The 51,978-nt window shown below is 31.6% G+C and overlaps 6 protein-coding genes across 13 annotated transcripts in view; 5 read left to right on the plus strand and 1 right to left on the minus strand.

Moving 5' to 3' along the window:
* Window positions 1-6,312: 6,312 nt before the first annotated feature.
* On the plus strand, window positions 6,313-15,198 carry LOC123917515. Its single transcript, XM_045969259.1, has 7 exons — window positions 6,313-9,281; window positions 9,544-9,786; window positions 9,885-10,616; window positions 11,844-12,653; window positions 12,766-13,491; window positions 13,583-14,395; window positions 15,045-15,198. Exons 1-7 carry the CDS (start codon window positions 6,543-6,545, stop codon window positions 15,069-15,071), a joined length of 6,090 nt encoding a protein of 2,029 aa, XP_045825215.1. The 5' UTR covers window positions 6,313-6,542; the 3' UTR covers window positions 15,072-15,198.
* A 1,774-nt stretch (window positions 15,199-16,972) lies between these two features.
* On the plus strand, window positions 16,973-18,284 carry LOC123917517 (protein PELPK1-like). The gene has a single exon (XM_045969261.1). The coding sequence runs from the start codon at window positions 17,106-17,108 to the stop codon at window positions 18,000-18,002; it is 897 nt and encodes a 298-aa protein (XP_045825217.1). The 5' UTR covers window positions 16,973-17,105; the 3' UTR covers window positions 18,003-18,284.
* Window positions 18,285-19,293: 1,009 nt separating this feature from the next.
* Window positions 19,294-23,918, minus strand: LOC123917519 (probable serine/threonine-protein kinase DDB_G0280111). 8 transcript variants are annotated; one of them, XM_045969270.1, is made up of 10 exons: window positions 23,638-23,853; window positions 23,458-23,517; window positions 21,935-22,423; window positions 21,650-21,815; window positions 21,320-21,370; window positions 21,037-21,219; window positions 20,813-20,906; window positions 20,467-20,730; window positions 19,970-20,325; window positions 19,294-19,829 (listed from the first exon to the last, which is right to left on the minus strand). In XM_045969270.1, the coding sequence occupies exons 3-10, from the start codon at window positions 22,396-22,398 to the stop codon at window positions 19,497-19,499; spliced, it is 1,911 nt and encodes a 636-aa protein (XP_045825226.1). In that variant the 5' UTR covers window positions 22,399-22,423; window positions 23,458-23,517; window positions 23,638-23,853; the 3' UTR covers window positions 19,294-19,496. The 8 variants fall into 8 exon arrangements, with proteins under 8 accessions (XP_045825226.1, XP_045825225.1, XP_045825224.1 ...); XM_045969269.1 differs by having other exon boundaries at window positions 23,458-23,525; window positions 23,638-23,852; XM_045969268.1 differs by having other exon boundaries at window positions 19,294-19,832; window positions 23,638-23,836.
* Window positions 23,919-25,449: 1,531 nt separating this feature from the next.
* Window positions 25,450-34,456, plus strand: LOC123917520 (beta-glucosidase 12-like). The gene is made up of 13 exons (XM_045969271.1): window positions 25,450-25,887; window positions 26,130-26,199; window positions 26,471-26,529; window positions 26,646-26,721; window positions 30,998-31,069; window positions 31,164-31,251; window positions 32,012-32,267; window positions 32,491-32,606; window positions 32,878-33,092; window positions 33,178-33,209; window positions 33,556-33,658; window positions 33,784-33,880; window positions 34,230-34,456. The coding sequence occupies exons 1-13, from the start codon at window positions 25,756-25,758 to the stop codon at window positions 34,396-34,398; spliced, it is 1,485 nt and encodes a 494-aa protein (XP_045825227.1). The 5' UTR covers window positions 25,450-25,755; the 3' UTR covers window positions 34,399-34,456.
* A 2,088-nt stretch (window positions 34,457-36,544) lies between these two features.
* Window positions 36,545-40,831, plus strand: LOC123917521 (beta-glucosidase 12-like). Its single transcript, XM_045969272.1, has 12 exons — window positions 36,545-36,620; window positions 37,054-37,112; window positions 37,254-37,329; window positions 38,068-38,139; window positions 38,236-38,323; window positions 38,704-38,959; window positions 39,089-39,204; window positions 39,433-39,647; window positions 39,740-39,771; window positions 40,163-40,265; window positions 40,381-40,477; window positions 40,569-40,831. Exons 1-12 carry the CDS (start codon window positions 36,545-36,547, stop codon window positions 40,735-40,737), a joined length of 1,359 nt encoding a protein of 452 aa, XP_045825228.1. The 3' UTR covers window positions 40,738-40,831.
* Window positions 40,832-48,752: 7,921 nt separating this feature from the next.
* Window positions 48,753-51,978, plus strand: part of LOC123917522 (vicianin hydrolase-like) — a 7,720-nt gene continuing 4,494 nt past the window's right edge. Inside the window, exons 1-7 of the mRNA XM_045969273.1 lie at window positions 48,753-49,020; window positions 49,816-49,885; window positions 49,988-50,046; window positions 50,683-50,758; window positions 50,932-51,003; window positions 51,153-51,240; window positions 51,645-51,897. Coding sequence (XP_045825229.1) covers window positions 48,844-49,020; window positions 49,816-49,885; window positions 49,988-50,046; window positions 50,683-50,758; window positions 50,932-51,003; window positions 51,153-51,240; window positions 51,645-51,897 — 795 coding nt within the window. The 5' untranslated portion in view covers window positions 48,753-48,843. The remainder of the gene's footprint in view (window positions 49,021-49,815; window positions 49,886-49,987; window positions 50,047-50,682; window positions 50,759-50,931; window positions 51,004-51,152; window positions 51,241-51,644; window positions 51,898-51,978) is intronic.

A 51,978-nucleotide genomic window follows, 5' to 3' on the forward strand; every position in this document is an offset into this window, starting at 1 on the left:
CTAACTCCTCTTTCTCACTCTCAATCATTTTCTCTAACTCATTCTCAACTTCTCCCTCATTCTCATGTTCAACTTCTCCCTCAACATTATTTTTTTCTTTCACTCCCTCAACACTAGGCTCACTCTTTTTCTTCGTTACAATCTCAGGTGAAGGAACCACTCTATTTCTCAAATTAATCGCCTTGCAACTTTCATTCCTCGGATTATCCTTTGTAGAACCTTCAAAACCATTATTTTGAGTAGCCGCGAATTGCCTTGACAATTGCCCAACTTGAGTTTCCAAGTTCTTAATTGAAGCTTCATGATTCTTGTTGGCAACATCTTGGTTGGCTTTCATTTGATCTTGGCTAACCTTCATAGCTTCGAAGTTCCCTTGAGTCACCTTTATGAATTGAGTAAGTGTATCCTCTAATTGAGAAGGTCTCCTTTGTTGAGAGTTTTGTGAAGAAGATTGTTGTTGAGATTGATTTGAGTTTTGATTTCCTCCCCAACCAAAGTTTGGATGATCTCTCCAACCTGGGTTATAAGTGTTTGAATATGGATCATACTTTGGGTTGTTCCTTTTGAAGTTGGCTAGGTACTTTGCCTCTTCTGACCCTTCAGGAAAACATTGGCCATTAGCATGCCCTTGTCCACAAAAATCACATTTCACTTCATTAGCTGCCATGACTGGCATTTGGGCATTAGGAGTGCTAGTGAGGTGTTTCAACACAGCTGCCATTTGAGAATTCATCAATGTAGATTGGGCCAAAAGAGCAGTTTGAGTATCAAGCTCTATCATGCCTGCCTTCTTCTTTGCACCACGATCATTTTCAACTCTGTACTCATTTTGAGCCATGGATTCCACCAACTCTCTAGCTTGAGTTTGATTTTTATTTTTTTAAGGATCCACCTGCCGATGCATCTAGAAACATTCTAGTTTGAGCTCTCAATCCTTGTGTGAAATGTTGCATTTGAGTATGACTATCAAGCCCATGCTTAGGACACTTCTTCAGGCTCAGTTTGAATCTTTCCCAGGCATCATACAATGTTTCGGAGTCTCCTTGCTCAAAGTTTGTAATGTCAGCTCTTCTTTCAAGATACTTATGAATTGGGAAGTACCTATCCATGAACTTCATCTCTAGCTCTTGCCAAGTATTGATGGTGTTAGGTGGTATTGTGTCCAACCAGTCTTTAGCTCTTCCAGTTAACGAGTACTTGAAAAGCCTTAATCTTTTATCTGATTCAGATACTCCTGGTGGGTCTGTATAGTCACAAGCTTCATAGAAATGCTCCAGGTGCAGATTTGGACATTGTGTTTCTGCCCCTGAGTATTGATTCTCTTTGAGGGCGCTGAGCACTGAATTCTTGATATCAAATGACACATGATTTCTCGGTTGGAAACCCAGATTGGCAAGCTCTCCATTGTTTCTTTGCCCATAGTCACCTAACATCCTCTCAGGCACAACTGGTGGAGGTGGTGGTGGATTTTCAGCCATGATGTTGGCTTCGTTGTCCGATGTGTTTGGACTAGAAACCGCTTCTTCACTACTTTCTTGTGCAACACCTGCTAACCGGGCAGCCTCTCGGGCTAACCGAACTGCTTTCCTGTTTGCTTTAGCTGTTTTCTCTATTTCAGGATCAAAGACAAGTTCTCTTGCTACTCTCCTACCTTGCATAAACAATCAGAAAATACCTTAAGAAGCAACTGCACTACACAAGAATGAATATGAAAATAAAATTCAGAACTTATTTTTTTGTATATATATATTTATAATTAAAAATAAACAAAAACTTAATCAGTAAAACAATAAAATTTCAAAGTATGACTCAATTGCCTTGTTGATTTAATCAACAATCCCCGGCAACGGCGCCAAAAACTTGATAGAAATTTAGCAAGTGTACTAAATAGCCGTCAAGTAGTATAATAAAATCGTTCTTTCCGCAGGGATTGTTGTAAATCAATTGTAATTTGAAGACATACTCATGTAAATTGACATAAATTGTAAAAAGGGGGTTCTTGTTTGGTTTCAAGTTCAAACTTTTAAACTTTGGAATTGCTTTGGTGTTTAGATTGATGTAAGAAAAGCGATTGGTCCTTTTTGGGTCATCTAATTACTATTTCTCTTGGTAACGCCATGTATGATAACGAATTATTCAAATTAGTTTCATGATTTGATTAAAACACAATTGATTATGCCCAATGTCTTGGTAACATAATCCTCTCTCATGATCATCAATCCCTAATTTCTTAGTAAGACCTATGATCATGTGAGGAAGAAAAACTTTAATCTCTTAATCTCAATTAACAATCCAAAATTTCTTAAGTGAAAATTAATTGATCAATCGTTCCTAGATCGATGATTTATTCCTATCGTCATAGTAAAACAAATCATTGCAATCATCATATAAGTCGCGAATTCATACAAAGCATTAAGCACAAAGAACAATCAATAGAAACTAACTTCGTAATTCATTAATCATATCATATGACAATCACATAGTTCAAGATCAAAAGTAATTAGAATCACCTAAGGACCAATCATGAGAATTTAGCTAGACATTGCAAATTCAGAAATTACATCAAATAAAATGAAAGAAAGCATGATTACAAGAAGAATCTTGATGTGTTTCCACACTTGAATCCTTGCTTGGTCGCTCTTGATCCTCCAAAATCGCTCCAATAGCTGTTCTTTTGCGTAAAAATTCGATAATGATCCAGATCTGATGTTTCCTTTTTATAAAAATGATCAAAAGTAACGTTTTTCCGCCTGAGGCACAGAATTTCCGCCTCAGGCGTAAAGAATTACGTTTCAGGCACAGCTTTTTCCGCCTGAAACGGCAAAACAGTGAGCAATCTTGGTTCTTCAGTGAAATTTCCGCCCCAGGCGGAAATAATTCCGTTTTAGGCGTAAAAATACTATACAATTCACCAATTTTCATTTGCTATCTTTCTTCGCATGTAGCTTCAAATCAATGTTTCATTCTTCATGATTTAGGTCAAAAACCTCTAAAAATACTTGAAAATGGTCTTTATTTCCATGTAATGACTAACGTCATCATAGGTTCATCACAATAATAGATGACTAAATCTCATTTCTTGTTGAGAGCTTTTTTTATGGGTGTGAGACATCGGGTACGATTAGGTATGATTTTAATGTGGTATGTATGGTCTATTTGTACCTCCCGAAATGATATTATCTTTGTCGGTGAGTCTTCGATGATTGATAATCTTGTGGATAGAATGAAACTCTTCTCTAAAATGACTTTTATAGGTAAAAACCTCGATAGCCCTTGCTCTTTCTACAAGTGAGAGGTACAACCTTCTTTATGCTGTTGAGTGGTATCTCTTGAGGTTTCTAAATTATTAATAATGATAAATAATTAATTTACTAAATGTTACTTACTATGTCTTTTCCTGTAGAATTAGAATATGTATCTTGCGTAACCAAAAGAAAAAGAATATGTATCTTGCTTGCTCACCACCAAAAATAAGAATATGTATCTTGCTCTCACCTACAACAAAACTCTCTTACAAAACAGCTTCTCAATTTCTGAAACCCATCTCAAATTAAAATTAACCACCTAAAAATTTGAGTCTTCAACCTTTTGGTATCTCTGTTTTATTAACTTGTTTTCAGTTTTCGTCATTCTTCCATTTCATATAGAAAAAAAGAAAAAAAAAACTGAAAAAATAGTAATCTATATATTTTAAATTCAGTACTCACTCTGTTGATTTCAAAGGTTGGAGTTCGAGGTATGCATGCATTTTTTTGTTCCCCTTCACTTTTTACTTTTTTTTGGATGAACTCGTATAATTTTTTGTTGTTGTTGTTGTTGTTGTTGTTGTTTTTGTTTGCAGATCAAATAGCACCAATTGTTCCGTTCATTATTCGTAATATAGGTAAGAGCTCCTAACTCTTCTCATTTTTTTGCCCATTTTTAAATGTCTAGTCTATGATTTTTAGAAAGAAAGATAAAGCGTAATTATTTTTAGGCTAAATTACAGTTTTTGTCCCTCACGTTTCTTAATTGAGATGATGGGGCACTAAAATCTGGGAAATAATATTTTTATGATGAAATTTCGACAGAGTCTCCTTTATGTTTACAATATATCGGCTAAAAATACAACTATCCATAAAATAAGATTTTGACATTTTTCAAAATAGAGCCCTCGCCTTAAAATTCACCTTCAAAATTACTCCATTTTTAAAAATGCTCAAAATTAAGTTTTTGTTTTCCGGATATATAATCATTTAAAAAGTGAGAAGGTCAAAAACTTATTTATACAAAACTCATTTTTGTGAATCAAAATTCAAGTAACTAAATCATTATCTTTCTATATATCTATTAATTACTATAAAGAACCGTGCCAAGCAGAGCGAGATATATGATCTTTATAATTTTTTAACAGGTTTTATACATTATAATATGTATTGTTATATACAAATTAAATCTATTAAATATAGATTTAATTGCAAATTCAATCTTATTATTTTATCACACTAACAAAAATAGTCCTTTTTTGTTATCTCTCGAGATGTCTCTTGGTTGAGGATCCACTGTTCAACCTCGAAACCCTTCACTGAGAAAATATTCCCATTTTTTAAAATAATTTTTTTGGTTTCTCAAGTGTAAATTTTAGTTTTGTAATTTTGGTCTCAAAATTAATCTAAAAGTTTGCTCCGCAATTTTATATTTAGAGCAATAAATCATCATTTTTTGACAAAAAAATATAATTTTACAAAGAGAATTATTTTTGTGGGAGTAATAAAATGGTGCAAAGTGAAAACTATAAATAAAATTTAAAATAATATAAATAATAAGTATTTTCTTAAACTCTAGAATAAGAAGCCCTATAAATTTTGTCTTCTTCAATTGACATTATATTATCTTAAAATAAAATTATAGTTACCAACAATGAATTGGTCAAAGTGGTAAGGGTCTGGGTCCCCTTAAGCATGTGGTCAGGGGTTTGATTTTTGACTCATGCGTATGTAGAAAATTCGGTTGGGAGGGGAGAACCCACCTTGTGTGCCCCATAGGTTTCCCGACGGAGATTAGTCATCGCTTATGGCGGTGAAAACTTCGTACTAATATTATGGTAACCAAAAAAATAAAAAATTATAGTTTCAATAAAACAAATTATTTAATATAGAGTAGAATCAAAGAAGAAACAATTGGCAGAGCGTTGTATATGAAAAAGATTAGAATCACCCCTCTATATTTTACCCAATAAAGATGAGAGAGTCGAAAAATTGAAAGAAAAAAAAAACTATTCAAAACATGTTAATCCTCTAGAAACTTGGCATTTTGTTGGTCAAGTAGCCTAATAGTTAGAAAATCTAAGTCTTTTAAAATGGGCAATTCACTTTAGAGTACATATAAATTCAATTCAAAAATGAATAATATCAACAATTAATTAATAAATTAAATGTAGATAATGTAGGTAAGGTTGTACAAAAAAAAAAGATTAAATATGTTTTTGGTCCCTATAATTTTTCAGAATTTTCGTTTTAATCCTTGAAGATTTTTTCACATTTTTTAGTCCTTGAAGTTTTTTCCGTCAAGGTTTTTAGGTCCATACTTTTAATCAAACTATTGTATATTTTCACACTTTTGAATGATCTTTTATATTCATGTTTATAATATTATAAGAACATCTTCGATAAAAATTTAGATTGTTTTGACATAAGATAAATTATTTATGAATTTTTATGTGAAACAAAAATTCATGTACTAAGCCGCTAGGTTTGGTCTAGTGGCGAGGGATTTGACTAGTATGTTATAGGTCATGGGTCAATTCCCACTCATTGTAAACAAAAAAAATTCATGTACTGTACATGTTAAAAGATTAAAATGTACCGTACATGTTAAAAGATCTAATTGCACATGATTATTTTCCATACACCCTCTTCTCCTTCCTCCTTCTCTCTGAAACGCGATAACTGCTTAGCTTCTTTTTCTCTCTGAAACATCATTGGATTTTCACATTTGTTCCCAAATTTAAGCTATGTCTAATTTCTAATCTTCTGGTTTTTTCTGTATTTTGTTTGAATTGGTATGAAGCCATTAATATTCAAAATTATATCCCAATCCAAGCAAAATCTACATCCTGCATAAGAGAGAGAACCAGCGTGTTATTCCCAGGTTGAAGAATGAAAGGAAGATGAAACACTCAATTGGGAGGAGCAACTTTTAATGAGTGATTTAAGCTCAACCTTTAATTTTAATTTTAGTCAAAGCTCATTTGCTCTGGTGGATGCAACCCTAATGTGGATGGTCGAGCCCATTTGTGCGTTTGGGCATTGGTTGACCAGTGTTTTGTTGTTGTAAATGCTTGACGTTCTGCTTAGGACTTGTTGTTATTTGTTAATGAAATCCATTTTTGCTTGTTAAAATAAAAACAATTCCTCTCACTTGTTAAAAATATAGTATTGTGTGATGTCCTCACCTTTCCAAATGTTTCCCTTGTTTCTTTTGCCCTCATCGGAAACAATGCCTTTTACTTTCACTTTCAGGCAAACTCAAGTCACAAGGAAGAGGAGAAGAAAAGATAATCAATGGAAATTCTATCTTCTATTGTTGGAATAGTAGCAGAACATACTGTTGTGCCTATTGGACGTCAAGCAAGTTACTTGATATTCTACAAAGGCAATTTCAGTATGTTATCAGTTCATGTTAAAGACCTTGAGGCTGCAAAAGAAAGAATAACCCATTCGGTTGAAGAAGAAAAGAGAAATGGTAAAAAGATTGAAACAGATGTGATGAACTGGTTAGAGAAAGTGGATGAGGTCATTGAAAAGGCAAATCAGCTTCAAAAGGATCCTCTTCGTGCCAACGCTAGGTGCTCAGCATGGTCGTTCCCCAATTTGATTTTGCGTCATCAACTAAGTAGGAAGGCCACAAAAATTGTAAAAGATGTTAATGAAGTTCAAGAAAAAGGGAAGTTTGATCGAATTGGTTACCTTCCCACCCTAGATGGAGAAGCCTCCTCCTCCTCAACAAGAGGTGGTGAAAATTATGAGACAAGGGAATCACTTAAAGAGAACATTATGAAGGCACTAACACACCAAAATTCATGCAACATTGGGGTCTATGGGTTGGGTGGGGTGGGTAAAACCACACTGCTGCAGGAAGTTTTTGAAATATCTAAGCAACACAAATTGTTTGATACAATTGTTACAACGAATGTAACAAAAGATCCAGACATTAAAACAATTCAAGGGGAGATTGCAGATTTGTTGGGTCTACGATTCGATGAGGAGACTATTCTTGGCAGAGCACATCGCCTGAGAAAAAGAATCATGATGGAAAAAAATATCCTTGTCATTCTAGATGATATATGGACCAAACTTGATTTGAAGAAAGTTGGAATTCCATTTGGCAATGAACATAATGGTTGTAAATTGTTGATGACATCCAGAAATCAAGATGTGTTGCTTCAAATGGATGTTCCAAAGGATTTAACTTTCAAACTTGAACTTATGAGTGAAAACGAGACATGGAGCTTGTTTCAATTTATGGCTGGGGATGTGATTAAAGATAGCAATTTGAAAGGTGTAGCAATTCAAGTTGCCAAAAAATGTGAAGGTTTGCCTCTTGTGGTAGTGGCGGTTGCTCGAGCATTGAAAGATAAGAGGGATGTTCAATCTTGGAAAGATGCATTAAGGAGATTACAAAGTGGTCATCATACAATTTTTTCTGCTTTGGAATTGAGTTACGACTCATTGGAGAGTGATGAAATGAGGGATGTCTTCTTGCTTTTTGCATTATTTCAAAGTCAAATGGTAGATTACTTTCTTAAAGTTGCAATGGGTTTGGATATATTAAAGGATGTTAAGACTGTGGATGATGCTAGAAACAGACTTAATCCAATAATCCATTCTTTGGAGGCATCTTGTTTGATTGATATTAAAACAAGTGGAAAAATCCAAATGCATGACTTTGTTCGGGATTTTGCTATCTCCATAGCACGTAGGGACAAACATGTATTTCTAAGAAAACAATCAGATGAGGAATGGCCAACCAAGGATTTTTTAACAAGGTGCACACAAGTTGTTCTAGATAGTTGTGTGTCCGAGCTTCCTCAAATGATTGACTGCCCAAACATTAAGTTTTTCTGTTTGAACAGTAAGAATCGTTTTTTAGAAGTCCCTGATTACTTTTTTGAGGGTATGGGAAGCCTTAGAGTCCTAGATTTAACATCTCTGAACTTGTCTTCGTTACCCACTTCATTTCGGTTCCTAACCAACCTTCAAACACTGTGTTTGTATTTTTGCATTTTGGAAAATATGGTTCAAATTAAAGCTTTGCAAAATTTAGAAATTCTTTGCCTTGGGAATTCTTCAATGACTAAGTTGCCAATAGAAATAGGGCAATTGACTCAATTGAGAATGCTTGATTTGAGCAATTCAGGAATAGAAGTAATCCCACCCAACATTATATCAAACTTGACCAAACTGGAGGAGTTGTACATGGGCAATACCTTTGTTGATTGGGAAGATGTGAGTTCAACGGTTCAAAACAAAAATGCTAGCATTGCTGAGCTTCGAAAACTACCCAACTTGACAAGTCTAGAATTACAAATTCGTGAGACTTGGATGTTGCCAAGGGACTTGCAGACGGTGTTTGAGAAGTTGGAACGATATAAAATAACTATTGGTGATGTATGGGAATGGTCTGACATTGTGGATGGAACCTCAAAAACATTGATGCTCAAACTTGGTACTAATATACATTTGGAGCACGGAATTAAAGCATTGATTAAAGGTGTTGAGAATTTGTACTTGGATGTTGTAGACGGAATTCAAAATATGCTTTATCAACTAAACGGAGAAGGATTTCCGTTGTTGAAACATCTCCACATCCAAAATAATGCAAACATGAAGCATATTGTTGACTCACAAGAGAGGAATCAAATGCATGTGTCATTTCCCATGTTGGAAACACTAGTACTTGATAATCTTAAAAACTTGGAGCATATATGTCTTGGTCCACTTTCAATTGCTTCTTTTGGAAGTCTTAGTGCTATCAAAGTCAAAAATTGTGTCCAATTGGGATATCTTCTCTCTTTTGCGTTGGTTAAAGAACTTTCCCACCTTTCTAAGATTGAAGTTTGTCATTGCAATTCTATGAAGGAGATAGTGCTTGGAGACAACAATTCAAGTGCATCAATGGTTTTTCTATTCCGTTCTTTGACTTTAGAACATCTGGAGACACTTCAGAATTTCTTCTCCGGAAATGACCAAAAGCATCAATTGTTAGATCCTTATGTGTCAACACCATTGTTCAATGTTCAGGTATGTTAATTTATTTTTAAGCTTCTTTAGATACAGATGATATAATTACTAACAGGTAAATTGGTACGTTTAATGAATAAACAATTGAGTTTAAAAAGAGTAATTTTGAAATACCCATCTATGTAGAATTATATAGTTAAGTTTCATTAGTAAGATCAATCTCAAAGTATCAATAGGATGATCAATTCTCAGATTGCGATAAGCATATATTATCTCAAATTCTCACTTCAATTATGATTTGTGTCAATTTATTTTAATGTAGGTTGCATTTCCTAATTTGGATACTCTTAAATTGAGCTCACTCAATTTGAATAAAGTTTGGGATGACGGTCATCATTCTATGTGCAAATTAACTAGCTTGATTGTGGAGAATTGTGGTGGATTGAAGTACTTATTCTCGTCAACTATGGTTGGAAGTTTTAAGAACCTCAAACACCTTGAAATAAGTAATTGTCCTTTGATGGAGGAAATAATAGCCAAAGAAGAGAGAAACAATGAAATAGAAGATGTATGTTAATTTTACCATTGGGAACATTCAATTAATTTTAAACTTGTATTTAAATATTTATATTATAATGATATCTGTTATTTGTGAATTTGTAGGACGTTCATTTTTTCAAATTAGAGAAAATCACATTGAAGGACATGGACAAGTTGAAGACAATATGGCACCGCCAATTTGAAATAGTGAAAATGTTGCAAGTGAACAATTGTAAGAAACTTGTGGTGGTTTTTCCTTCTTCAATGCAAACAACATATAATAAGCTAGAGATGTTGGAGGTTACAAATTGTGCTTTAGTAGAAGAGATATTTGAATTGAGTTTCAATGAAAATAATAGCAGTGTAGAGAACACAACACATTTGGAAATCATTATAGATGGATTGCCGAAACTGAAAAATATATGGAGTGGGGATTGTGACAAAATTCTTAGTTTTCAAATTCTTATTATTGTAAGACTTAAAAACTGTGCAAGCTTGGAGTATCTATTACCACTTTCTATAGCCACTTGTTGCTCACATCTCCAAGAACTTCATATAAACAAATGTGGAAATATGAAGGAAATTGTTGCAGAAGAGAAGGAGAAAGAATCTGGAGTGAGTGCAGCTCCCACATTTGAGTTTAATCAACTAAGTATTTTATTGCTTTGGGGCTTGCATAAACTCAAGGGTTTCTATGCTAAAGAGCATACCCTATCATGTTCATCTTTGAAGGAAATTGATGTTGTTGATTGTGCAAAGTTGAATTTGTACAGAACTCTATCTACAAGAAGCTCCAATTTTCAAGATGACAAACTCTCCATTTTAACGCCACAACCACTTTTCATTGTCGAAGAGGTATGTATGCATATCATCATATAAATTTACATATAGATGTATGTATTCAATTGTCAAATTCGAAACTATTTATGACGAGTAAAAAATCAAGAAAAAACTTAAAAGTTTTAGATTTAAAATTGAACAACTCTACTTAGTTGTTTTAGTGGTGATTGACGTTGAACTTGGTAGGTAGAGAGGACCACCATTTTACTCAATTTTTCGGTTTAAAATTGAAGATCTAAAAATCCAGATATGACATCATTATTTCATATATTTTAATTTTTCCCCATTTCAATTTTTTGATTCAATATGTAGATTGACTTTTCAAAAAGCAGCAACAATAATTTTCTAAAATCTGATTGTCTTGATGCGGTGGCAATGCGGCGGACGATGGTGCTGTTGGGGTTGAAACTTTGTTAGGGACGATGAATCTGAACTATTATTCTTATTCTATTTTAGTTAAAACATATTTCTTTTAAAACTTTCAATCTGAACCATTGGAAACTTTAAATGACACATGTCACATATCTGTTAAGGAAATTGGTATTTGGCCATATTGCTTACCGTAGTATATCTGGACCCATTCACAACTTGACGTTTTTTGAAAAAATTTAACAGAAGCGACCTGTTTGACCAATAGATGTATCATTAGTCATTACCAAAACGAACGAACCTCTTTTTCTTTAACTAATTAAGCCTAAATTGAACTATATAATTGGTTTCTAGAAGTAGTTCGATTGAAAATCATATCAAGTGGTTTAATTTAAAATATGGTTTGATACAATTTGGTTTACAACTTTAATTTTAATTTTAAAGCTATTATTTCTAGCTTTATTGTTAAAAGAGTTTTACGCCTAAAAAAGCTAAGTCAACCTGTACCTCTACTTCTTTTTGTTTTTTATTTTTCCAAGTAAACAAGGTCATTGTGAGCTTTCTCTAATGACCACAAAGTTGTATGTCATTGGAAACTCCTAAAAAATTAAAATATTTTCAAATATGTGCAAAAACATGATTAATACTCAATTTAGAGAAAATTATTTGGAACAATTTATGTCAAAAGTTCTTAAAAAAAATTGTTTATAGATATATTTGATAAATATCTATAGATACGGGAGTTCAGACATATGAGAAAACTAGAGGCATTAAAAAAAATATGGAGTGCAAATTTGCGTCAAAAGTAATTAATTTTTGAGGCAATATTAAATGTTTAAATTCTTTTAAAATTGTTCTTTATATGTATTTTAGGTGATTCCAAATTTGAAGAAGTTGAGAATAAATCACAAAGAAGCTAACGTGATATTACAAGCCCAAAACACAAGTGCCCTATTCACCAAAATGACATATCTTTGTTTGTCCTTTGATATTATTGAAGATGCTACATTTCCTTATTGGTTTCTTCAAAATGTGCACACTCTTGAGTCACTACTTGTTGAATGGTGTTGCTTCAAGAAAATATTTCAAGATGAAGGACAGATAAGTGAGAAGAAGACTTACCCACAGCTCAAAATGCTCACATTGTATCAATTACATAAGCTTCAACATATATGTGAGGAAGGATTCCAAATTGATCCTGTTCTTGCATTCCTTGAATACTTAGATGTTGATAATTGTTCTAGTTTGTTATGTTTATTGCCTTCCTCCGCCACCCTTAATCATTTGGAATATCTGGAGATAACAAATTGCAACGGGTTAAAAAAATTAATTACATCTCCTACGGCACAAAGTTTGCACAAGCTCATTTCGCTGAAGGTAAAAGACTGTAATTCACTTGAAGAAATAATTACTGGAGAGGAAAATGTTGGCATTGCATTTATTAGTTTAGAATTATTGATGTTGGATTGTTTGCCAAGGCTCACCAAATTTTGTTCTAGCAAGTGCTTCTTGAAGTTTCCAATGTTGAAGGAAGTAATTGTGAGGGAATGTCCTCGCATGAAGATTTTTTCAGAGGGAAACACAAGTACACCAAATCTTCGAAAAGTTAAAATTGCAGAAAATGATGAATGGCTTTGGAAGGGAAACCTAAATGATACAATAACCAACATATTTGAAGATAAGGTATGCTTGATTTACCAATTTAATTTTTGTGTAACAATATCATGATTTACCCTTGTGTATGAAATATTATTTTGATATGACTCTTGATATGTTAATTAATTTGAGTGAACAGGTTGCATTTCGTAAATTTAACTGTTTAGCCTTATCTGATTACCCTGAGCTAAAAGATTTGTGGTATGGCCAACTTAATCACAATGTGTTTTGCAATCTCAAGTCCCTAGCAGTGCAAAAATGTGATTTTTTATCACATATACTTTTACCATCAAATATAATACAAGCGCTGCATAGATTGGAAGATTTAAAAGTAACAGACTGTGACTCGTTAGAAGCAGTGTTTGATGTGAAAGGTATCAAGTCTAGAGAAATATTGATAAAACAAAGCACTCAGTTGAAAAGTTTGACTCTATCTAGTTTGCCAAAATTGAAGCACATATGGAATGAGGATCCTCATGAAATTATCAGCTTTGGAAACTTATGCAAGGTGGATGTTTCTATGTGCCAAAGCTTGCTATATATCTTTCCATTGTCATTATGCCAAGATCTTGGACATCTCGAAATGCTTCATATAATCTCTTGTGGAGTTGAGGAAATTGTAGAAATGGAAGAAGGATCAATGGAAATCAATTTTAATTTTCCCCAACTGAATCAATTGGTACTTTGTTATTTGACAAACCTTAAGAGCTTCTATCGGGGAAAGTATGTTTTAGAGTGCCCTCCTTCCTTGAAGATTCTTAATGTATATCGTTGTGAAGCATTAAGAATGTTTTTCTTCCAACAGCCTAATGCAGTGGGCAGAAATCCCATCATACCTCAACAAGCTCTATTTTCTATTGAAAAGGTAATTCTTCTAACCATGCATACTTTTTTTCCCCTCTCAGTTTAGCCCCCCCAACCTCGCGCGTAAACTAGTATTATGTTTAATTTTTCAGTTGAGCCCCAACCTGGAGGAATTGGCAATAAATAGCCCGGATGTGATGGAGATATTGAATCAAGAAAATGTCTTTCATAAAGTTGAATTTCTTCGTTTGCAATGCTTTGACGAAACTCCAACTGTTTTTCTGAATGATATCCATACATCATTTCCTAATTTTAAAACATTTCAAGTGCGTAATAGTTCTTTTGAAACATTGTTCCCCACTAAAGAAACCATTGGTCATCTCAGTATGGATATTTCAAAACAAATAAGATGTTTGTATCTTTATGAATTGGAAAATCTCAAGTACATATGGCAGGAAGACTTTCCATTGGATCATCCTCTGCTGCAATATCTTGAACAGTTATCTGCATGGAATTGTCCAAGTTTGATAAGCTTTGTACCATCGTCAACATGTTTCACAAATTTAACATATTTGGAAGTGGACAACTGCAAAGAGCTTATTTATTTAATAACATCCTCAACAGCTAAAAGTCTTGTACAACTCACAACATTAAAAATATTGAATTGTGAGAAGATGTTGGATGTTGTGAAACAGATTGATGATGAAGAGGAAAACATCATATTTGAAAACTTGTATTACTTGGAATTTACTTCTTTGTCAAGTTTTAGAAGCTTCTGCTATGGGAAACAAACATTCATATTCCCATCTTTCTTACGTTTCATTGTTAAAGGGTGCCCTCAAATGAAGATATTCTCATCAGGAGTCACAGTAACACCATACCTGACAGAAATTGAAGTGGAAGAAGGAAACAAGAGATGGAAAGGTGATCTTAATACAACTATTGAACAATTATTCATAGAAAAGGTACACAATTGTAATTTTTAATTATGAAAATCGTTTACTTATTATTCACATAATTATCCTCAACACTTGCTTGGATATATATAACCCTGAATGAAAAATGTTTGAGCACACACACAAATAATTAAAAAAAAAGCAGAGAAGATTATTAAATGTGTTTGTGCCCATGTAAGAAATGCTCTAATTACCAAGGCTTACAATATTAATTTGGTGCATGATTGGACGGTGACTTTGAAATCAACTATGGATTAAGAAATGAAATTTTAGATAAACATTGGAGTAATAACTATATTCATTTAACATTCTACTTAATTTTCCCTATGTGTGAAAGTTTAACACTATAATATATTTTGAGATTTACCCAAATTCAGTTGTCAGTGATTTTCTATAATAAAATTAAGAACATGCTGCATTAACTTATTTTCTATTAAAAATAGAGAAAGTGATCGATATTGCCTACTATACATGTGTTGACTTCTGTAAACTGTTGAAATTAATGACTTCATACATGATTTTGTTTCCCTTCCACTTATGGTTGCAATTATTTTAAGTATTTTGACAATAAAGAAGTGAATTACGAATTTCTTGAGCAACCATTACCTTGTTAGGCTAATATATTTGTTAATAATTAATGTCACCATTTTGTCAACAGGAACTCCCACATTCTAATGTTGAATGAATGATATATCATAGCATTTGAAGGTACGCAACATGGAATTTTTCTCATTTAAACATATTATTTTTTATCATTATCATTTGATAGTGAAGTGTTTTGTTTATTCTTAGACTGGCCGGATAGTTTTGTTTTACATTTTGTTTATTTGTCTTTGTGTTGGAAGTTCTTGTGGTTGGAATCTAATTCTCAACTTATCATTCTTACTTTTAAAAATATTTCCATTGTTCCTCTCGTTACTAGGTGGCTTAATTGTTTAAATCTTCTCAAGAATATGTACTTTTTTGTGTCTCACATTTGTAGGGAAGGTAATCAGTGCACTGACAGGATTGCTTCTCTCTGATTTCATGGTTCTAGTTTCACTTGGTGGGATCATGTTCATTACGATGTCTCTGAAGCTTATCATTGTAGTAGGCTTGATCTTTCTGAATTTAGATTTAAATAATACGTTGTTCTTGTATTCAAACTGCACTCTTTTTCCCTTCATCAAGATTTTATCCCACTGGGTTTTCCTTGCTAAGGTTTTTAAATTCCTACCCAAGTAATCTTACAAAGGCTTTAGGAAATAAAACTGTCAAATGATCACTTTCTTATTCATTACATGAAACCTTGCAAAACTTGAAGGAATAAAAAAGGGAAAGTAACAGACCAGATTAATCAAATACGTCGTATTTGAAACGAGAAGATACTAATTAAAGACCATCATCCCGGTTAATTTGCGCGAGAAGACAAAATCAATATTGTACTTCAAACTATCAAATTAAATAGTTGCATATAATTATATTAGAAACTAATAAACACACTTATAATCAAATTTAAATGAAAGTGTTTACATGTATAGCAATCCCGCAGACCGCAGTCACACTCTAGGGCTGGTTTCATTATTCCAAATTTTGTTGTTTCTTTGCTTTCACATACTCCAAATCATGACTGCAAATATGGCCATTTGATCAAGTTTAAATTCTAGCTAGTTATGCTCCTAAACTAGGAATGGCAAAAAGGGCGAACCCACAAAAGTTAATGAGTTCATCGATTAAAAAAATATTAGAAACATGAGCTTAAAGTCCTAAAATTAGAGTAGTTTAATTAGAGTTTTTTTCTCTACTTTATGAGTTAGATATAAAAGAAAACCTTACATAAAAAATTGTGAATTATACTTAAAAAAGGTGGGAAAAACTTATTTTTATTACTATTAGGATCAACGGGCTAACCCACCTTGTTTTTTTAGCGGGTTAAGCAGAACGAGTCAACTATATTTGTAGCGAGTTCAAAATCTCTTTCCATTTCATTCCATCAATTCAAACATAGTATAAAGATTCCTTTGATACAAATTTATTTTTCAAAAATTATAGAAGCAATGTTGAGAGGGCCACTATTTTTCAATATTCAAATAACTACTCACTAAATATAATTTGATATAAAATGTTTAAAAAAATTAGTTGTAGACAATTTCAGGACATAATTTAGTTTATAGAAATTTAATTTAATGATTTATAAATTTCTTATTTGATTTACCATTATCTAGTTTCTAAAAAAATTACCCAAGTATCCACTAATTGGAAGGTATTAAGACTTAAACACATCCCCTAATATTAGATGAACTCAAGCTCTTTTATCACTATATATTGATTCAAAAGAAAAAAAAAAGAAATAATTAAATTCCCCAACTTTGTTATCTAGCTACTAGTACCAAAATATAAATTTACACTGATTCTCGATCTATCAAGCATTATTTCGAAATTTGCTAGCTAAAGGAATTATATTTTAAGGACGTGTATCTAGTAACCATTGGCTTTGAATTTCAATGCAGATATAAGTTAGTTAACCAACAATAAAATTCTATTAAATTTTTCTTTATGGTATACTGTATAGGTAAGAAGTTGAACTAATAATACTTATATGTACACAATTTCATCTATAAAAGCAACACATAACACATGCAGAACACACTTCAAAGTACTTCAAAATCATTAGCATTACAAAGAGCTAGCTCCAACTACTGTGATATTTCATCCTCAAGTTTTTCAGCTCGATTAAACCATGGCTTACATGGGTTTTTCAACAACCATTTTTCCATGTATGATTCTAGCTATATTGTTATCAAGCAGTAACACATTGGTTGCCGGGGCACGCTATCTTCTAGAATCAAACACACCTCAGCATCCAAAATTTGATTTCCCACCTCTACCAAAGCCCGAGCTTCCTACGATTCCTGAATTACCTAAGCCAGAAATTCCTAAGGTACCTGAATTACCAAAACTAGAGTTTCCTAAAGTGCCTGAGTTGCCTAAGCCAGAAATACCTAAGGTACCTGAATTGCCAAAGCCCGAGCTACCTAAATTTAATGTCCCTGAATTGCCAAAACCAGAGGTACCTAAAGTCCCTGAATTGCCAAAACCCGAGCCACCTAAAATCCCTGAGTTGCCTAAGGTACCTGAATTGCCAAAGCCCGAGCTACCTAAATTTGATGTCCCTGAATTGCCAAAACCTGAGGTACCTAAAGTCCCTGAATTGCCAAAATCTCAGCCACCTAAAATCCCCGAGTTGCCTAAGGTACCTGAATTGCCAAAATTTGAAGTACCTAAAGCCCCTGAATTGTCAAAACTCGAGCCACCTAAAATCCCTGAGTTGCCTAAGCTAGAAATGCCTAAGGTACCTGAATTGCCAAAAGCCGAGCTACCTAAATTTAATGTCCCTGAATTGCCAAAACCCGAGGTACCTAAAGTCCCTGAATTGCCAAAACCCGAGCCACCTAAAGTTCATGAGTTTCCTAAGCTAGAAATACCTAAGGTACCTGAATTGCCAAAACCAGAACTGCCTAAGGTACCTGAATTACCGAAACCTGAACTACCTAAATTTAATGTCCCTGAATTACCGAAACCTGAGTTACCTAAATTTCCAGCAATTCCTAAAGTTGCTCCAACCACCACTCCATAAGTTGGATGCATTGTCTCATGTCATCTATAATGTTCTCCTATATACTAGCTCATGTTGTATGATGGGTGTGCTATGATTTATACAAATTTTCTATTCAATATATTTTATGTTGTGGACTACAGCCATAGTGGAGTGATTGTTAAGGTTTAGTTTTGAACCTTAAGAATGCATATTACTTTTAGTTTGATCTTATTTATATCGATTGTACTACTGCTTATTGATGGTCATTTGCTTTCATGTATATGTGTTGTTGAGCTTAATAAGATTGTTCTTTTTAGTGAAGAAATTTCCAGTACTTTTAAAATTCTAATGTTGTTTAATCTGATAATTTATTTTGTTTTTTAAAATTTAATATACAACATCCAAATTTAGCTTCCTAGTTATTGAGAAATGTTGCTCTTTAGACATAAAAGAAAGAATTTTGGTGGTTGGTTTGAATCCCATAACATCAATATTCGCAGTGACTCACATTATATGATAAACACATACAAGAAGGGAAGACATCACCACCAACTATGAATCGATCGGAATGATAAGTGAAAATTCTAGTGCCACCAATTAACTGATAAACACAATTAGTTCACGAAGAGTCAAAGAGAATCCTTCTCTCAATTCTTTTTTAAACTCAATCAACTTCAACTCTTTATTCAATTAGAACATATAGAGAAGTCAATTGGCTCAATGGATTTTTAAAGATGATAACATACATTGTATCCCAAACAAATTTCAATCAAATATGAATTATAATCCCAATTTAAGTTTAAGTTATTATAGAAGTAATCCTAACAATATCAACTTAGATATAAATTAATACTAATATTAATTTGAATATTTTAAAAGAAATAAATCCTACAGATATTAATTTGAACATATAGAGAGTGTATCTCTTCAGCAATTTTAGTAAAGAATTTTCTTCACTCATATGATGTGAGTATCCACAACCACTCAAAGTGAGGGAGTAGTGGAAGTATTTGGTAAAAACGAGTTGTTAGAAATAGGTGCATGAAGCTAAATTTAATTTCAATAAGTGCAGGGAGCTAAATTTAATTTCAAAAACTGCATTATAAAAACTCCTAGTCCTCTATTTTATAATGAGTAATGCAACATGAAGATAACTCGATTGGTGAGTTAAAAGGGACATTGAAGAAGTTTAAAGCAGAAGGATCCGGTTATGATCCATAAAACTAACATAACCACTATCTTACTAATATTTGCCTATAAAAAATAAAGAGTACTAGTGTAATGCAACAATCAGGCAAGATGTAAACAAATATGATAGCCCAAAATAAACTTTAGTCCAGGAAAACGTACCATTTCATAGCATGATTCACAAAAGAAAAGGTAAACAATCAACCACATACATGATAATAAACATAATATATGTCAAGTTTCCACACATTTTTACTTCTCCAAGTGAGATTTGAAAAGAAAATGTCAAGGTGCAAACATAGTATAATAAAATATAATATAGAAACCTTAAATATTTTCCCATAGTTAAAAACCAGCCCATCCAGCAGGTTGAGAATTTGACTTGCTCTCAAAAACCTTTGCTTCACCAAAAACATGAGCTTTACTCCCTTCACCAGGTCTTGGCATCTGTTGGCTACCACTACCAGCACGAGCAGCACTAAATGTATCTGTGCCAAAACCCCAAGAATCAAAATCAGAAGCTGGTTGAGTAGCCTGCTTGTTCTGCTGACCATTTCTTGACCTAACAGATTTTGAAGAATTGTCTGCTGAAAGGGATTTCAACGATTCAGTTGCATCTGGGAAAGCTTGCCATGATGACTTTGGTTCTGAACTAGGAGTTTTCCATTCACTTCTATCCTGCTGAAGTTCAAAAGCAGTTATTATAGTTAGAATGTAAAATATATAACCATAAGTCCATAACCATGCATCACAAACAAAGCCTAAAAAATTAGTAATGCAAATAAATTGGGAAGAAAATATTACAAAATGCTTATTACCAAAGACGCAGGTGATGCAACTCCAGGTGAGGTTCTCAAAATCTCTCTATTTGGAGATGGAGTTCTTGCTGCAAGTGCTTGCTTGAGATCCTGCAATTCTTGCCTTTGTGAACGGCAGATAGCAGTAAGCTTTTCATACTTGGCAGTTATTTCAGATTTCTCTAAATTAGTTTCCTTCAGCTGCTCTTTGAGTTTCTCCAACTCAGACTCTAATGCTTCTTCCCTTGTGGATGTGTTACCATGCCCGGAGTTTAGCTTAGTAGTATCAAATTCTGCAACAAAAGTGTTAAAAGTCTGGTCTTGGAAGTTATCATTCTTCTTCTCCAGATTTGACATATGTCTCTGACTTGCATGATCTGTATCAGGGAAAAAATTAATTTCAAAGTCCTTAGAAGATGCAGCATTAGGCTTGTGTAACTTTCCATGTATGTTGCTCTTTACAGTCTGAGTTTGTGTGTTAGGCACTTTGTTAGTACCAACATTTTTGGATAACTGACCATTGTCCGGACGAACTCTTTCAGGTTTTGATGAAATATGGTGACTAGATCGTTCTTCATCATATATAGGTTTTCCCTTTTCCTCAGGGACAAGTGAATCCTTTGCATGCATAGTGGACCAGAAAGCACCAAGTTGACCACCACTTTCCCCTCCCCTAGGAGCAAGAGATGGCTGAGGGGTAGTTTTGGGTTCAACAACTGATGGAGGAGGAGGTGCATTTCTGCGAGGCATTGGACTTGATTTGTGTGTAGACATTGTAGCACCTGCAAAAATTTAAAATTTAATGATTTAAGCATTCCGAAAACATTAAAATAGATTAATCATGCTATTCAAGACATGCATCACCTTCGTGATTGTTGGAGGAGGGTGATTCGGGTGGCCTGTCAGGTAATGACTTTTGTAAATCAATAGGTAGCTGCTCATTAACACGAAACCAAACCTGCCACCATCATAGTATACTCAATATCAGTGATTGATTGCTCTAATTCTAATGCCTAAGAATGCTATGGATGGATGATCTATGACCAACCTAAATTGGAGATGAATGGCCAATCAAGCAAAGCGCTTGCCTGCGTGATATCTGGTCGGTCATCTGGTCTAGCTTGAAGCATGTCTCTGATCAAGTCTGTGAGGGTTGAACTGAATTTAGGTAAATCCGGAATGCGGTAGTTTCCATTTAAGACTTGGAGCTTTGATTCCCCATCAAATGCACTTTTGAAGTAGCATATGCGAAAAAGGAGACAGCCAAGTGCCTAACATATTCAAGCAGTAATATTATTTGTCAGTTAGCAAAGAAAGATCCCAGAAAAGTAGTTGCATTGAAGAGATGAGTTTTTGGCATATATGACTTACCCATATGTCCACTTTCTCATTAATTACTTCTTTCAGAAACAGATCCCACATCTAAATTCACACAAAACAAAAATTTGTGATAATTTGTTATTATATCACACATAACTACAATTTTTTTTGCAGCAACAAAAAATGGCAATACAAGGTGGTAGCCAGGACATTAGAGGCATTGTCCTGGGACTCAGATGCAGAGAGTTTATGGCTTTCCACCAGCTCTACCCCAACGGGGTTGAACCAAAGCACTCCAATAACTCTGCATAGGCTAGGGCCTTTAAACACAGCCCTTGTTGCCAACCTTAATTTATACAGAAAAACCAAATCTCAACATACCTCAGGAGCTCTGTAGGCGGGGGTTGTGTACTTTCTGATATTATCTTCCTCAATTCCCATTTCTTCTGGCTTCTCAAAACGTTTGTGATTGGTGGAAATGCTTCCAAAATCACACAACTTCCATAAACCATCTGAATTTAACAAAAGATTCTCTGCCTTCAAGTCTCTAAAAAACAAAAAGAAGAAAAATTAATTTATCAACGTTATGAACAATGTCACCCAAAAATAAAGTAAAATCAGACATCAAATGGTACAATCACGTAATTTAGGAAAAAGTATTGTTACCGGTGAGCAATAGGTGGGGACTGGCAGTGCATAGCGAAGACTGCATTACACACATCCCTGAATATTAAAAGAACCTGTTTCTCGTCAAAATAACCAGCTCCTCGGCTCTCCAGCACACTAACCAGAGACTTCTCACAAAATTCCATTACAAGGAATGCCTCTTTTGTCCTACCCATATCATAGATCGCATGAGCATGAAGTTTGACCACATTGGGATGTCCTATCAGCAACTTCATCACAGATATCTCCCTCTTCACCAATCCAAGTGATTCTTCATCATTGCATATTATGTGCTTCAAAGCATACTGTTTAGACGTATGTACAGCATCACGAGCCAAGTAGACACATGAGAACCCTCCTTCAGCGATGACCTTATGGACATTTATTTTAAGATTTCCAACATCTATAGACCGGCCTTCAAGACCACTTTGCTCTTTGTGTGTGAACGGCTTAAATTTCCACATCTTTTAGAAAAAATAGACTAGGTTTCTGCATATGTAAATTAAAATATATGACATAATCTCATAAAAAATTGCACATTCTCTAATTAAAAAAATAGCATATTAGCATTGCTTTTGTACACATAACATCAAATCATTTTTACAATAAGCATATGAAAATGTCAATTTACATGCAAAATGGATTCCCTAATCCCTACAGTTAGCAGTCACTGCAGTTACAATCTCAGCCATTACACTGAGCACTCCAAGTTTTATCGACTGACTTGGATTAGCTGACTGCAGTCTAGAGGAAATCCTTGACCATTTTCATACTGCTAAATCCACTATTTGACACCATACTCCAAATTAACTGATCTAAGTTTAAGTTATATCAACTCTTAATAAACAAAGAAGGAAACATCACTAAATTTCCAAACAATGAATGACTTCAAATAAAATAAAAAAAACAAAACTCGGAGAAATACTCTTTCATAACAGTATCAATAACCAATATCCAAGCTCTTTTTTGTACATAAAACAATAGAATTTATTATGATACACTCTCTGTAAAAAAATTAACACTTTCAACCAAATCACAAACAATAATATTCATATGTATGACTTTAGAAGTAATTGTGATTGAAGTGAAACGTTTTTAACAATCTAAAGATTATGATTGATTGACAATATAAAAAATCTTTACATTGCAATGAATTAAATAAATAAAAAAAACAACATAGAATAACAAAACTAATCAAGGTTCAATAGATCATCATAATCATAATATATTTGCAAGTGGATCATCATAATCATAATATATTTGCAAGTGGATAATATATACACAACCTTAAAAATTTCTTTACTTAACAGTTAACACAACAACATGAACAAAGCTTTATAAACACATAAACCATCATCAATAAACCAAGCAAATAACCATCAAACAAGATCCAATAATAACGTAACGTAGAATCCATCATCATTAATTTCCAATCATCATCCATATATTCATCAAATCCATAAGATCCAATATCAACAAAAACTCTAATCAACAACACCACATAAAAAAATAAAAAATCTTACCTAGAAAATCCTAATCCGAAATTCAGCTCAAATCAATAGAACACACCTCGATGAATCGATCTGCAATACTGAAAAATCACAAACCTCAAATCCACAAACAACAATAACAATAACAATAACAATAAAAAATCAATAAAAAATAAAAATCAAGAAATTGATGATTGAATCTCGTGATTCTACCTGTAAACACTGGATTAAGAGATCGGGAAGTTGATTGAAGAGTTGAAATCGAAGCTAAAACTGCGCCATTAACGCAAATGATTGAGCTTATGATTCTACTGTTTTAGATTTAGAGAAGTGAAAAATGAAAGGAAAAGGGTGAAAGGGTTATATATGAAGATGGTGTAAGAGAGTGAAATTGCCGAAAGAGAAGATGAGTGAGGTGGGGGATGATTTGGACCGTTAGATTGGGTTTGATGTCGGAGATGAAGATTTATGGTGATGGATGGAGTGTTACTGTGGGCGTGACTGTACAGAATAATGGAAGAGAAGGATAAAGATTATCTGAATCGTCCAATTAGGAAGATAAGTGGGACCCATATAAAAACGGTGATTAATGAAGTGTTCCGATAGGCAGGACGGCAGAGAATTAAATATCCGGGCCATGGTTCCCTTTCCTTCACAAGTTTGTCCCATTTAAGTTTAGTTCTTTATTTTTGAGTAAAAGTTTAGTATTTTTTTTTTTATTTTAAAACAAATTATGAATTGTATTTAATTTTTTTTGGCAAAATTATAAATTGTATCATTCAATCTTAATATTTTTTTGACAGAAAATATGTTGAATGCAATATGTCACGACATAAGGGCTTAAGTATGCTAGACATTTATTTTCATTGCGTGGAATTACATGTGGATTTCATGGTGGTGGTAAAAATTATAACATCTAATGGGTGTGAAAAAAGTAGTGGAAGGTCTCTGTCATAAAGAATTTGCGTTTTATTTTGTTGAGAGATTTTTGGTTCAACACACGAATTGGAAAGCAAATTATTGCGCGGATGCACCGGCCAATCTTAGGTGCAACATGGATAAAGGATGTGTACGTCTTTTTTAAAATTTGTCCTAATAATATTAATCATTTATTTTTAGCGGATATTTTGAGAATCACTCACGTCTCTACCCATGATTTCATTGTAGTTTCTTTTTATTGGGCTTATGCCATCTTTCCCAAAAAAAACTTGTTTCTAAAATATCTTATTGTGAGTTAAACAATAAGATAAAATCATGTTAATTATTGTTTTTGAGATAGTAGTTGAAGAAATAAAAGAAATAATTTTGTATGAAAAATATTATTTTTACTAAAAAGTGTTGCTTTTTAAGAGAATCGTATCGGTTGGGTGGAGTGGAGTATACGTGAAGGCTACTTTCCAGTTGCAAGAGGTAAGGTATATATATTTTGGAAGCTAAACGGAAGTTGGTTTAGTTACAAATGATTAGAGGATTTTATCAAATTGATATTAGAACAAACGTGGTGGGATGTCATTTGCAAAATGTTTTCTATTTTTGTATTTATAAATAAATATTGAAAATTTGTCAAAAAAAATAAATAAATATTGAAAAGTCACACCAAATTGTTGAGTTTTGAATTGAAAAAGATGATGATTAGGTAATGAATAGTGATGAGTTTTTCGGTTTGAAGAAATATTTAACTTGATGATTCTTAAAATTAGGAGTTGGGTTTAACTCAATTTTACAAAACCAGTTTGTAAAGTGAAGATTGTCATTTATAAACTCTGTCAACTCACATCCGATGTGAGACTTTTTAACGATGATTTTTTTTTAATTGCAATCAAACTTTTCGTTTAACAAGTCAAATAACATACAGTATTTTTAAGATAGTAACTTGTGTTAAACTTGTAGTAATCTGATATGCATAAACAACAAAATTCCCAATATCTCCCCTGGTGCAGGCTTGTGGCATGCATTTTTAGTATTAATTGAGCATGTTATCACTTGTGTCACCTAAACTAGAACATTGCAAACTTAGAATCTAATTGCCGTCCCAAGGAAAAGATGGCAGGCATCCATGCTTGGAGTATGACAAATCATATAATTATGGAAATAAATTGTCATTTTCTGTTTGATATTTTTCCCTTTGTCTTTTCAGTTCCTAATGACCAAGTCTCTTTCTCTATGGAGCATCGAATCACTGACACTTCAGATTGAAATCATGTCTGGTGTTTCGTGTCTGATACCTGCACGACTTTGGCATAGAATCTTCTTACTATTACATAAATATATAAGCCTTTAATATGCTTATTTATGTATGCATAAGACCAAGGATCATTTCAAATTGAAACAATGTGGTTTAACTTTAAGGGCCTTCTTCTTCTCCTAGCTTTTTGCATTTCTCTGTTTGAGTCAGTAGCTTCGCTTAATCAAAGCAGTTTCCCTGCTGGCTTTGTTTTTGGAACAGCCTCTTCCGCTTACCAGGTTTTATTTATTATGTTATTACCATCTTATCAACGCAACCATGCACTAATACAGATACTTTACATGACACTGACACGTGACTGACCCATAGATACAAGTAATAATTTTTTTGAACAGTAACAATTGAATCTAACCGCACCTTTAACACGAATTTGATGGTGCTATATATATATATATATGATGGAATTGGATTTTTTATTATAATTTTTTCATTTACAATCTTTGTTTTGGTTTGTGTATAGTATGAAGGTGCTGCATTTGAGGGTGGCAAGGGTCCAAGCGTATGGGACACCTTCACTCATATGTATCCAGGTTAGTAGTGATTCTTCATCCCTTGTACTTCAAACAATTATATGAGAAATTCGTCCGACTTGTAATATGTTATACCATGCAATCGTTCGAATCAGATATCTCAACATTTAAATCGAGATTGGACCACTCATATTCTAACTTCACCAAATAAGATTTGAAGTACAAACATGAAATACTAATCCGATATTGAAATTTGCTAAGTAACTTGTTGAGTATACGTTATTTCTTTCGATGCCATGATCTAATCCAAATCTCAATTCTTGGTCTCCAGATCGAATAGCAGACCACAGTAATGGCGATGTTGCTACGGATTCTTATCATCGTTACAAGGTATACTTTTATTTCCTTAATTCAAATTTATATTTCTAGTTAATATAAATTAATAAAAATATTCTATTTGACTGATGACATATCTTAATTGTTCATCCCATTAAAAAAATTGACAGGAAGACATAGGCATGATGAAGGACATTGGATTTCAAGCATATAGATTTTCCATTTCTTGGTCCAGAATATTGCCTAGTGAGAAAAAGTCTATGTTTTGAATGAGTTTAATAACAGTGCACAAATAGTAGAACAAATCTTAATATTTACTTCATAAAACAGATGTCCGCAAATATTTATATAGTGAATATTGTCTTTACCTTATAAATATATATATATTGAGGTAATCTCGCAACTAATGTGAGACTTCTTAACACACCCCCGTGAGCTTGAGGTGCGGATATCAATGGTGGGTGGCCAGATATTGGGTGGCCCAACGGATCTTAGAGAGACTCTGATATTATCTTAGAACTAGCAGGACACCCGTGCGTCCGCACGGGAGTCCCGGCGTTGCCGCTCCTCACTTGGTAAGATGAAAGGATATAATATTTGGTAAAAAAAATAGAAAAAGAACAATGGTGAAACCATCACAAAAAAACTTTAGGTCTCCGTATTAATTTAGGAATATAAATATAGATAATGTAGAAATTATGAAGAAAAAAAATAGGCTACCTTATTAATATATTAGTAAAAACATAGGTGTTGAAAAATCACAAAAAAAAAACTTATGTCCATGTATTAATATATGAGTATAAATATAGTCCCGTAAAAATTATTAAAAAATAGGCAATCATATTAAAATGTTAATGAAAATATAGGATAGGTCTCGCAAAAGTCATCAAAATAATTAGGTCATCGTATTAAATATGAGTATAACCAGAAAAATTGTAAAAAAAATAGACAACTTAATTTTTATTTTATTTTTGTTTCAAACAACTTAATTAATATATAATTAAAAGTATAAGTCCCGTAGAAACCACACAAACAAAAAAGTTTCCATATTAATATATGAGTTTAAATATAGGTCCCGCAGATGTTATAAAAGAATGGGCAAACTTATTAATATGAGTAAAACACATAGGTCCCCATGTACCAAAAAAAAAACACATAGGTTCCCAGAAATCACACAAAAGATTAGGATCTTGTATTAATATATAATTATAAATATAGGTCTAAAAAAAATAGTAAAAAATTGAAAACTTCACTTGATAACATAAAATAGTAATTTATTGGGAAGTAGATTAAAAGATTAAAAAAATAGAAATATATAATATTTGGTAAAAAAAAAGAAAAGAACAATGGTAAAACTATCACAAAAAAACCTTATGTCTCCGTATTAATATTTGAATATAGGCTTAAATATGCAAAAAGTCCCTGCACTTACGGGTCATTTGAGTTTTAGTCCCTGCATTTTAAAATCCTTTCATTTTGCCACTGCACTTTCATTTTACTTTAAAAATGGTCTCTGAACCTATTTTTTGTTGAAGTGACACATTTTTTCATGATGTGTCAATTTTATTTTACTTTAAAAAAATTACTTATTTAAGGGTATTTTGATCAATTCACTGCAAAATTAAATGAGTCATCAACTCTAAAGTCCAGTCAACAGTGACAGATCACCAAAAATGTGCCATTTTAACAAAAAAACAAAGGTCTAGGGACCATTTTTAAAGTAAAATGAAAGTGCAGTGGCAAAATGAAATGTTTTTAAAATGCAAGGACTAAAACTCAAATGACTCGTAAGTGCAGGGACCTTTTGCATATTTAACCCTCGAATATAAATGATAATGTAGAAATTATGGAAAAATAGGTTACCTTATTAATATATTAGTAAAAACATAGGCCTTGTAAAAACCACAAAAAAAATAGGTCCCTGTATTAAATATATGAGTATAAATATATCCTTTTAAAATTATTAAAAAATAGTTAACCTTGTTAATATGTTAGTGAAAATATAGGTCTCACAAAAATCATCAAAATAATTAGGTAACCGTATTAAATATGAGTATAACCCGTAAAATATGTTATAAAAGAACGGACAAACGTATTAATCGTATTAATATGAGTAAAAAACATAGGTCCCGCATAAACCACATAGAAGATCAGGTTATCGTATATTAATATATGAGTATAAATATAAGTTCACAAAAAATAGTTAAAAACTGTAAATTTTATTAATAAGAGTAAAAACATAAGCCCTGCGTACGTGTATGATATAAATTGTTGTTGTTTTGTTTGGCACACCTTGTGTCAATCAGGACTCATTATTAATAATAAAATTCATTTTAGTTTGTTCAAAAAAAAAAAACAGGCACCGCAGAAATCACACAAAAGATTATATCCTTCTGTTAATGCATGAGTATAAATATATGTCAAGAATGAGCAACCTTATTAATATATTAATAAAAAAAAATATATGGCTCGTAAAAATGAACAAAATAATTAGGTCCTTGTATTAATATTTGATCTAGTATAACTCGTAAAATTATAAAAAAATAAACAACTTTATTAATATATGATTAAAATTATAAGTCTCGTACAAATCAAAAAAAAAAAAGGTTATCTTATTAATCGATGAGTATAAATATATATAGTCCTACATAAATTATTAAAGAACATGAAATCGTATTAATAAGAGGAAAAACATATGCCACTTTTTGTTTTTTCATAGCCGCCCCACAACAACAACAACATAGTAAACCCTACTTTTTGCTTTTTATTCTTATTCATCTTTCAAAGAGGGGTGATTTTGGATCAATTTTGATCTAAAATCACCCCTTTTTGATTGTTTTATATTTTTTTTATTTAAATAAGTGATTTTTCACACATTCTTATGTTTCATTTGAGTTTTCTTTTGTTGTTCTTGTCTGATGTTGTTTTAATCCTGTCTTAGTGCAGAGTTTTTTTGTCTTGAGTTCGCGTCTTGGTACGGTGTCCGGTTTAATTCCGTTGTAGTACAATGTTTGTTTTGTTCAGATTTGCAGATTTGCTCCGATTCAGATTCAGTGCAGATTCACACGTACTTTACTTACTTGAATAAATGAATATTGTTTGTTGTTAGTCTAAAAAAAAAAGAAAAACATAGGTCCCGTAGAATTCACACGAAATATTATGTCCCCATATTAATATATGACTATAACTTGTAAAATTATAAAAAAAAAATAAACAACTTTACTAATATATGAGTAAAAATATAAGACCCGTAGATATATCCAAAAAAATTAGGTTCCCGTATTAATTTGAATATAACCCGTAAAATTATTTAAAAAAATAGGCAACATAATATTTTAGTCATTTTTTTTCTCCAATAATTTTTTTCCGCATAGAAAAATCTCATAAGAACGAAAGTCATATCTTTCTTATTATATCTTTCTTGTGTTATTGTTTATGGTTTTGTTTCTCTTACTCTTTGTAAACTTTTGTAGTCTACCTCGGTACGTCTTGTGTTGGGGAGGTTTTCTATGTTAATATATCTCATTTTGGTTTGTTAAAAAAAATATTAGTCCTTATATCAAAAACAAAAAATCTTTAAAAAAAAAAACTTCTAAAAAATGTCATTTATTTTTCAACTTTTTTCAACTTTGTATTTAATTTTTACTGTTTTTTTTTAAACTAAATGTATCATTCACGCGCAACTGTAGAGAATAATCCTCTTGAGGTAACTGACAATTTTTATTGTTTTTGTCTCACCATTTTTTTACGGGAGTTTTTCAATTTTTCTCCCACCATATTCTTGTATTAAATTAATTAAATTTATTGAGTTGAACTACAAATTGAAAATTAACTTAATTAAATATTGGATTGAAGTCCATAAATCAAGTTGAGTGAATCTAAAATAACGAAACATAAACAATAAATGATAAAATTACACTAAAGAAAGGGTTGGACTCAAATAAAATATCATAAATAAATGGAAACAACACTATGTACCTCTATATTGTAAAAAAAAAACCATACATTTGTTGTCTTATTTGGTATAATGCACTTATGACGTTGAAATAAAGAATTTCATTGAATCTCTCTTTTTATTTGTACATGAATTTTACTCTCTTATTATAAAAAAGAAAAAATAAATAAACATTTCCACTTTCTTCTTTTAACTTAACTGATGTTGATTATATGTTGGTTCCAAAAATATAACAAATTAATTCATATGGCTTAGTGGTAAATCTAATAAGAAGTGTAAGTAAAAAGTTAAGGGTTCGATTCCTACTAAGAAATTTGGCAAATTAGGAATTTCATATGTACGTTCTTTTCTTATATAGTAGATTAAGTATTGGGCATAACTCAACCTTACAATCGACTTGTAATGTGAGGATTGCCTCTTTACAAACAAATATTTAGGTCATCTCGCAACCGATTTAGGACTTGACATGTGTCGATTTTTTTGTATGTTTGTAAGTTGATATTTATTAAATTCTAATGTTTATCTATAATCTGATTAAGCTAAGTATTATGTTAACTTTTAATTTAGGTGGAAAGGGAAAAGTTAACCAAGAAGGCATCACATACTACAACAATCTTATAAATGAACTTCTATCAAATGGTAAAAAGAAATAAAATTTCTCTTTACTCTCAAACATTTACATTAACTCAAATCAAACAAATGACAGAGAAATTATTGTACAACATATCTACAGGACTACAACCATACATAACTTTATTTCATTGGGATCTTCCTCAAGCTCTTGAAGATGAATATGGTGGTTTCTTGAGTTCCAAAATTGTGTAATCATCTGATCTTATTGTTTTATTGAATGCATGGAATCCCCTTCTTTCTCTATGACTCTAAATGCATGCTTGAAATCATAGGGAGTTTGACAAAATCATGGTGACATTGTGATTTTGTTGAAACTCAACCATATAATTTCTTGCCAACATAATACTATAATAGTAGCACACAGTGATATTTTGCCAAACTCATGATCAATTTTAACATGTACTCTATGTAGCATTGACACTTCAAATTGAGGCTTGTCTAGTGTCGAACTTATGATGTTAATAGTGCGCTATAGCGTAGTGGCGACCCCCTTCTCCGCTACACCATAGAGCTGCGAACCGTTATGTAGAGAAGCGGCCGCGCATAGCAGGTGAATAGTGGTGTGATAGCATTTCCGTAGCGTTTTTAGGCCGCTACTATCTTTTTTTGGGGGGCGAAAAACCTAATTTTGAAAATTATTTCATTAAGTTGGGTTATTTTGGTCCTCTTCGCACCCCTTTGAGTCTTCACAAGAGTGGTCATTACGCTACTGGCTATAGCATTTTTGGGGGTCGGCCTTACGTGCAGCTACATGATATCAACAACATAGTGCCGAACCCCAACACGACACCAACACATTAGTTTCTTTGGTGTAATTGAATTTAGTAATTATGTTTTCTCAAACTATTATCACTGTTGACATGTTATCTTAGTGTCATGTCTGATATCGGTGCTTCATAGCATGTACTTAATAACTGAAAATTTTCATATATTTTGATTTTTCCACAGGCAAGATTTTGCATATTATGCAGAACTATGCTTCAGCGAATTTGGTGACAGGGTTAAACATTGGATTACTTTAAATGAACCATACATATATAGTATCCAAGGTTATGCTAATGGCCAGTTTCCACCAGCAAGATGTTCTAAATGGTTATCCCCAAATTGTACCATTGGTGATTCTAGTACTGAGCCTTACATAGTTGCACACCACCAAATTCTTGCTCATGCTACTGCAGTAAAAATCTACAGCGAGAAGTACCGGGTGAATGCATAGTTATTGTTTTATTTTGACCATTTTATAAATTTTTCATAGAGAATTTGTTACAAAGTCAAACGCTTACCACTGAGCTGACACCTCATGCACGACACCTCATACACAACAAATCATTGTATCAGTTCTTTAATCTCTTTTAAGAAATGCGGACAAAATAGAAGTAGTGCAATCACTACAAAATTTATTGACAATGGATAGTTTTTTCTTATAGATTACACAAAATGGTAAAATTGGGATATCACTAAATGCTCCCTGGTTTGTGCCACTATCCCAATCAAAATCAGACATAGAAGCAGCATTTCAGGCAATTGCTTTTATGTATGATTGGTAAGTTTTTGTATCACACAAAATGTGCACCTTTGTTTTCAGTTATGTTCTTATTGTCACATTTGATCTTTTACCGCTTAAATATGCGGCTGCAATAGAAGTTCATGAACTTATGTTGCTTTGAAATGCGGGCATATGCAGCCGCAATTGCTGTTGTGATATTGTTTCAGAGATCTCTAAAACTATCATATTGTAGCTGCAATTGCAGTCACAAATTAGAATTTAGGACTATGCAAACGATTCTAAAACTTGTAATTTTGTGTAATGCAAGGTTTATGGAACCATTATACTCGGGCGCATATCCTGCTGCGATGGTTAACAATGTTGGGAAACGTTTGCCAAAATTTTCAAGAAGAGAATACTTAATGGTTAAAGGGTCCTTTGATTTTATAGGGTTGAACTATTACACTGCATATTATGCAGCAAATGTTCCTTGTCAACAAAGAAACCTATCTATCTTGACAGACTCTTGCACTACTTCTACTCGTAAGCTATTCTTAATTAAGCTTATTATTTTACACTTTCTTACTTGTACACACTTGCTAACTTGTGAACCATTTTGTTGCATCAGCTGTAAGAAATGGGGTTCCAATTGGTCCTAAGGTACTTGAACTTAAAAATAAGTATTGATCACTTTTTTATTCTTAAGAGCTTGATTATTGAAAGTTTCAAGTGATTGTTAAATGTTTTACAATTATTAAGACGACTTAATTATACTTTTAGTCCCTCAAATATCAGTATTGTGCAAATTTGATTTCTCGTGTTTTAATTGCGCAAATTGAGTTCCAAGTGTCCCGATAGTTACTAATAGGTAGCAATTGAGATATCACCGGACTCAATCGATCCAATATTTGTTACTTGCGGAATTAAAATTGTACAATTGTAACTGAAATTAAACCTAGTAAGAAATTGATTTCAAAAAGAACTTGAGAAGTGGATAATTTTGCAGGCTGCCTCAAATTGGCTATACATCTATCCTCAAGGAATTCAAGATATATTGGAATACACTAAGGAGAAGTTTAATGATCCAATTATTTACATAACAGAAAATGGTTGGTTTATTATCTATGATTTAATTTATAATCTCACATATCAACTTTAATCTTAAACTTTCTACTATATGTTTATTTCCCTAGTGTTATTTTTTAAAAGAAACCAAATCGTTCAAAATTATCAGGAGTTGACGAGGTTAATAATGGCACAAAGTCCCTTGATGACAAATTGCGAATATTCTCTATTGGTCAACACCTTTTGTACATTCAAAGGGCCATAAGGTAAGTTTCTTTTGAAAAATAAACCATCACGAAAACATTATAGTTATGATATTTCTACCGTTTTAGAGTGTTTTTCCTTTTTTATGTTTTTTTATTTAATTTACATGATGACACGTGTCACCATGTTATTGGTAGCTCATTAAAATAATTTGGGACCATTCTGCCACGTCAGCACTCCGTTAGTGAAACAACCTGCATGACCAATTTTGATAACGGAAAAAAAATGTAGGACTTTTTTCATCACAAAAAAAATGTAGGGATTATTCTTGACTATAAGGCAAAATGTAGGGACTAAAAACATATTTAACCCTAAATTTTTTTTCCTCTAACCCTTTGGAATTTGGTATAGGAATGGTGTAAAGGTGAGGGGTTATTTTGCATGGTCATTTTTGGACAATTTTGAGTGGGGTATTGGGTATACCGTACGCTTTGGAATGATATATGTTGATTTCAAGGATGGACTAAAAAGATATCATAAAAGATCAGCTTTGTGGTTCAAAACTTTTCTTCATCAATGAATATTGGTTCTTAGCAATGAACAAGATTCAAGGAAAAGACGATATGAATCAAGTGCTCCATTCTGCTCTATTCTTGATCAAAGTTATATTTTTTTTTTTGAAGAAGCTAAATTAGCCCACCCAAATTGGCGCCAGAGAGAATCGAACCTCAGACCTCAAGAGGAGCACACTCCCAGGTCCCAAGCCAATACCAATGCACCAACCCAAGTAGGTTGATCAAAGTTATATTTTGGTTTAGGTCATTAAGCAATGATACTTTGATGGTTCATGTGAAATTGGCCTATAATAAAGTCTTTTTATTATCACTTGTGTGTTTCAATTCTTGATTCCCATAGATGAGACGTTGTGTGTTTCGAATTTTCATTATTACAATTTTCATGTACAAAATATGGTAAAAATCGTATTAAAATCAATAACACTTATACGTGAAGAAAAAAAACAAGAATGAATTGGTTTAAGTGATAAGACTCTTAGTCATCTTAAACACGTGGTCAGGGGTTTGATTCCTAGCTCATGCGTATGGAAAAAATTCAGTTCTGAGGAGAGAATCCACCTTGTGTGCCCCACAGGTTCTAAAGACGGTGGAAACTTCATATCAATATCATGATAACAAAAAAAACATATAATCCTATATTGTTTAAACGAAACCATAACAATCATTCCCCAATAGTGATAGGCCTATAGTAATGTTGTGATCCCTAGAATTATCAATGTTGTTTTTTAAGAGAATTAGTTTTACCATTCAAAAAATGTTAGCGGCACAACAACTTGTTGTCCGTTTATCTTTCAACTTTATCCGTTTAAAAATAAAAGTGACAAATACACAAAGGTGCACTCAATAGCATTTATAAACCGAACGAAACCATACATGTTAACAAAAAGTTTATCAACTGAACGATTTAATCAACATACTTAAAATATAGAATGATTGGTATGGACTAACCAACTTAAGATAGAGTGTTTTAAATACTAGATTACAAATAATAATTCTTGTAACTGTTTTTATATTTCTAAGATGTGGTCCATGAAGCAAGCACATTAGATTTATATTACTCTCTATTTAAACATATTAGTTACTGTATCGTATTCATATTTGAAATATATTTGAACCTTTTTCTACAATGTGCATATATTTTAAGATATTTAACTTGTTATAATTGCAGAAATAATCTGAAATTATAAATATTTGGTACTATTAATTAATCTTAGGCTAATGTCTCATGCTAAAATTTTGGCATGGTACTTATAACTGGAAAAGGATTTCATGTTGACACAGACAGTTACAGCTTTGAACCGTCTGATCTGAATAGACAATTGAGATTGTTTTATTGTGTGAGTGATCTGGATCGTTCGATCTCAAATGAACAGCCTGAATTTATTACCGCGTGAATATTGAACTGTAGACAATTCTGGTCTTATATAACTTTGTCTAATTAATATACACAAATGAGACAAATTTTTTACTATACACAAACTTATTTTTACCATTGGATCAATAAGTAACACACTATTGAATCATTTTTGTCACATCACATTTAATTTGATCCAATGATGACACTTATTGATCGAATAGTGAAAGACTTGTCGCACTTGTGGATCATAGACTTGACCTATATATATCGGAACAAGTATGACAATATTCCATCACAAATCAAATTCTGTTAATTAAGCAGTTTGTCACTTGAGGTAATCCTTATTAAGAACATTGTAAACAAATAATCTGATTGCAAGAAAAACATGGCAATTCATGCATGGATCGAGCATGACAAATCATATAAGAGCCTTCTTCTTCTTTTGGCTTTTTGGATTGCTCTGTTTGAGTCAGTAGCTTCACTTGATCAAAGCAGTTTCCCTGCTGGTTTTGTTTTTGGAGCAGCATCTTCAGCTTTCCAGGTTTTATAAATTTTTTTATTTCCGTCGATACAATGACCGACGCAAATACAGATACAACACTAACACAGATGTTAATAATATTTTTAAAATAAAAAAAATGATTAAATGTAAACTATGTTTCGGTGGCGCCGTGTCACCGTTGAACACTAACCACATCTTCAATATTAAAATGGAATTGAATTTATTTATTTATTTATTTACTTACTTATTATTATTATTTTATATTATTTGTTTTTTTTATTTTTTTTTATATATGAAGTATGAAGGTGCTGCATTTGAGGGTGGTAGGGGTCCAAGCATATGGGACAATTTCACTCATACGCACCCAGGTTAGAGCAGGGGACACCTCTCATATTTGTGTAACTTTTTTCTCACATGAAAGATTGATGGTAGATTCAATAAATCTATTCATTTTTGTGTTAACACTCTGATTCTTTAAAAAACAGGGACTGTTAATTCAGAATTCAGTCATAAGATTAGTAAAATTTGACCAATTTTTTTTTCTCCTATGAAAATTGAATTTGAGTTCCCGAGTACAATTTGTCTTTAGAAAAAACTCATTAACAATTTGAGTCAAATTACTTAGTTAGATTTGATAAATCTTTGTAATGGATCCCGCCAATCTTATATGTGTTTTTCTCTTTCTATTCGAAAATGAAACCATTTATTATTTTTTTAGAAATAGAAAGAATCTTAACTCGATACATGGTTATAACTTATAATCACGTACATAATTCAAATCTCATTCCCGCGGTGTTTTAGATCGAATAGCAGACCACAGTAATGACGATGTTGCCGTTGATTTTTACCATCGTTACAAGGTACATTCATTTTCTTAATTCAAGTTTATATTTCTAGTCAATATCAATAAATATATGGCCTTCTTTAAATTTGTTTGTTGAGGTTAGTTTATTTTCTAATTGTTTGATGATATATTGTTCATCCATGAATATTTTTGACAGGAAGACATAGGCATGTTGAAGGATATTGGATTTCAAGTTTTTAGATTTTCCATTTCTTGGTCTCGAATATTACCTAGTGAGAAAAAGTCTAAGCTTTGGTTTTGTTGTTTATTAACTATATTTCCTTTTACAATCAATGCCTACAAAATTTTATTAAACTTATGTCTTGAATGAGTTTAATAATATTACTTCATAAAATAGAACTCCACAAATATCTGCCGCCATTAAAAAAATCTCAACAAATATCTATATAATAAAATATAATTAGACTAGTTTATATGTTCATAGCTCATATATAGCTCAGTTGATAGCGAAATTATACATGTAAAATATAAGGTCTGAAGTTTTAACTCCGATAAATCCATGTCCATGTCATCACACATTTGATAGTAGAAAAATGATATATAGCAAATGGCCTGCGGATTTGGCTGCGAATTTGCTGTTTTCCTGCAGATGTTCTTGCGAATTTGGCTAAACAATTCGCAGAAAACGTGTTTCCTGCGGATTTTGGTTCCCAGCTAATACCTTTATGGGTAATAGTATCCTAAGGTAAAATCGCAGGTAATATCCGCAGCAAAATCCTCAACTAAAATCCTCAGTAAAATTCGCAGGAAAAACGTCAGCAGGTACGTAAAACCTCAAGTACCATCCACCTTAAAATAAAATTCCAACACTAAACTACTTGACAAAAAAAATGATTATACCATGTCAATTTTTTTAAGATGTTTGTAACTTGTAAATTGATAATTATTAAATTTTAATTAATGTTTATCAATAATCTCTGATGATTAACTATGTTAAGTGTTTAATTTAGATGGAAAAGGAGGAGTTAACAAAGAAGGCATCACATACTACAACAATCTTATAAATAAACTTCTATCAAATGGTAAGAAGATATCAACATTTTCTATACTTTCAAGCATTCACAATAACTCATGATCAAACAAATGACAAAGACATTATTGTACAAAAATACTTACAGGACTACAACCGTACATAACTTTGTTTCATTGGGATCTTCCTCAAGCACTTGAAGATGAATATGGTGGTTTCTTGAGTCCCAAAATTGTGTAATCATCTGATCTTATTGTTCTATTGAATGCATGGAACCCCCTTTTCTATATCACCCTTTTATATATTACTCTCGAGTAGAATTAATTTTGTCTCCATATAGTTTGAAGTTCGAAATTTGAGTTCTTTATTTTAGAATTTTAGAATTGATTTTTACTCTTAAATTTATTGTTTAACTCACTTTTAAATAAATCTCTTCACCTTCGACTCGCTCTATCTTAGCCGGAACCAAATATAGACTATGTAGTACATGTTTGAAATTACATTGAGGTTGATGAAATTAATCACGGTTACACTGTGGTTTTATTTGCAGCTGAAAAGTACAACTTTTGCCAAAATACTTAATAGCTAATAAAGTTCACATTTTGATATTCCACAGGCAAGATTTTGCATATTATGCAGAACTATGCTTCAGTGAATTTGGTGACAGGGTTAAACATTGGATTACTTTAAATGAACCATACATATATAGTATCCAAGGTTATGCTAATGGCCAGTTTCCACCAGGACGATGTTCTAAATGGGTTTCATCAAATTGTACTTTTGGTGATTCTAGTACTGAACCTTACATAGTTGCACACCACCAAATTCTTGCTCATGCTACTGCAGTAAAAATCTACCGGGAAAAGTATCAGGTCAAACTCTTACTATTGAACTGGTATTTTATGAACAAATAAGCATATCAATTCTTTTGAGAAATGCATACAAAATAGAAAAAGTAGTGACATGACTACAAAATTAATTGAATTATTATTTGCTTATAGATTTCACAAAAGGGTCAAATTGGGATAACACTAAATTCTAATTGGTATGTGCCATTATCCCAATCAAAATCTGACAAAGAAGCAACATCTCGAACTATTGCTTTTATGTATGATTGGTAAGTGTTTTTATCACACAAATTCTGATATTTTTGTTTTTTTTACTAAAACTTAAACTCGTTCGTATTACACCTTATTTTTTTAACCCTTAGTTCAAACCAGTTGAACTATCCATGATCCATCCTATGAATGTTCGTACCAAAAATGTGTTTAAGTCTTGCTCTGCTTATAAAACGTCGGTTGATATAATTATCGATTCTAAAACTCGAAATTTATTGTAATGCAAGGTTCATGGAACCGTTACACTCGGGCGCATATCCTGCTGTGATGGTAAAAAATGTTGGGAAACGTTTGCCAAAGTTTTCAAGAAGACAGTACTTAATGGTTAAAGGGTCCTATGATTTTATAGGGTTGAACTATTACACTGGATATTATGCAACAAATTCTCGTTGTCAGAAAGTAAATCTATCTGCCTTGACAGACTCTTGCAGTACTTATACTCGTAAGCTATTCTTAATGAAGCTTATTATTTTATACACTTTAGCTTTGTGTCCTTATTATGCTGACTCATGATCCAATTTGTTGCATTATCAGCCAAAAGAAATGGGGTTCTCATTGGTCCTAAGGTACTTGAACGGTTGAACCTATAGATAAGTTTTTGTTTTTATGCTTATGTGAGCACTTTGATTATTGAAAAATTTTAATTGATTTTTTAAAAGTTTTATAAATATTAAGAAGAATTAATTGCATTTGTCCCTCAATTATCACTTTTGAAATAATTTTATTTGCGCATTTTTAATTGCGCAAATTGGCTTTCAAGTGTTCCAATATAGCTAATAGGTCCACCTGACCTTAAAATTTATAAAAGACGAGTATAACAATTGAGATACTAGCGGACTCAATCGGTATAATTGTAATACTGAGTGAAACAAATGCAATTAAACCTATTTTTTTCAATACGAGTGCAATTAAATTTGATTTTTCAATTTGATTTTTGAAAAATTGATAACTTTGCAGGCCGCCTCAGATTGGCTCTACATATATCCTAGAGGAATTCAAGATTTATTGGAATACATTATGAAGAAGTTTAATGATCCAATTATTTACATCACAGAAAATGGTTGGTTTAGCCTTAAACTTTTCTACAATATATATGTTTATTTCTCTTGTATTTTCTTTTGAATACCCTCTAGTGTTATTTTTCAAAAGAACTGAAAATTGTTAAAATTTTGTAGGAGTTGATGAGGTTAATGATGGTACAAAGTCGCTTGATGATAAATTCAGAATAAACTATTTTCGTCAACACCTTTTGTATATTCAAAAGGCCATAAGGTAAGTTTCTTTTGAACAAAATAACATAGAATAAAAATGTGATATTGAATATAATAATATTTCTATAATAACACTTTGGAATTTGGTAAAGAAATGGTGTAAAGGTGAAGGGCTATTTTGCATGGTCATTTTTGGACGATTTTGAGGGGATTGATGGGCACACCGTACGCTTTGGAATGATATATGTTGATTACAAGAATGGACTAAAAAGATATTATAAAAGATCAGCTTTGTGGTTCAAAACTTTTCTTCATCAATGAATAATATTGGTTCTTAGCATTGAACAAGATTCATGGAAAAGAGATATGAATCAAGTGCTCCATTCTTGATCAAAGTTATATTTGAGTTTAGGTCATTGAGCAAAATGACACTTTGATTGTTCATGAAATTGGCCTATATAATAAAGTTTTATTGTCATTAGCAACTATATTTTCCACAAAGTCAAAGCAATATTGTTTTTTTTTTTGTCTAAACACTTAACACTAATTAATGTCTTATAATTAAGGGCATATGTTAAAAAATTTAAAAGTATAGAGCTTGCATTAAAAAAATAATATTTTAACTTTTAAAAAGTACAAATATGTCTATATTGATTTCACTACAAGGAAAAAAAACCTATTCCTACAGTTGTTTTCAATAGCTGGGATGTTTTACATACGGGCATGATAAACACCGTCAGTAGAAGTTAGTTTTATTTATTTATTAATTATCTCTATCATTATAGAGCTTGCATTAAAAAAATTTAAAAGTATAGAGCTTTCATTAAAAAATTAATATTTAACTTTTAAAAAGTACAAATATGTCTGTATTGATTTCACTACAAGATAAAAAAATAATAATAAAAAAAAAAAAAAACTATTCCTATTGTCGTTTTCATTAGCTGAGATGTTTTACATACGGGCATGATAAACACCGTCACTAGAAGTTATCATTCACAAATCACAATAGCTCATTGTGATCAATCGCGCTGGACTATCCATAATTAAAGATTCAATAGTTCGTCGTTTGACACTCTCACAGTCGTTCACCACTAAAGATTGGTTCACCATTTTGAAACCCTAAGGCACTGCCTTAGAGCCATCTATCATCTCTATGTCAAGCTTGTTGTTCACGATCGTGATTTATGATTCATGTTTTTGCTCATATCTAATCAATTTTTATTGGGTAAAATAACTTTAATGATATTATGAATTATTTATCCGTAGAATTTATAGTAGAATGAAAATGACTCCCTCCGTTTTTTTAAGTGTCGCTTTTCGTCGGATTTTGCGTTTCAATTTAACTGTCGTTTTGGTATTTTAAGGGTACGAATTGTCAATAATATCATTTGTCAAATACTCTTTTTTTTTAATAAAACTAATTAATGCTATATATTTGAAAAACAAAGTTTTTTTTTCAAATGTTTTTTTTTTGTACTTAACGTATTAATTTTTTGTTTTTTTTATATAATATATTAAATTTATTGGAAAGAGAAAAGTGTGTGCAAAAAAAATAAAAATATTAAAATAAGGATATAATAGGAAGATAATGTACAAAAATACACTTCCTAAATTTGGTGTTACTATTGAAGACACTTTAAAAAAAGCATTAATTTGATTTAGTGACAGTCAATAACCGTAGGTAGAATAATATTTTTGTTTACAATGCTATTCTAGGAATTACCTACGGTAGCTTTTGCTACAGGTTGGAAACATATAGTGACAGCCATCAAGCAACTGCAGACGGATAATTTGTCGGTAGGTATAATCCACTGGGGCTGTAGGTGAAAGTCAGAATAAGACATTTAGTGACAATTTTACAAATAAGGTTTTTAATGAGGCAGTTGTTTTTTTCGCCCCCACTTGGGTATTGATCTAGTCAAGTTCTCTTGTATCTCTTTTTAATAAATTTAAGAGTTAGTTTGCTTGTAGGAGGAATGCCAACATGATTGGGATGTGTTTATTTCTTTTGCTAAGTTATCTCCTTTTGCTTTACAAAAAAAAAAAGCAACAGTTTTAATTTGTTCTTCTTAATAGTTATAGACTTATAGGGAACGGTTCAAGTTGTTCTTTTAAATAGTTATAGACAACAGATTCAATTTGTTGCAATTGCTTATACCCAATAAAACCAATGTCCAAAGATAGGGCAACGCCTTAGACTACAACGGTGGAAAATCATTGCCGAAAGTAAAGACAACATTGTTCCAAGATAGGCAACATTTTTCAACCATTACCCCATAGACCAAAAATATTGTGGTGCAATCAATATTATAGATTAGATACACATTTTATTAAATGAAATTAAAAATGATAAATTGTTTATATACAATACCCAAAAGAGTATTTACATTGAGTTTGACCACTTGTGCAAAGTGCAGAGATTATTGGATTACACCTTATGATACTCATTATTATAATATAAAATAGAGATGTATTTTGATCTGATGGAGATATATACACTATATGAGGATAATAATATGTGGGTATAGTTCCAACTTAAAAGATGTTTGGACACATAAGAAAAATAATTAAAAGGAAAATATTTTAGTCATATTTTTTATTTGAATTATTTAACCTTTATTTTTTTTTTAAATAGTCTAGCGGCATGGTCAATATCACACACTTTAAGTGTGGAAAGTAAAGAATTTGAGATTCAAACTCTCACCACTTTAATAATATCTTTAGTATATTTACTAACTAATTAAGTTATATTTATAAGGATATCTAGCTTTTATTTTTTGAATAAATATCATTCTCCTTCCTTAAAATTAAAGATGCCATACTACTCTCATATCTTACTTTATTTGGTAAAAAAATAATAGATATTTGATAAGCTAGCTTATAATGCATGAACTTATGATGAATAGCTTATAAGCTGCCTGATTGAATTGGTAACGAGAGTCTTTTATCTTAAATTATACATATTTTTTGGCAAGATATTTTCAATATCTAAAGTTACGGTGTTGAATTATAATTTGATCTTTTTTATTTTAATTGTGTATGTTGAGTCTCTAAAAAAGGATATTTCAGAGTTCAACCGAGAGTTTAAGTGAAAAATATTCTTTTAGGATATAAATGACTTTATTATTACATGAATTATATATTTTGAGTCAAAATAAAAACTTTTTTTCTTAACTTTCAGCCATCACCAAACAAATATTATAATTTTATCAAGCAACTTATTATTATGTTTTTGTGGCATAACTTATTATTATGTTAAACAACCTATGAATAAACAACTTATTATATATTATGTTCTTTGAGAATAATTTAACAGCAAGTCAACCACACTGTCTAAAAATATTATTACGTTGAATTTGTTTCATTTTAGTAAAAAATTCATTTTTTTATCAAAATAAGAATCTATTTTCAATAGCTTTTATCAAAATTCATTTTTTTATCATTCATCATCCCTCACCATCTTAAAAAAATAGATCTTAATGATTGTAAACAAACAGCAAATAGCTTTAGATTTTTTTCAAAATCTCTACAAAAAAATGATTTTCTTCAAAATGATTTTTTAAAAAAAAATCATTTTTTTTAAATCTCAAACAAACGGACCCAAAATTAAATAGCAATATAGCATGCACTTTAATATTATAGAGATGGCAAACAAATTTAGAGAAGTCCTACAAAAGGGACCACAAAACTTACAATAAAAGCACAAACCAAGACATGGTGTACAAACGTTTAATTTGTTGTTTTTTTTTTTAAAACCAACGCTTAGGTACCATGCACTTTAATTATTGTACCCCAATCAAAAATTATTGTACCCCAATATGGGGCTATTTTGCATTATTGTTAACGGTCATGCTAAACAGTGCCCCCGGGGCACTAGTTAAGCATACTAAAAAAAGAAACAAATGAAAAAGTTAATGATGAGAGAGAATAATTTTTTACATATTAAAGTATTGAATGCACAATTTACGAGATGAAATTTCCATATTTATATCCTTAACTAGTGCCCGGGGGCACTGTTTAGCATTTTCCTATTGTTAATGGTAGAAGAAACGTCTACAAGGACATTCTGGTGGCTGGACCAGTGGATTGACAGCGTGGTTCTTTTTTCTTGTTGCTAAATCTAGTCACTACTACTAGTACTTGGTTTTATACCATCACATGCAATTCACAACTACCCTATCCATTCCAAATTATTAGTATATATTGATTGATAAATAAAATTTATTTTTCAATTTAGCTCTCTTTCAATTTACTAGATATACATTCTTTTTATGGTGAGTGCATGTTCGGATGGGAAAGCTACTTAATTTTCCCATGATGGGAAAATGCATAATCTCACCATCCAAGTTACTAGCCATCGCAATACTGAGTGCATGAAGAAAACTAATTTTTAACTATAGATGAAGCTGAGTATTTTCACTTGAAGAAAACTAATTATGTTCTAAAATTAAAATAGCACATATTTATCAAAAATAATTACACATTAGTGAAAGACAAACAAGTAAAATAATCTGATTCGGAGGTCATATTTGATATCATGTGTCTGTGCGGTGATTGGCGTTGCGGGGATCGAAATATGGTCATCCCTAACAAGTTCAGTGTCAATCACCATTATACCAACTAACGATTGATTCATTTGTATCCTTTTTTTTTACCATGACAATCTTAACTCATTTCATTCATCAAAATAGTTTCAATACAGGATGATGTATAATCAAAATCTTGGCGACTAGCAAAGGACAACAATTTAAATAAAATCAAATTATTCATTCCAATGTTAATGCATTAATTAGGGAGACATATTTTTAACGTTAGTTCAATGTTAGGTTTGGAATAAAACATAAAATTTTAGAATTATTAATGTAAGAAAATTAACTTCGGTCTATGTAAATTTTTTAAAGTATTCCTTATAAAAAAAATCGGAGAAAATTATTCTAAAAAAACTGGCTCTGACAAATTAAAGGCCATAGTGGGAGTATTAACAAAGATAAAAATAATCAACTAGAGACAGATTTAGAGACAAGGTGATTTAGAGACAGGATATTCGGTCTCTAACATCTGTCACTAATACACATATTTTAATTTTCGTCTCTGATTTTTTTTTCTGTCTCTAATTTCGTCTCTAATAGAGAAAAAATAAATTTTGTCTCTACATTCCGTCGGTATTTAAACTTTTTCTAGTAGTGACTCATGAATAGATAAAAATTAACAAGAAACCTTGTATAAAGGTAGTCAATCTCATATCCAAGCCATCCAATATTTTACTAATATATCAATGGTATATTTGATCTTTTCCCATCATGTGAAAATTAAGAGACCTTCCCACCTTAACCTCCACCTCTTTTTATAGGCGGTGTTAAATGAGCTTGAATTTGATCCCAAAAGCTAGCTCGAAAATGAAAGTGTTGAAACACATTTATACACTCAACAATCTAAAAATCCGAGTAATATGTGAAACTCCAAACTTCAATAAACACTTCATGTGCTTGAATGACGAAACTTGGTCCTCAACTCGGCTTTCCTTAATGTTTTGGTTACAGCGTGTTTGTTTCCACAACCACATCATTTTCACCGTGCATTTATAAATTCAAAGTAGGAAGGAAGCTTCAATACCACATGATGAGCCGGTAGGTACTACGACATGAGGGGCATCAAATATGAATAAATTTCGTGAGAAATTGACAAAACATAATTATAAGAATTTTGTTCATATTATCATATTTAGCATCGATCAAAAAAGTTTTGGGTCGTACGAAACAATGTTTCCAGATCATTACTTAAGATGATGATGTTGCTACTTATAAACATATTTTCATGTCATATCCAACGTTGGACTATTAACAACCTGCCTTATGTCCAACACTATTAAATTTGCTATGAGATATAAATGGTGGGTGACTCAATAGTGAAAACCTGATAATAGGTGATTCAACTCGATCTTATAAAAATTATGCAAGGTAATGATTATCTCTACATATAAATCTATGTTTAGACCATCTCTCTAAAGTTTTATTTGGATAGATGGAACGACCGAAAAAAGTGTTATAGAATATAGTTCCATTGATTGTCAAAAAAAAATATAGTTCCATTGTACGTTGGTATTTTTTTTTAAAAAAAAAAGGGATGAATTGGTATATGACAGTCTCTATTCCACTCCATTCCCTCATTTTTATATTCCACCAATTTGGTATGCGTGTTGATTTTGGCAGAATTGATTCTGTAAAATTGATTCTGGCCAAAATTGATTTTAAGCTGAAGTGGTTTATGTTTGGATATATTCATGAAAAAGTGAGTTGAACAAAAAATTTGAGTGTAAAAATCAATTCTAGAATCAGAAGCTATGATTTCTAGCTTCAAGTAGAATCAATTCTGGAGGCAGAATCAATTCTACTTTTGAGAAACCAAACAAGTCAGAATCAATTCTACACGTCCAGAATCAATTCTGGATGCTCCAGAATTGAAACCAAACATACACATAGAATATCATTCCGTTATTTGTATTTTTATTTTTTAAAAAAAATGAAAATGAAGCGGTATATGATGGTCTCTATTCCACTGCATTCCCTCATTGTTTTTTTTAAATAAAAAATAAAAAATGGAATGAAGTGTATATATGAGATGGAATGAAATATTTTTAAATAATAATCACCAAATCATCCATTTATATATACTTTTATAAGAAACCACTAGCTTGTGAATTTTTATTTTTTTAAAAATCGAAGTTTTTTTTACTCAAAATAAATTAGTCCACCAAAATTAACACCAGAAAAAATCAAAACTGTGGCTTTTAACAGAAACCTACTCCAATGCTCACTACTCACTAGACCAACCAAGTGGGATAGCTTGTGAAATCTGATGTGTTAATTTCGATCACATTTTCTTCATGTGCTCTTAAACGTTTTGACGTCTTTTTCCTTTAACAAATGTTTCAACACACCAGCGTTTTACATCTTTTTTCTCTTTTTCATATCTATTATACAACCACAATATTATTATTATTATTATTATTATTATTATTATTATTATTATTATTATTATTATTTTCATTTTTTTCATTCACCTCCGCCCACACCATTCAATTTCATTTAATTCTTTTTTTTTTGGTGATAAAATTCATTTAATTCTATTCACTCGTTTTTTGAAATATCCATTCCATAGTATATGGCAATCATAAATCCATACCCACTACTCTGTTGCTTGCATTCACTTCTTTTTTGTTTGTTTTTGTTTTTATTTGGTCAAAACTTCTTTTTTGTTTTTAAATTTGGCACGTTGGTTATACTCGATCATTGAGATACAGTTGATTTGTTGATACAAAATACTGTTGAGATTGATATTAAATAGACAAAATGCATTCAAAAGTTTTGAGCTTTATTACATATTTGTAATAGATAGATCATTTTTAAGTTTTTTAGATAACAAATATGTTTTTTAAGTTATTAACTTGTTCACCGTTATTCTTTCAGATATCTTTCGTTATAAAAATTTGTTGTACCATTACCCTTTCAGTTGTCTTGTTGCAATGTGGTTGTTAACGTCGACTTCCATCATGGTGAATGTTTTTTATGAAAAAGTCTTGAAATTGAATATTAGGCCTAACTCAACCTTACAAAACCGGCTTGTAAGGTGATGATTGCCTCTAGTATATAAACACTTAGTCAGGCCATCTCTCAACCGATGTGGGACTCTTAACACACCCCCTCACGCCCAGCACTATTGGGCTTGGTGCGTGGATATAAATGGTAGGTGGCCCGATAACGAAAACCTGATAACAGGTGGTCCAACGGATCGTAGAGAGGCTCTGATACCATCTTGAAATTGAGTATTAGGCCTAACTCAACCTTACAAAACCGGCTTGTAAGGTGAGGATTGCCTCTAGTATATAAACACTTAGTCAGGCCATCTCAACCGATGTGGGACTCTTAACAAAAAGATACATATGTTGGAGGAGTTTAACTAAAATCGTAACGGTACATCAACTTATAAACTTAAAACATCTTACAAACGTGAAACTTAAAGAACATTTGAATGCATTTAACCTAAATTTACTAAGTACTCCCTCTATCCCAAATCTTTAGTCCTTTTAGCTTTTTAGATTTGTCCCAAAACTTTGGTCCTTTTAAGAAATCAAGACAGAATTAATGATATTTTACCATTTATACCATTATAAAAATTAAAGCATTCATTACATTGATTTTCTCTTTCTTAATAATGTAAGAGTAAAAATAACTTAACTTATCAATTTTTATTATTTCTTAATCTACGTGCAAAATTCTAAAAAGACTAAAGTTTTGGGACGGATGAAGTATAATTTTTTAACTAAAACTATTTCCAATAAGCTAATTAAAAAAATCATGGTCCACTCTTTTGCATTTAAAAAGATGTGAGTACTACATCTTTAGACATCAAAATCTACAAACCATAGCCATGGGAGCCAAAGGTCCTTCCCTTTTCTTTCTTTTATCTCTGGCTACCCTTTTGGCTGTTGTCACCGCAGGAACCACTCCATCACAAAATGTGCATCCAAGTCACTATGCTTCAACATTCAATAGGACCCTTTTTCCAAAAGATTTTCTATTTGGAATTGGTTCTTCAGCTTACCAGGTTCATATCATTGTTTTTGAAGTGAATTATTTCTACTTTGTCTTACATTTTCTTTCTAATTAACACCATCATATTTGCTACATGAGTTTTTCAACTCTTTGTTAACAATTTAAATCAACACAAATTTAGAAACTAATTGCTAAAAATGTTTTTAGAAAGTAAAAAGACCCCAACTTTCTTACATTATTTTGTAAAAAATTTGGTAAGCCATTATTATTAATGATTTAATGATAATATTAGTTAATTATTTTACAACTGAGTTCACATTTTATTAAGAGTTCCACATTAGTTAAATGAAGCTTCGACATGCATTTTATGAGTAAAGACAGTATTAACTTTATAAATCGATTTTGTAAGATATATATTGAATGAAATCTAACATAAATTTTAATATTATATCAAAATTTATCTAAGACTATTGGATCACGTGCTACTTTATTGCGAGCTCAATTATTGTGATTTGATAGATTTGATCGTCTGATCATGGTTAGACATATTAGATTGAAAGAAGATTTGATCAAACCACATAACTATTTTAAATTTAAACCGTCTGATTATAATTAAATGGTAAAATATATTCTGAATACATGACTGACTGCATGTAATTTTAACTGTATGCAATTTAAATCTCAATCATTGCCACTTAAAACTCTTTTGTAGTTAGATGTTGGGGCTCTATTGCATCTGTCTTTTCATCAATTGTTGTTATTTGTCACAAATATGTGTTTCCTATTGGAGAAAGGGTAAGCATAAAACATTTATCACATTTTTGTTGTTTTGTTAAATATTTATTAGGTAGAAGGAGCTTCAAATATAGATGGGAGAGGACCAAGTATATGGGACACTTTCACTAAAAAACATCCAGGTTACCATATTTATTAGTATTTTTTTTTCTATCTATTTATCCATTTTTTGAATTCATTTTAAAAGAATTAAATTTCACCTCTCTCTATCTTTGATTGAACAGATAAGATTTGGGACCATAGCAGTGGTAATATTGGATCAGATTTTTATCATCGATACAAGGTACAGTTGCTGAAAATTTTCAATTATTATTTTCTTATTCTATTCAGAAAAATATATTATTTCTCCTTTTGTTAAAAATATTCACTTTTGTGCCCGTAAACTTAGCTCAATTGATTGGGATATCGTATATATTATGCAAGAGTTAGGGTTCGAATTCCGAACACTCTACTTTTTCATTTTTAAGGTTGAATTTCTGGTCACTAAGCTACTATACAAAAAATGTCACATTTAAAGTAAAAAAATTGTTCTACTAATTAAAATTACCACGTTTATAATTAAAATATATTAATAATTAAATTCATTAATTAATAATAGTCGGAGATCAAGCTCAAAGTCAGATTAAATGACTCAAATATCTACTATTAATGATTTATCATCTATATATTCTAAATCCATGTGAAATAGTTAAATTCAATGATTAATATTACTGTAGTACTACGTACGAAGGAAGTAATAAATACTAGTACATAAGTACATTGAAGTAGAGAAGAATTTTAAATATCAACTTCAATTATTTTGCAGAGTGACATAAAGGTGGTAAAAAAAACAACTTCTTAATAATTAAGTCTACAAATTGGAATATTTGTTTATAAAAAAAATACAGAATTTTAAACATCAACTTGAAATATTTTGCAGAGTGACATAAAGGTGGTAAAACAAATTGGGTTGGACTCGTATAGATTCTCTATCTCATGGTCAAGAATATTCCCAAGTAAGAATTGACTCACTATTCTCAATTTCACGTTAATTCGTACCCAAGAAAATAAAATGAAATTGTCCATAACGAATTTCATTTTTTTATTTATTATAAAAAATTCTTGAATAATAATTATTTTGGCAAATATGTTTTATGTAATTTTGAGTGTGCAATGATTTCATATGCAGAGGGCAAAGGTGCAGTCAATCCCTTGGGAGTTAAGTTCTATAACAATCTCATTGATGAGATCCTAGCAAATGGTAAAAAATTAATACAGATATATACATTTTATTCAATAAATTTAAAAAATTAATTTTTTGCTAATTTAGTTTATCCATTTTTCATTAAGTAATTAATTATTTCTCCAACTCTGCCTTGTGAACTCATTTTTTGACATGTATTATGGCAGGCTTAATACCCTTTGTAACTCTGTTTCATTGGGATCTTCCACAAAGTCTTGAAGATGAATATATGGGATTTCTAAGTCACAAAGTAGTGTAAGCAACAATCTATTGTCAAATCGTCCTATAAGTGTAGCTCAATTGGTAACTACCTGAGATATTATTGGAGTGGTCGGGGTTCGAACCCCGGATTTCACACTTCTCCACATTTAAATGTGTGAGATGTGTGAAAGTCTAGCAACTAGGCTACTTGACAAAAAAAAAATCTATTTCCAAATTACACATTAATTTGGGATGAATAAAGTAATTATAATATATTATCAGTATAAAATTGTTTTCACCGTAAATTAAACACAATTAATTATATGTGTTTCTTTTAATGATTAAATGATTAATTGTCAGTAAAAAAATAATCTGACAATTAATTGATGATATAAAAAATCTTTACACAGAAGTAACTACTATATATTAACATATACTTAATTTAATGGAGAAAACAGTAAGGATTTTGAAGACTATGCCAACTTTTGCTTCAAGACATTTGGTGATAGGGTTAAACATTGGGCAACACTTAATGAACCTTTTTCATTCACCATAAATGGATACATGGGTGGCACATTTGCACCTGGTAGATGTTCTAAATGGGTAGGAAATTGTGAAGCTGGTGATTCAATAAGAGAGACTTACATTGTTGCTCACAACTTGATACTTGCTCATGGTGCTGCAGTTCGAGTCTACAAGAGGAAATATCAGGTAGAACTCGTGCATTTAACTTTTAAAACATTAAATTTTATATATTTATTAAATTTAAAATTTTTTATTTAGATATTTTTA

Source organism: Trifolium pratense, linkage group LG3 (assembly GCF_020283565.1).
Source record: "Trifolium pratense cultivar HEN17-A07 linkage group LG3, ARS_RC_1.1, whole genome shotgun sequence".
Classification (NCBI taxonomy): Eukaryota; Viridiplantae; Streptophyta; class Magnoliopsida; order Fabales; family Fabaceae; genus Trifolium; species Trifolium pratense.

Excerpts from the sequence above, each read along its gene's own strand:
- LOC123917517 (XM_045969261.1), top strand. The coding sequence starts at position 17,106 with ATGGCTTACATGGGTTTTTCAACAACCATTTTTCCATGTATGATTCTA.
- LOC123917515 (XM_045969259.1), top strand. The coding sequence starts at position 6,543 with ATGGAAATTCTATCTTCTATTGTTGGAATAGTAGCAGAACATACTGTT. Across the intron at positions 9,787-9,884 it reads AGAGAAACAATGAAATAGAA|GACGTTCATTTTTTCAAATT; the intron begins GATGTATGTTAA and ends GTGAATTTGTAG. Across the intron at positions 13,492-13,582 it reads CTCTATTTTCTATTGAAAAG|TTGAGCCCCAACCTGGAGGA; the intron begins GTAATTCTTCTA and ends TTAATTTTTCAG.
- LOC123917520 (XM_045969271.1), top strand. The coding sequence starts at position 25,756 with ATGTGGTTTAACTTTAAGGGCCTTCTTCTTCTCCTAGCTTTTTGCATT. Across the intron at positions 26,200-26,470 it reads CTTCACTCATATGTATCCAG|ATCGAATAGCAGACCACAGT; the intron begins GTTAGTAGTGAT and ends CTTGGTCTCCAG. Across the intron at positions 33,093-33,177 it reads CTCTTGCACTACTTCTACTC|CTGTAAGAAATGGGGTTCCA; the intron begins GTAAGCTATTCT and ends TTGTTGCATCAG.
- LOC123917521 (XM_045969272.1), top strand. The coding sequence starts at position 36,545 with ATGAAGTATGAAGGTGCTGCATTTGAGGGTGGTAGGGGTCCAAGCATA. Across the intron at positions 37,330-38,067 it reads TTGGTCTCGAATATTACCTA|ATGGAAAAGGAGGAGTTAAC; the intron begins GTGAGAAAAAGT and ends TGTTTAATTTAG. Across the intron at positions 39,648-39,739 it reads CTCTTGCAGTACTTATACTC|CCAAAAGAAATGGGGTTCTC; the intron begins GTAAGCTATTCT and ends TTGCATTATCAG.
- LOC123917519 (XM_045969263.1), bottom strand. The coding sequence starts at position 22,398 with ATGTGGAAATTTAAGCCGTTCACACACAAAGAGCAAAGTGGTCTTGAA. Across the intron at positions 21,371-21,649 it reads CCGCCTACAGAGCTCCTGAG|ATGTGGGATCTGTTTCTGAA; the intron begins GTATGTTGAGAT and ends GTGTGAATTTAG. Across the intron at positions 20,907-21,036 it reads ACCGACCAGATATCACGCAG|GTTTGGTTTCGTGTTAATGA; the intron begins GCAAGCGCTTTG and ends TGATGGTGGCAG.